Source organism: Ixodes scapularis, unplaced genomic scaffold (genome assembly GCF_016920785.2).
Source record: "Ixodes scapularis isolate PalLabHiFi unplaced genomic scaffold, ASM1692078v2 PGA_scaffold20__3_contigs__length_1032517, whole genome shotgun sequence".
NCBI lineage: Eukaryota > Metazoa > Arthropoda > Arachnida > Ixodida > Ixodidae > Ixodes > Ixodes scapularis.
Window position 1 is genome coordinate 305,128 of NW_024609847.1, and position 71,730 is coordinate 376,857.

At 45.1% G+C, this 71,730-nt stretch overlaps 3 protein-coding genes and 1 pseudogene across 3 annotated transcripts; 2 read left to right on the forward strand and 2 right to left on the reverse strand.

Moving 5' to 3' along the window:
- Positions 1 to 29,081: 29,081 nt before the first annotated feature.
- On the reverse strand, positions 29,082 to 30,567 carry LOC8043512. The gene has a single exon (XM_040223337.2). The coding sequence runs from the start codon at positions 30,565 to 30,567 to the stop codon at positions 29,251 to 29,253; it is 1,317 nt and encodes a 438-aa protein (XP_040079271.1). The 3' UTR covers positions 29,082 to 29,250.
- Positions 30,568 to 32,174: 1,607 nt separating this feature from the next.
- LOC115318691 lies at positions 32,175 to 33,570 on the reverse strand. Its single transcript, XM_042291078.1, has 3 exons — positions 33,504 to 33,570; positions 32,416 to 33,398; positions 32,175 to 32,315 (listed from the first exon to the last, which is right to left on the reverse strand). Exons 1-3 carry the CDS (start codon positions 33,568 to 33,570, stop codon positions 32,175 to 32,177), a joined length of 1,191 nt encoding a protein of 396 aa, XP_042147012.1.
- Positions 33,571 to 35,476: 1,906 nt separating this feature from the next.
- Positions 35,477 to 40,114, forward strand: LOC115317022 (annotated as a pseudogene).
- A 3,568-nt stretch (positions 40,115 to 43,682) lies between these two features.
- On the forward strand, positions 43,683 to 56,183 carry LOC115317023. The gene is made up of 5 exons (XM_029976570.3): positions 43,683 to 43,736; positions 46,342 to 46,416; positions 46,471 to 46,578; positions 52,547 to 52,743; positions 55,880 to 56,183. Exons 1-5 carry the CDS (start codon positions 43,709 to 43,711, stop codon positions 56,135 to 56,137), a joined length of 666 nt encoding a protein of 221 aa, XP_029832430.3. The 5' UTR covers positions 43,683 to 43,708; the 3' UTR covers positions 56,138 to 56,183.
- Positions 56,184 to 71,730: the final 15,547 nt, after the last annotated feature.

Genomic DNA, 71,730 nt, shown 5'->3' on the forward strand with positions numbered 1-71,730 from the left:
ATCTAGCGAGGAATGAAAGTAACAAATTGTATTTCAAGTGGATGGTTCAAGTATGTACTTGTACACCGAAAATTCGCCCGCCAACGTAAAAACAAAAGACACATGGACTATGAAACAGAGCGTTTACACATATGCGATTTTATTGACGGACTGGTGATAAACGATGGGTACAGGCCCGGTGTGAAGATCAACAGAGGCGAGGGCACGCAGGGGTGAAAAGAAAAACAAGAAATTTAATTAGGCGATAAAAAGCCCCGAACGGCGACAACAGGACAAAACCATCAGAGCGAAATGCGAACACGCGTTACTCCAACAACACACTCATGAACCTTCGGGCAGCGGGGCCGCGAAAAAAACAACACAACGCTAAGCAACTCGCCGCTCGCGACACAAACTGCAGCCGGGAAACAAGTTCGTCGGTGCAAAGAAGACGAAAGTTCCGAAAAAGTAGTCCCCACTGCGGGACCCAAAGACCAGGCAAAAGTTCAAACGAGGTCCGAAGACTCACCGACGTCTTGAATCCGACGAACGACGAAAGCTTCACGTGCCCGGCGTGGTGGACTGGTTGCTCGGCGGCCGACGCAACGCAGCACCGCACACAGAGACTTCCCGAAAAGGGAAAACCGACGCCCGCCGTCACTGCTGGAATCGTAGCCAGAGCAGAGGGCCTTAGGGAAACAGGACAGCAGCGCCGACATCACGTTCTCTCGAGCTGCGGGCCGCCATGTTTCGCGAGACGAGGAAGGAAGACTGACGACGAGGCGAGAGAGAGAGATAGAGAGAGGAGGTGCCGAAGGAAGCGGAGAGCGTTAACTCAAGGTCGCAGTCCGAGGACCTGCATGGTCTCCTTCCGACGGTGCAGCTGGTGCAGCAACGCACCGGTGCCGCGCGCCGCATGAAGTCCCAGGCGAACGTAGTGCAGCCGCACCGACACGACCAGCGAACGTGACGCGTCCGTCGGTGCAGCGCGGCGCGGTGCGGTGCGTCCCCGACGAATGTGACATTAGTGTTGCCTTGAGCGCCCCCGAGTGGAGATCGACGACGACAGAGGAGTCAAGGTCGGCATATGTACCAGGGCAGTAATGTCCAAGGTCAGCATATATCCAAAGTCAGCTGATGTACCAGGGCAGTAATGCGGACGCATTAAAGGGAAGCTGAAGGGTTCTAAAATAACGACTTTGAGGTGAATTTCGCAGTATTTTACCCCGTGAATTTGAATAGTTCGTTTTTCCTAAAGATGTTACTAAACGCGAGAAAACACAAAAACCTCCGACTGGCCGTTACGTCATAGACGCACCTATCGGCCGCCAAGCCCGTATCGCTCGTGTAGGTAGCGCGTGCAAAACGTCACGACTGACACCAGTCGTGTCGTTTTTTTTTGACGTTTTTGAAAATAGCAAGATTGCGCGTGCATAGCCTTGATAGGCGCCGAAGATAGCGAGAGTGGATACTCCGAAAACTCCATATATGACGTAACGCTCCGGGGAGGGGCTTCAGCGGTACTTTGAATATGATTTTGTGCACACTCCGTGCATCAAATAAAAAAAAAAAGAGAAAAAAAGTTGGGGCTCCAATTCACGCTGTGAAGGTTGTTGGTCAGCGAAGCTATGGTAACACCTGCAACAATTGCCTACTGCACTATACGAAATGCCGCCGCCGGTCGCAGCACGCCGCCGCTGGTCGTATTGCCGTTTCTTTTCCCTTTACCGCTCCTAGTATTCACGCTGCTCCTCGGGAGTCCTAACTGTGCGTGGCCTATTCATCGCGGTGCTGCAGCAACAATGAAATCGGTAGCTACACTCCGTTTCGTCTTACGTTTAAGTGCAGCAGATGTTACGAGCCATCGGAGCCAATCAGAGGGCATGTGAGTGTCACGTGACCTTAGAGACGGGGCACAGTGACGAGCGGAAAGCGTATCACGGGCCACGTCCACAGAACGGGATTGGTGTAAGATAGCCCGTAGCATTCGCTGCATCCGGACGTAAGGTAAAACGGGGAATAGGCGGGTTCTTCTTTTACATATGAAAAGCTACTGACGTCTCTCCCCACGTTGCAAGCGGCCGTCGCATGGTTGGGATGCTTGGTCCATAGTAATCTTCACAGGGAACGTATGCGGTGGGCGCTACGTGCTTCGCATTGTTTTCAGGAGCTCCTTATCATTCATTATAGGGTCAGGATGCTTGTTTTGTGCTTATTCTTCATTCAAACGAATGTTGTGCTGTATGTTGTATGCGTGGTGTTCGTACTTTTCGCTTCAATGTTCTGAAGTCTTTTTTTTTTGGTCGTCAGAACGCCGACGCGAAAACACACGCGGGGAGAAAGAACGTGCTTTTCGCAGCGCCGTTATCATCCATTATGCGGTTTGCACTTCACACGAGGGCTTCGAATAACGGCAACCCCTTTCGAAGCTGTTCCAAACGTGATCTTTACCGGAACGCGTGGGAGGGTGTTCCTATACGCCTCGCAAGTGGGCTCATTGTCGTCTTCTGCGCATGAGAAAGAGGTAGCGGTGACGTCAGAACGCCGAGCCCTGATTGGCTGATCGCGACCCCTATCTGAGCGTCGTCTGCTCCTTTGCAACGTCGTGTGCGTCTGTCTTACCTTTGCTGCGACTTTCGGAAGTCGAGCGAGCTCGACTTCGCCTTTCAGAGAGGGCAGACGAAATAACTCGAGCGGTACGTTGTTTTTGTCTAACTAGCAGACGCGCATCAAGGAGGGAAGTCAAAGGACTTACTGGCGAGGTGTGGCGCCGATGTTTGTTTGCTAAGAACCGAGAGTGACGTAGTTAGTGTCCGCAAGTTCCCTCCCAAATACTTTTTTCCTCCTTTCATGTGCGGCGAGACTCCTCACTCTTGAACGGCGTCGGCAGGTTGGCACAGTTAACGACGTCTGCTAGTCAAAGCGATGGCTGCTTTACCTTTGCTGCGTCTGTCGGAGATTCACCGCTTTTTTTACCGGGGAGAGTCACCGTTGCCTCGGAAAACAAGGAGATGACAAGAGGAAGAGATTGACCTCATAATCTAAAATTGAGGTCAGCGATCAAAGTATAAGACGGGAAGGGTTCACGAGGGTCGCGCGGGCATATTCCATTCAGCACGCCAGCCGGTCGTTGGCAGACGGTCGCCGAGTCGGAGTGCCTGCTAGGCCTCTCTGCCGTGCTCGCTTGGTCGTTGTCGGTGGAATCGTGGTCGTTGGAGATTTTCCCGGGTGTTTGTGGACCCAGCGTTCTTTTTCGTCGTGGTCTGTTTCAAGTACTTTTTACTTTTTTCTTGCTGCTTAAAGTCGGGACGCGTGAGAAGCGCACGTAGAAAAATAAACGTCCGTTGGTCGTCGCGATCGCGACGCTGTCGGCCATGCTGATTTGTTCGTAAGAAGTGCGTAAGACAGCTTCGGAGCTCTCGTAGGATTTCGTCGTAACCTGCGCAAAACTTACGAAAATTTCGTTTCGTGAATACGAATTTGTTCTCAAGTTTTGTCTTACGCATATTTTTGGCGTAAGATCGTTTTGTGAACCTGGCCTCTGCACTTCCGAAAGTCGCAGGAAAGGTAAGACAGACGCAGACGAGACGTTGCGAGCAGGCGACGTTGCAAAGGAGCAGACGACGCTCAGATAGGGGGTCGCGATCAGCCAATCAAGGCTCGGCGTTCTGACGTCACCGCTACCCCCTGCGCAAGAAGCAGACGAACTTGCCCTCCGCATTGCTCACACGCGCCTTATCATTCATCATGTGGTTGTGATGCTTCTTTTGCGGTTTTCTTTATCGAAACCGGATACTGAGCTGTATGCCGTAAGCCTGATTTCAAAGCAGATATGCAGTTTTGCCTTCAATTGTTTGCCGGGAAATTTTCGCTTACAACGTCAACGACACGGAAATTTCCTCGTCTGGTAGAGGTATGCAGCTTCGCTGTAAAAATGTAGTCAATATTCCTGTATCTGACAGCTAAGTGAAGATGGTTTTACTCAAAAAATAAAGCGATTTGGTTTTTTTCTGTTTTTGCTTTAAACCCCAATTTAAGGGTGCAGGCAGATTACTGAACGTGAAGCAGCGGGACTTATTTCCCTTTGGGGAATCTCCGTGTGCCCGCAACCTGTTCTCTTTGAGCAGCTCCCTCTATTCGCAGGACGTCGTGCTCCTGTGTCGTGGACGCCTAGAAAATCTGACGGGCTTCTCGTAATTTGAATACGCCTTCGGACTGGGCTTAACCATGATTAATCCAGTCGTTATTTGGGAGCTTCGCTCTGACGGAGAAAATAGCGCATGCGTTTTAAAGAAAAAGGCACTGAAAAAAAAGGAATAGTAAATTTTCATTTTGTCCAGATTTACTTTCAAACTTTCATTGTACCCACCCCACACTTTCACAAAGATATTGAGCAGGTGGTGAAAAACCAAAAGAAAAAGTCGAAAACTGTCGAGGAGAAAATGCGAGGTGATTTTCTCCTTTTATGTTATGGGAGGTTTGGCGAAAAGGAAAGTGAGGGTCATGTTCCTTTTGTCTGCTTGAGGGCAGGCCTTTAAATTCACATTGTAAAATTTTTAAAGTTGTACATAGCTTTAGTTTAATTTTTATTTAACACATTACATGTCAATGCATTGCAGCGTTTTACTGCTTGGTATCCTGGCTCGTGCAAGCTGGGATGCGATAATGGTAGCAAGATGGTGCCTTTGCCAAGGACAGTTTGCCCCAACGGTAGCTTGGTAAGTCACGAGAAAATGTTCTCGCTTCCTTCGCGCTCTTTTTTTTAGGGTATCGGGTATATGACAGCTGCTGTGTTTTATATATTTTTGAGAAATTATTTATTGTTCACTTTTGCTTCACTAAGGACACGCCACAATTCTGTATAAAAAGTTTACCATTCGTCTTTTTGTAAACAAAACCCTAGTGGTACTAATTATCTCTCTTTTTATTCTATGGAGAGTGAGTACACGAACCATTTTTTACATTTGCAAGACCATGCGTAATTTCCTGGGCAAGAAGTCATCTTTGTTACGTATACACTCCGTGCGGGAACTATAGGGGGCGCTTTGAAAAACGCGCGCAGCGCCGCTAGCGGAGGAGCTGGCGTTCGAGAGTGAGGCGCGTTCAGCAGCCTGCGGCGCCTTTTCGCATGCCAAGCTGTGGTGGCGGAAGCGCGCACGGACGAAACTTCTGCTTTTTGAGTCGGTACGCTGAGGGTGACGTTGCATGAGTACTGGGGCAAAAGGGCATTTAGCTGTTCTCCACTTCTTATATATTGAGTTTGAGTCGTTATTGGGGGTAATTTCTCTAATTGCGGCCGAAAAAGGAGTTAAAGCAATTCTCCGAAAAGCAAGACGACCGCCACCATAATTGCTCTGAGTGGGAAATTTATTTCGCTCGTCGCTGTAAACGTAGGACTGCTGGAACGGTGATATTGGTGGCGAGTGAGATGTTCACTAAGTTTGTGAACGAAGTGTGCCAAGTTTCATTAAATCAAGCTTTCGTGAGAGGTGTACAAATGTTCGTGCTCGGGAAGTGCGCACATTCGTCTATCTCCCTTCCCACGCATAGACATTCCGTTTCGTTCAACGTTGTGGTTTCTATGGTCTTTAAGACAGCAGGTGTGAAAGTTATGTTTCTAACAAATAAAGAAATAAAGCTGCCCAGGATATCCAATATTGGACCCAAAATGTCGTGTTATAGCGGGCTGTGCAAATTGCAGATTTGGGAACACAGGTGCTTGGACTTGACAGTAACATGACACAGCACTTATTATACAAAAAATGGTGGCATAGAAAAACCAGGTGGAAATTTGGTTTCGGCGGCGTAACTGAATGGGAAACGGTTTTGACCGTGAAAGGGCTGTCAAGAGAATACCACTCGTCGTGGGAGATGGAGACTTTACAGTTAGGGACTAGTGCACTGTACTTCCAATTGAAACAACCTTACGAAAGCTGGTTCCAAAGCCGAGAAAACAAAGTTGCCAGCCAACACACGGTTTGGCCGCCAAGGGCTTTTGCGGTCAGCTGTTGTGTAATAACCTGTTGTGCGAGGCGCTAATTTTCGGCGCACAGGTACTTTGACATAACCGTAACTTGGCACAACACTTATCATAACAAAAATAGTTGGCGTAGCGAAACCAGGTAGATGTTTCGTTTGGGCGGCGTAACTAGATGGGAAATGGCTTTGACCGTCAAAGGCTGTTAGATGATACCACTCATCGTGGGAGGTGCACACTTTAGAGGTAGGAAGGGACCAGTGGACGGTGCTTCCAGTTCGAACCACTTTGCGATAGGTGGCTCTAAAGCCGAGAAGAAAAAAATTGTTGTCTACAGAACTTGGGGTGTCAGCGTTTCCACATCCAAAAGGAGGCTGATCAAGAAAGTAAGCACACCACATAAACTTCCATAATCAAACGTCGATTCTCCAGTGATTCCGAGTTTCATTGTTGTTTTCTTTAGATTTATATTTGTCACTTTTTTTACCGTTTAAATCTTTCTTCATGAAGTACATATTGCGTGGCACTTGTCCGGAAATATCATCGACACGTACGATGGGGACGAAACTTCTTTTAAGGGCATTCCTCTAACGAAATTGGCACTGTATACCCGGGAGTGTGGGGATGGCATTTCAGTTCGTCCCATCGGCGCTGACACATGTATGCGTTACTGGTACGAAAACAAACGCAGAGCGCAAAGCGGGAGTTTAGAATATGTCCGCCGTGCCGACACAGTGGCAGACATGATCGGGAGACCAAATTTCTCGCGTCGTACGGCACGGGTTCATCGTTGTCGCTGTACACACAACATCGGCGAGGTGAAAAACTGTGAAACTTTGTCTCCACGAGATACGACGCATAACTATTGAAGCACTTAATGACGCAGCACAGGCAGCACTTCATGCTGTGAACCCAGCGCAACAGCACCACTCCGACTTCAACGCGTACCAACGTACGCGGCGTGGTTTCGGTTTCGTTTTCTCTGGGGTTCTCACTGCCTACTTTCGGTGCCGGCCGCGCGGCGGCGCGCCAGTCGCGTCGCACGGAGTGTATATGGAGATGTTCAGATATTTTCCTATATCCAGTGTACTGACGCTACATAGAAGAATATAATTTTAACGTGCAACAACTGCAAACATTGTTGACATTTGTTTCATGAAAACGAAAACGCCTCTATATTATACCCAACTCCACATGATCACTTCGACTATTAAAATGCTGAAAGGTAGAGAAAACTGACGATCCAGCCATAATTCCTAAAGTTGCGTTTAGGCAAACAACCATCTTGACGATGACTGGTGGACACAGATGGGGAGGCAATGGCCACGTGCAATACCGTCCGTCTTTCAGCCTGGTGAGGAGGCGAAATTCCGCTTAATATTTAAGACCGGTCATCCCAGCTGCTTTGTTGAAATAATTATTAGGATATGAAAATATATTTATCGAAAGCATTAGCTGCCTCATGGAACGAAGCCGGCGTTATCTCATATCTGTAGCAGGGAAAAACGACATCTAAATGTCCATCGGGTGAGCGAAACGGCACCTAAATTTCCATTTTGGCTGAGCGAAACGGCATATAAAGTCCCATTGGCTGCAAAGCGGACGCGCCTCAGAAAAAAGTGAAATACAAAGAAAAGTTCAGCAAGGCAGATGCGTCGTCACGGAAGCCGTGGAGCCGGCGGGGGTGCCGCGCCTGCGCAATGGGGGAGCCTGATGTCACTGCTGTCGCGCCGTGTAAAAAAGGAGGAGGTGGCGCGCTAATTGCATAAAATGCGCATTTTTACACGTCAGCAGCTTTACGTGTCTTCGTTTAATTTTATTGCATATTAATATAAGTTATAAAGGTGTCTGCATATTTATAAAAAAATATAAGCGCGAATAAAAACAAGAGTATTAGCAGTGGTAGCAACATTAGCGAGAGTATAGCAAGCACGTAGTAACATTATTATTTAAAATACCTTGGAACGATAGTGAAAAAACTATATAGGGACAGAATACATAAAGTATATTTTTATGAACGTGCTGTTCGTGTTCTGTTTGGGTTTTCATTATTTCTCAAGTCTTTAGACTAAACCAACACGCTCACCTCTAAAGGAACGAGATACGCTTGGGACGTTTCTCTTTTTAAACAGATATATACTGGTACTTGTGCTCTCCTAATGTACTTGCACGCAACGCCACTGACCAAGAAGCGTCATTGACGCTGTGTCATTTCGACGATACGTGTGGATCTTTTCTTCTAACTTCCCTCTCGCCAAAAATAATGACGTAGTAACGGGTATCCTATTGTTGTCGTAGTCGCGGGATTATCTTTAATAACTATATTCAAATGCAGCTCCTAGATTGCACACGGGTACTGCGGGGAGCACACGGCTTGGTCTCATAACAGTCAATGCTTCGACAAGTACTCGGCTGGGGACAAGAGTCAAATCGCTGCAGCGACAGGAGCAGCCGACCCGTAACACCGTCTGCAGCTTAGCACGTGCGATGTGGCTGCCAACCACAGTGCACGGCTGGGAAAAACATTGAGCGGCATACAATCGTCACGAGATCATGTGGCCGCTCATTCTGTCTGTAGCTTTAGGAAGTGAAGCCATTTGTTTATCTAAGTTTGTAGTGACTGCCATTACGAGATATAATCTAGCCCCTGTTTCGAAGGTTGTGAACGTCAATGATTAATGCTGCTCCTTATTTAGTGAAAGCCCTGAAATAGTGGCACGGCACCATTATTAAAATAGTCAAGAGGATAAAAGTATCTCTTTTGGTGCAATAACTAAAACAAAGTCTCTTCCCAAACACCCATCTTGATTTAAAAAAAAGAAAGAAAGGACGTTTACAAATATGGATAATGCGAAACTAAAGCGCAGCTCTTGAGGAGGAGGAGGGAAGGGTACGCCCTCCTCTTCCTCTGTACCTTCCGCTCCTCCTCCTCTTCCTTCCTCCGCCTCTCCTCCTCCTCTTGCTTTGCTCCTCCTCTCCACCTTCCGCTGAATTCGTTCATGGGTGACGTGACTGGAAGTCGTAACGTCATTTCCCCCGCTAAATTTAGCGGGGAAATTGAATTGGTGTTGAGGTCACGTGACGTAAAGTTCCGCGCTAAATTTAGCGGAAAATATTTACCAGGCAATTAAAGCGGGAAAATTCTCCCGCTACATTTAGCATAAAATTTCCCTGCTAACTTTAGCGGGGAAACGTTCCATAATGCAATGCGCGCGGTTACGCCGACGCCGACGGCAACACCGACGCCGCTCAACCTGGAAATGGGCTCCTAAGAGCGGAGCCTTTAATGTACATACTAGTGCGTCTTTTTGGGTGGATCTTTTATCACACATTTCGTTACACAAAAATTGCCGTGGAATTAAAAAAAGTCACTAGCAGCAAAACGAAGTTGTTCGAACGCTGATGTTTGTGTTTTCATTGTTCTGAAACCCGGATTGCATTTTCTCTCTCAGTATCCCTGCACTGAAACAGTGAAAGAAACCCTCCGAAATTGGGGTGAGAAAATGAAGAAGAAGAAAAATAGCCTTGTGCAAAAGTGGTGCAATAAGGCCTAACATGGGAAGCAACTTCTGTTTTGGCGACTGCGAGAAATAAAGCAGTGTCAGGAGCCCTTTATTCGTATCTATCATTTATTAAAATGTATATCTCCTCTTTAGTTTTTCATGTTGTGATGTTCAGTTACTACAAGCTGGGCTGTATTGCGGTACACGTCTTTCCTGCTGTATCCTCGATATATTTGTTTTTCAGGGCATCTACTCCAATATGCAGCAAGACAACATTTGCAAACGGTATTTGTAACTCAGTAGTGAAATGTATTTAAAATTATCAATTCGATTTCAAGATCTTCCTCGTGGTACGCTTTGCGCTAAATATGGTTTCAAAAATTGGCGTTCGTAAGTCAACGAAAACAATAAACGTGTCGCAGTGTCTACGTAAGAAATCTAGCACATGGCCTCTGCAAACCACAAACAAGAAAAATAATTCAAATAGAGAACACAAAAAAAGTGGCTCGAAGAATGGCTGCTTGGGAACTCGGGTGGCTAATTTATTTATGTTTTACCACACAACGGTGTCTGGAATAAGTTGATACGGAATCCGCTCTGTATTGCATTTCTGGCATGTCTGGAGGGGAAGGGCGTTCGAACTTCCCGGAAACGATTGTTTTCTGAAGAGTTTAATCTCTACAACTTCGCTTTTATTAATTGGACTGTGGCTACGTTTACATGAATGCGACCTCAGCGAATAGGATAGATCGGAGACAAATCACGCGAGGCCTGCCTTCCCACTTCTTTCTCTTTTACCCGTCTGCTATCCATCAAAATAGTCAAATTTCGATTTGACGCGCTAAGTAAATGTAAATGGAGCCCATGTAAATGGAGCTCATGTAAATGGAGCCCATGTTGTTAAATCGCGAACGAGAGAGCCGAGACCAGGTCGTTCCAGATGAAAGGCTCCATTTTTGATAATCAATCCGAGCCGATCGCGAGCACTGCGCGAGCTCTGGCAGCGTGGTACGCGCCGAGCTCGCGCCATCGCTGCCTACTGGCATACCGTCTTTGCCAGTATACAACATTCTTCCCCCCTCAGGAGAAGTTGTCCGAAGTAAACCGGGCAGGGGGCCTCCGGACTCGAGAACCTCGTCGCAGCGGAATTTCTGGGTACCCTTGAAGTGGCGATGCTTCCGATGACGAAGCTGAGGGTGTTGAAGCAGGGTCGACTTTGAACTTTGACTTTGAAGCCGGGGTATCGACCATTTAACTAGCCTGGCTTGTCGTGGGATTGTCAGGCATTTCTTGAGATGCCGTTCCTTCTTGAGATGCCGGCGAATCGCCGAATGGTCAGTCTCTTTGTGCTTCGCACGACGAGGTGCTGGGTGGCTCCCGAGGTGTCTGCCGACGTCTCATGTGGTCTGCATGCACGAAGCGTACCTTTCCTTGCACCTGTACAAGATAGGTCACAGGGCTGACGGCCTTCACCACCATTCCTTCCTCCCAGGAACACTGGCCTTGTACCGTCTTGACAAACACGTTGTCGCCCTTTGTAAATGATCGCATTGGAGCACGATCCAAGTCGATTGTTTGTTTTTGTCGCGACTGTTTGTCGCGCATGTCATCAGTAAAGTTGGGCCTCAACAACGAGAGTTGAATCCGTGGTTGCCTCTTTAGAAAGAGTTTTGATGGAGATAGTTTTGTCACCGTTGACGGCGTGTTTCTGTAAGCCATCAGGAAGTCGGAGAGCTTCTCTTGTAAGCTTCGCATGGACTTGGTGAACTGATCATGAAGAACTTGCTTCAGCAACGCTTTTTTAGTGGTTTGGACTACCCTTTCGGCTGCTCCGTTTGAAGCGGGATGGTAAGGAGGCGTTTTTATGTGTTTAATTAGATTTCGTTTCATGAATTCCGCAAATTCGTGAGATGAAAATTGTGGCCCGTTGTCACTTACAATTTCCTCCGGCAGTCCGAAGTTTGCAAAGACAATGTGAAGTTTTTCCAGTGTCTTGGTGGTGGTCGTGGAACGCATAGGAAAGACTTCCAGCCACTTAGAATAAGCATCCACGATAATCAAGAAGTTGACGTCATTCTTGGTTGCGAAGTCAATGTGGATGCGTTGCCAGATTTGTTGTGGATACGTCCATGGATGTAGAGGTACGACCGGAGCGGCTGCCTGAACAACTTGGCAAACCTTGCAGCCTCGAACACACTCTTCGATGTCTTTGTCGAGATTCGGCCACCAGACGAATCCTCGTGCTAGCATCTTCATGCGGCACATGCCGGGGTGTTCTTCGTGTAGCAAGGAGAGGACTGTACTTTGAAGTTTTGTCGGTATTATGACACGCAGCCCCCATGTCAGGCAACCTTCCTCTACTGAGAGTTCACTTCTACGAATATAAAATGGCTGCAGCTCTGTCGCGTGTTCAGACGTTGGCCACCCTCGCAGCGTGAAGTGCAGAACTCGGCTAAGCAAGTTATCCACCGAGGTTGCTTTGCTTACTTCCACGGCAGTTATGGGTGTGGCATCGAAGAGCGCCAAACATTCCTTCTCTGCTTCTTCCGACAACCTAGGCAAAGGAAGACGTGAGAGCGCGTCTGCTGCTTCGTTGTCCTTGCCACGTCGATAACAGAGTCGGTAGTTGTAGCCTGACAGAAGCAACGCCCATCGTTGAATTCGAGCAGCGGCCAAGGTTGCAGTGGCCTTATCGTGAGACAGAATTCCCAAGAGAGGCTGGTGGTCTGTGTATATTGTAAAGAATCTTCCATAGAGATAACGGTGAAATCGTTTCAGGCAAAATATGATAGCCAGGGCCTCTCTTTCTCCTTGAGCGTAGTTTTTTTCCGCGGGTGTTAATGTTCTCGACGCAAAGGCAATAGGCACTTCCGTACCTTCTGACGTCTTGTGGAACAGAACAGCTCCAAGGCCGTAGGCTGATGCATCGCAAACCACCCCGATCGGTTTGTCTACGTCATAATATGCCAAAGCTGAGCTGTTGACTAGCAGATCTTTTATTGCTTGGAAGGCTTTCTTGCAGCTGCTGTCCCATTTCCAGTGATGTCCTTTCTTCAGGAGCTCGTACAATGGCGACGCCGTGTCAGCTAGATTGCGCAGAAACTTTCCGTAGAAGGTCAGCATTCCGAGATAAGCCTTAAGTTCCGTCACATTGGTAGGTTCTGGCGCTTCTGTGATTGCCTTGACCTTGCTTTGTGTGGGCTGGATGCCTTTTGCGGAAATTTGGTGTCCCAAATACACAACTGAGCCCGCAAAAAACTTGCACTTCTCCTCTCTGAGGGTCAAGTTAGACTCGGACAATCTTTGTAAAACAGAGTCCAGGATTTTGCTGCACTCTGCCTTATCTCTGCCAGCGATGATGATGTCATCGATGTAACAACACGTCTGTGCAATTCCTTGCAGGACACGGTCCATCAACGATTGAAAAATGGCAGGTGCGCTTGCTACTCCAAAAGGAAGTCGCTGGTACTCAAACAGTCCCAGGTGTGTATTGATGGTCAGCAGGTGTTTCGACGTGTCGCTGAGCTTGATTTGCTGGTACGCTGACGACAGGTCGAGAACGCAGAACACTCTCCCCCCGACCAACGTGCTGAAGATTTCCTCTGGATGTGGCAACGGCTAGTGATCCATCTTGAGAACCGGGTTGATGGTCACCTTATAGTCACCGCACAACCGAAGGCTTTCTCCTCCGTTTTTTGGTACCACAACTAAAGGAGTGGCCCAGTCGCTTTGAGAAACGTGACGCAATATGCCATCTTTTTCAAGCTTTCGCAGTTGTGCTGTCACCGCTTCCTTGAGGGGCAGAGGAACAGCACGTGCCTTGCAAAAGACTGGAGTGCTGTTTTCCTTGATGACAACCTGTGCCTGATAATCGCGTACCATGCCAGGGGAACTGTCGAAGACGTTCGGATACTTCTTTCGAAGCTGTTCCACTTGGTCTTGAACAGTGATGCTGCAGATAGCCGTCCAGTCCAGCTTCAGCTTCCGGAGCCAGTCGCGACCTAGGAGCACTGGTGGACTTCGACCTTCGCTAGCTACTACAAACAAGTCGAGTGTTTCCTCTTGCCCGTTATATTGGACTTTGACTGAGATATTCCCTTTTACTGACAGCCGCTCACCCGAGTAAGTGCGAAGAGCTACTTTGGTTTCCAGGAGCTCTTTCTGGGGAAAGTATTTAATAAAAACTTCTTCTGGTATGATAGAGACCGCCGCTCCCGTGTCGATCAGCATGAGTAGAGGAACTCTGTCCACCTCTACGAAAACTTGAAATCCCGGTGAAGATTTCATACACGTGTACACGGTCAGTAGGTCTTCATCCTCATCATCAGACTCCTCAAGGATTTGAACGTTGCGCTCTGGAGTCTTTCCAGGCGTGTTGCGACACATCTTCCGGAGATGTACAGTCTTGTAGCAGATCTTGCAGCGATACGTTTTAAAACGACAATCGCGGGGTTCATGCTCATTTCCGCAACGATAGCAACTTGTTAGCGAAGTACTGGACCCATGATCATGAGACGTGCTTATCCCATGACCTCTGTTCTCAGGAGGTAACACCTTTTTATGAATAGCGTTCACTGCTTTGGCTTCTTTGTGCATGTCCGCCGTTTGTTTTGCTGCTGCTTCTTTTTCCCGCGCTATCTTGCAAGCGACTGCGAAAGTTAGCTTTTCTTCAGCAAACGCAAACAGTTCCTTCTGAGTTTCTTCGTCCCTCAGGCCAGCTACCAGCCTGTCCCTGAGAGCACTTTGCAAAATTGTTCCAAAATTGCAAAATTGAGACAAACTCTTCAGGGCCAAAATGAAATCCTTCACGGATTCATGTTCTAGCCGACTCCGTTGGTTGAACCTACGGCGTTCGGCTATTACGGACCGTTGCGGGCCGTAGTGCTCCTCTAATAGAGTCTTTATCTCGCTGTACGTCTTAGAGCCTGGCAAGTCTGGGGCTGCTAGCTTTTTGAGGACTTCGTATGTTCGATCGCCGATGACTGTTAGGAATGTTACTGCCTTTTTCTCTTCTTTGATGCTGTTCGCAGCGACGAAAAGCTCAAAACGCTCAACGTAGGTCTCGAAACTCTGAGAGGCCTCGTCGAATTCTAGCACCTTTCCGAGGTGTGGCATTTTCGTACACTGCGACGTTCACTACGTTGAGAAGTAGAGAGAACTGCTGCACATACTATTTCCTTGAAGTCCTTTCAGCAGTGGCTCTTCCCGCTGCTCACTGCGGGTTCTTGGCTTAGCACCGTGCAAGCCGTGATCCAGGTGCCCGTTCCTTCGTGAGATGCCGATGACCTCCGACGACAGGTAACCAGTATCCTCGTTGCCAATGTTAAATCGCGAACGAGAGAGCCGAGACCAGGTCGTTCCAGATGAAAGGCTCCATTTTTGATAATCAATCCGAGCTTATCGCGAGCACTGCGCGAGCTCTGGCAGCGTGGTACGCGCCGAGCTCGCGCCATCGCCGCCTACTGGCATACCGTCTTTGCCAGTACACAACACATGTAAACGCAGCCTGTGATGTGGGCGGCATTATGCGGCTTGGAAGATGCACGTGCCGTGCACTTGCCACGCACGTTCCATCGTGCGCGGGGGTGTGCGAGGTCGACGAGAAGCGCGTTCGAGTTCTTCTGAACTTCGGGCCATGCCGGAGGCAGCAAAGAGATGAACCCTAGCTCTCCTAACTTCTCCTTGGCTTTGCCTTCGGCCCTACTCAGTCCCAGACCTGTGCTAAAGACTTGAGTGCGTGTTCCTGGGCCACCAATAAAGACACGGCAGTGCCTTCTCCCCGAAAGCCGATGTCTCCACACTTCGAGCCGCCACCGGCACATCCTCGCCCCGCTGCGCGTCAGCACTCCCTCCGCTCAAGTAGGGTGCTACATTTTTAGAGAGTTTTAGTAGATCGTTCCCATGACTCCGATAACGATATCCCGATACTTCGCCACCGCCTCCCTTGCGCATGCATAGTATCGTTATCGGGGCTATCGGAGGTATCGGAACGATCTACTAAACCTCTCTTTTGTCTCGCTCAGGGTAAAGGCATCCATTGTTACCCTGAATGGGCCAGCGCGTGACACCCTCGCGCACTCGGTGCGTGACTTGGGCGGTAAAATGGGGTCTATGCATTAGCCAAAGCTACGCGCTGGAGCTGAGTGACACCGGATTTCGGGCACTTTAAAATGCATGGAAAAATAATTGGAGGGAAAAATGGCTGAGATGTCACCACTCAAGGAAAAGCGCGCGTGTGTATGACGGAACTCTACGCTCAAGCACCCTGTCATAAAACAGTGGGCATGGGACTGAGCATAGCGACGGAGGACCCATCTCAGCCGGAGATTTGTCCTCAGCGTTTTTCGTAGGTTCGCTCTGAGCTACGCTCCCTTCCCACTCTGAAGCCACCTCCTGGGCTTTCAAAAGCGCGATCCTACTTTTAAACGACAAATCTTTCTGAGTTTTCTATACCACTTGAGGGGTGTCCTTTCCATTGCCGAGCACTTGCATCGCAATTCGCAGTCTTCCCGCTCCCATTCTTTCCATACTGAAAAAAAAAATTCAAACGGGTGGCAAACTCGTCGACCCGTTTGAACCAGACGGATGGCATACTTGTCGATCCGTACAGATCAAACATGATTATGGGATATTGGTACTTCTTTGAAACGGTACCCTTTTGAAAAGATACCCGTATGAAACGGTGTCTCTTTGAAGCTGCACCCGTTTGGTGCGTACACGCTTGATACCGGTGCCCGTTCGACCTGGCACGTGACCACACATTTGAACACGCTATTCGCATAGTCAGCCAAATTATTCGCTAGCCTTTAATGGGTATCGTCTGGAGGGTTGGTTAGCTTAAACTTATTTAAGACGTCTCAAAATCGATAAACCTACAAATAGCATTGAGGGAACCCGTAGAAAAATGTGTTCGCACAGGAGCTTGCAAATAGGCGCGAAAACAGAGAGATTGTTCTTAATTATCTTAGAAGTTTAGTACATACAACTTATTCCGTTGACAAGTACACACGTGCAAGCGATCTTTGACATGTGAAGAAGCGCTATTAAGTTTTTATTCAACTGAGAAGATTGCAAGCAAACAAAAACCGAGGTAATTCTAGGCTACATATTTTTCTCTCGTAAGCTGGAAAAATCATTTCTCCGAAATTCTACCGGCGGGCGCCTCTCATTGGCGGTGCCAATCGGTTCATCGAAGGACGTTACATCGATAGATCGCTCCATTGACACGCTGTTCCATCGACAAATTATTTTATTGACAGCTATGGTTAGCTTTTTTTGTAATAATTCACCCCAGACTGTCGACGCAAATGTCGTGTGCAGGTGGGCCAGGTAGGATAACATTTTTGTAAGGAGCCGTCCCAGACTGTCGCCGCGAAACTGCGTGAACATGTCCACCGGTCAGTTATACAAAACGCGACAAAATGTCCCTGCAGCCTGCAATGTCCGAAACGAGTGTCAATGGTATGCTAGTGTAGACGAAACGTCGAATGAAACGTATCCACGAAAAGTTGTCTATGAAACGTGTTTCCACGAAATACCGGGAGAACAAGAAAGTCAGTATTCTAACGGCAGTTGTCACAAGATATCTAAAGGTAGCTGACGTCCGGCATAATTTTGTGGAAATTATTCTCCCGGCTTCCGAGAGAATTTACGATGCCTAATTCTATAGATAATCTGGAAGAGTGCGCGTAAAAGAATGGTCACTCGTTGCTAACACGTAGGTTGCACTGCACTTACCATAATATTACCAAGTTTGAAATATGTAATCCGAGATATATGTCGATACGGTCACTGCAGGACAACCACACAAACAAAAAACGAGAGGAAACTGCGCCGTGAAATAAGCGTAGTACTTTTCGATCACTGATAGCTTTGGTACACATCAAATACGTTGTCGAGAGACGTTCTGACGGTCACAGCCCAACTGAAAACAATTTTCTGAATCTTTATAAAAACTCATAAGAAATATCTAAAAACTGATATGCGACACATAAAGCTGATATGAATTATTCAACAACCGATATGATACATATGAAACAGATATAAAATACTTTGAAACTGACATGCGACATATGAGAACTGATATGCAACATATGCCAACTGATATGTCGCATAGAAGTACATATAATTCAAATGACAACTTATGTGACTTTCATATCAGAATTCGCAATGTGTTCAATGAGCATATCAGAAATATATTCATATTCTTTTTTTCAGCATATGACATCCCGAGTGGGTAAGCAAACACATGACTTGGAACCGCAGTGAGGCGGCTTGATTTATTGGCTTTCAAATAATTACGGCATGACCGTTTATTTTTTACTAAGAGATTGATCGCCTGAGCCGTTCAAAATACACTCAGGCGTATGATATTACTGAAAATAAGTCAACATGTTGGGAATATTATATATTGCTTAGGTGGTCACCGAGAAAATCCGTACCTTCGAAACGACCAGTATAAAAATCAGAAACGCAGACTTTTGAAGTAGTTAAGGGGTGTCCAAACAGGACACTACAAAACGCACGACTCCAACAAATCGCGAGAATCGAAGCGGACGCTTTTATTTTTACGATTTGTCGGAGTCGTAAAAATTTTTGCAGGAGTCGTGAAAATTTTCCTGATCACGACTGCTTTCCTCGCCTCCTCCACTCTTCTCTGACGTCACACGCCACCTGTATCTGGCTCACCTCGCCAACGACCTCGCGTACCGTTGTCGCCTCGGCGCGAAGGCCAAGGGGGTCCGGCTTCGGGTGGATTTGGGACATTCCTGCGTCGAAGGGTGCGTTTCGCCCGCCTTGGATCTGCTTTCTTTGTCGAGATTTACTTTCGTCGTGATGGCGTCCGACGCGGTTCCGTATTGTGAGCGGAGGCCTTGAGCGATTGACCGACAGCCAACAGAGCGTGTGAGGGGCTCTCCGGACCCACGTGATGAGCAGAGCAAGGCCGCCGTGGAGGAAGCGAGGGGGAGATTTGACGGAGGGAAGTTTCCCCCCGGGAAGAATTGACGGAGGGAAATTTCCCTCCGACGGCCGGAAGCGGATCGCGGCAGAGCGCGGCACGATTTGCGGAGTCGTGAGTCTTGTAGTATCTTGTTTGGACAGGCCTTTATCGGGTGTGGTGTTGTATTCATGTTTGTTGTGCCGTGTGTATTTATCGCTCAATGTATATGTTCAGCTGACGGCATTAGTACACTCTAAAAAAAAGGCGTCATCTGAACACTTTTTGGAGTGTAAATGGTTTGTCGCAGAATCCACCCTTCTTTGAGAGTTAGGGTTACTCTTCGAAAGTAGGTGTTGACTTTACTCTTTTAAGAGTAACAAGGAGTTACTCTTGACAAGAGTTACAATTACTCTTCAAAACGAGGTGTTGACTTTACACTTTTGAGAGTAACCAGGAGTTACTCCTGACGAGAGTTAGTGTTACTCTTTTCTAGGGTAAGGGTTACTCCTTGAAATGAGGTGTAAAATTAACACTTTTGAAGAGTAGCATAGACTCCTACAGGTGGTGTTGTACGTAAACTGGAAGCGAATGTTGTGGCTACTCTCTGAGGTGCAAATAGAACAACTCTAATGAATGGTCAAGGCTACACTCTCATGCCAAGAGTTATTTTAACTCCCTCGTAAAGGGTAACTTCAGCTCCATAAGATGTGTTAATTAAGCTCTACGTCAGAGCTAAAAGTACACACTGTTAGGTGTTATCTTTTCCTTTTCATGTAGTGTGCCTGAACTCTATAGAAGGGCAAACAAAGAGCTTCCAAGACATTGAATCCCTTAAGCAAGGTGTTTATTTCTCTCGAATATGGGCATTTCTTTTTCACAGCTACAACACTCCGCAATGCACGGATGCGAATGTCCGAAGAGAATTCTGCATGTGCTCACAGGACGAAAGGTGTTGCTTGAGCCTTTTCAGAGGGTGCCCATACAGGCCCTCATATAAGGTCGAGTGAAAACAGTAATACGGTGATCGTTAAAAAAAAAACAGATTTTAATGTACATGTAAAAAAATACACTCATTTAAGATCTCAATCTTCCAGTTTTTAAATTAAATCTAGTACCAAGAATGACTTGGTCTTGTGGGTCAAGCCAATGAAGTTGCCAATCACAGCAAGTGACCAGGATGCTTTTGGACAGCAGGAAATGTCATGGACCCAGTATAGCGCAAAATGAGCGCAATACCGGCCACAATGTCCGTTACCTCGAAGGAGCAGTCCTCCAGCACCACTGTGAGTGGTGAACTTGAGGCCCCTCCCCTGACTTGCATCACAGGGAAGGCTGGCTGGACATGATCCTCCTCCTGTGAAGAAGAAACATGGGCAATTTGTAGTATTTGAAAGGAAGATAATTACCAAAGAAAGTCTACTCAGTCTCCTCGGGATAATAACAGAAATTTCAGGGTGTCTAGCGAATTATTATTTTGAAATTCCCCAACTTTTCCAGATTTTCCCTGACTATTTCAGGTGAAATTCCCTGACCTCTGTAGAGGCGGTTCAATATATGAGACCATTACAACACAAGGCATTGAGCATTGAGCACTGTGAGCAAATTTCTAGAACCACGGGTTTTTCGAGTAATTAAGCAACTGCAGTGGTCCCCGGATTCAAACCCAGGACCTCTGCATGACACCCAGGAGTGGTGCCCACTCGGCCACCACGTCATGCGCAGCAATATATTTGGCCCCCTCGTGGGCCCAGAAAAATACAACACAATGCAAATAGCACATCAAGTAGCACACCATTAAAGGGACACTTCAGTAAAGTGACAATTTGTAGATGAAAATATTTGTTCATGTTACACCAGCACACAATAAGAGCAACAACACCATATCCTGCCTTTTGCTATAATTTTGACCTTTCAACTAGCTCAAAGATTGAAGCCTAAACTTTCTTTCCCCACTTCACACCACATTGTCTTTATAAATTGCCAGAATTACCAAATAGGCACGACAGGCTTATTTGCATTTTATTGTATGTATCTCGGTATGCTCGGAGTGTGCTGAGGTAATACATGACTATATAAAACACTGTTGCTTGTTGCTTTATTAAAGCATCTTTTATAGAGGCTGAAGGCATAAGACCAATACTGCCTGTCAGCCCAGCAACAGGTGCAGAGCAAGTGTTTGAACATCTCCTTCACCATATTTAGTCACATTATAATATTTCTTAAATTTTTTTGGCAAACCAAGTTTTTAAACAACTTCATCTTTTTAAAGCTACTCTTCTGATTTCTTTAAAAGCTTTTTGTGTGTTCTTCGAGTTGGTGATAATGAATCTCTGTTAAAATGCAGGTTTCTTTTTTTCTACGAGATGCGAGAGAGGCTGCTGTTAGAACAGCCTCCCTGGCTGCTTTTGCTTCACAGGTACCTGCGAGCAGGGTTCTGAGTTACCATGCATACTGAAATTGATATGTGAGCCAGTTTTCACTTCGTTTAAGAGGTTAGAAATTATATCAGAATGGTATACCATACCTTCTCAATGAGAGAAGCTGGTGAATCCTTCAGCAGGGCTGCCAGGCTCTTTACCATTTCCACGGCAGGAGCTGCGAAGAATGAAGTTGCTTAGTTTTCTTATGGTAAGTGTATTCTTATATGGCAATAATTCCTAAAATTCTAAAATCTAGGCAATGACCACCACCCCCCGACTGCATAAAAATAAATACCAAGGCTGAGATAAGAAACCCATATGTTTCATTCAACACAGCTGAATGATCACAATAATGCAGAACCCAATCAAGAAAGATATACCCAACTTTTTTGGACCTAATAAAAAAAACTGTGCGTTGTTGAATGCTGAAAGTTCACCAGCTTTAATGTAAAGTCAGCAATATTAAAAATGAGTAAACAGCTTGCTAAGTGTCCTTAGTTAATACCAGAAAACTCATTTGCAAGACAATAGACCATTTTCGAAAATCCCAGGAGCCATTCATAGGATATACTTGAATAGTTGACTGGGACTTGCTTTTTTGTCGATTGAACAAGAGTCCGAACCAAACACTTAGGCAGCACTCATGGCTATCTCGCTCAGCCACAACCATCCAAAACCATTAGTACCCCTTCTGACCTGAATACCTAAAAGAAAGATAATCCACATCGCTCTCCCTCTCTCTCTATTTTCTCCTTTGTATGCAATGGCAGCCGTAGGTGGTTGCATTTATTTATGGCATCCCCAAGTTATTACCCCCCCACAGTGGCATCGGCACAAGGGTGCAAGGGAAGGGGGCAGTTGCCCCCCCCCTTTTTTTTGATATTTGAAACAATTATAGCAGACAATATGGGAGAGAGGGATAGGGCTTAGCTTCCCTGCACATCACCCCTCCACCTTCCAAACGGTAGCAATTTAGCTGGCCTCTGCCCACAGTGGCGAAAGACATAGCTCTATATTTATACAGACTTTCCCGAAGGGTAGGATGAATGCAATTTCTTAACAACTGGATTTGTCCAAGCGGAATCGTCCAAGTTTTTATAGATTAATTAGTGTGAACAATCTATTGTGTTTCAGAGCTGGCTGCCGTATACTATAGTTTATTTTACACCTTTACAAAAAAAAAGCTAGCAAATGCATATAACATCTCAGTTTGGGGAGACCATTGACTAAATGTAATTTCAGCTCTACAAGGAGCTAATTTGCTATAAAGTACCATTTAACCTTAATAAAAAAAATAAAAAAATTATACATACTAAAATGCACAAATTCTATAAAAAAAAAAAAATATATATATATATATAAAAGTAGCCCAACCCAAGAACACACAGGTTGTGATTCGCAAGAGTTAAAATAATTGATAAATGTGCCACATGTCAAAACAAAGAATGCATTATGGCCTGCTTAAGCTCCGCCACAACCCACACTACTAGATAGTCAGCAAGCTGTTCATGTGTGCCACTTCATCATGCAGCTAGCTGCACAATAGATGTGCGCTCTTAATTTCTTGGTTCATGTGAATGAACTGGTTGCGCCACTCTGAATGCAGGTGCAGGCACATGCATTGCAAGGTCGAATTTAGAGCTCTTTTTTTCTTTTTTTCAAATAGTAGGAAGGTGAATTTATAAATTGCTTAGGCCTACTCTTGCAACATCATAGTGACCCTCAACCCATCATCTAGCTTTAAAGGGCCTCTAAAAAAAATTATTTTAAGCAGTTTGGTTGGGACGCGCGTGTCAAAAGAATTTTATGCGAAAAAAAAATGTTCAGTGCAATATTGACGGCAAAAAATTGATTTCAAATTATGCGGGCAAAGTCCATGACATGACAGAATGGTCATTTGCTCTTTCCACCTCAACGAGATGGTCATTCGTTCTTTTCACCTCAACGTGAAGGTGAAGCCGATCCACCTTTCCTCCACACGCCCGAATGCCGAGAAAAGCAGTTGAAAGGTGGTGACTACCCAGGCAGCATAAAATTTCGACCAGTCATTGGCCAATGGCTGATTTTTGCTCGGCACCTGCCTGGCCAGCCCGGCCACTGGCAAGCAGCTGGCCAAAGGTCAGCAAAATATCACTGTTAAGTCCCCGGCCATGGAGTTTTAGGTTTTCCATTGGCAACCAATGACCAAATTATGTTTGGCAGGGGCTTCGCCACCAACTCTTCGTTTTCTCCCTGGCCACTCACCCCAAAAAGATGGTCAGCACTCATCCGGCCAATGTTGACCGGCATGAACGTGGTCAACGAAGGCGAAAAAGTGCCCGGTAGAAGGCTGAATACTGATTACTGTTTTTATCCCCGGTCACTGGTCTCAAATACATCATCAGCACCTGTCCGGCCAATGTTGACCGGCATGAACTTGGTCAACTAAGACGAAAAAGTGCCCGGTACAAGGCTGAATACTGATTACACTTTTGATCCCCGGTCACTGGTCTCAAATACATCATCAGCACCTCTCCGGCCAATGTTGACCGGCATGAACTTGGTCAACTAAGACGTAAAAGTGCCCGGTACAAGGCTGAATACTGATTACTCTTTTGATCCCCGGTCATTGGTCTGACATACATCATCAGCACCTGTCCGGCCAATGTTGACCGGCATGAACTTGGTCAACTAAGACAAAAAAGTGCCCGGTAAGAGGCTGAACACTGATTACTCTTTTTATCCCCGGCCACTAGTCCAAAAAACAACATCAGTACCTGTCCGGCCAAAGTTGACCGGCATGAACTTGGTCAATTAAGACAAAAAAGTGCTTGGTAGAAGGCTGAACACCGATTACTCTTTTTATCCCCTGCCACTGGTCCAAAAAACATCATCAGCACCTGTCCGGCCAAAGTTGACCGGCATGAACTTGGTCAACTAAGACAAAAAAGTGCTCGGTAGAAGGCTGAACACCGATTACTCTTTTTATCCCCGGCGACTGGTCCAAAAAACATCATCAGCACCTGCCTGGCCAATGTTGACCGGCATGAACTTGGTCAACTAAGCCAAAAAAGAGCCCGGTAGAAGGCTGAATACTAATTACTTATTTTATCCCCGGCCACTGGTCTGAAATACATCCTCAGCACTTGTACGGAAAATGTTGACCGGCATGAACTTGGTCAACGAAGACAAAAAAGTGCCTGGTAGAAGGCTAAATACTGATTACTCTTTTTGTCCCCTGGCCACTGGTCCGAAATACATCATCAGTACCTGTCCGGCCAATGTTGACCGGCATGAACTTGGTTAACGAAGACAAAAAAGTGCCTGGTAGAAGGCTGAATATTGATTACTCTTTTTATCCCCGGCCACTGGTCCGAAAAACATAATCAGCACCTGTCTGGCCAATGTTGACCAGCAGCAACAAGCATGTTCAACAAAGACAAAAAACAGTCTGATAGAAGGCTGGGTACTGAGCACTCCTTTTATTCCAGGCCACCAGTAGCAAAACATCATAAGCACCTATCTGGGAATATTGATTAACATCAATTTGGTCAACCAAGCTTAAAAAAAAAAAAAGAAACTGTCTTGGCGGGAGAAAAAAAGTGTGTCAGAACATATGGGTATGCCGAATGCTGCTTTTATACAGGACTACCAATCCTCTCTGAAATTACATTGCCCAGCAGAAACAAAAATATAAGACTGGGAAATGGGACTCACTTTAGAAATCCAGGTCATGGTGAATTCAATACTATACGATCGGCCCAAAAAGGCATTATTTGGACAAAAATTATATTTTATTATTTGAACACAAATTAAATGTACTAGAGAAAAAGAAAATTACTGTGCCTTTAGCAAAGCAGTGTACTATTCACCAGTTATACACAACCAAAATGCACCAGTGCATTAAAAAGCTTCCTCCATTATTCTTTTACCAAATATGAAATTCTTCATAACAACAGCTTCCCTTTAGTCACAGATTGCTGAACGAGATGCAACCAGGGAACCTGAAAACAAACAAGCACAATACACAATAAGCACATGTATTTCATAACCAAAACCTGGCTGGCAAACTTGCCATATCATATTTATTAGAAAAAATTCATCACTTAAAAACCAAATCAAACAAGCTAAAAGCAAAACAATACATGGTTGTCATATAGGCCTTTGAGACGCCTGTCTGAAGAAAAAGAACTCGTAGCTGTGCAGGGCAAAGGAACCCACGGCTACATGCCATGCAAAGAAAAAGGTCCAGTGGAGTTGCAGAGACTGCAACAGTGCATGCCAGATGTCAAGGATCTCTCTGCACTTGTGGGAAACCTCGAAGTGACTGCAAGCAGCCAAGGCGTCATCAAATGCCTGCGAAGCAAGCAGGCTGTGTTAATGTCAAGATGTGCAGATCGAATCACTCGCCGAGCTAGGCCACGGCTACAAAATATGTAGGGAAATCACGCCACCGTACCTTTTCAGGGGTGTTGCAGTCAGATGTCGAGGGTTTCTCTGCACTTGTGGGAAACCTCAAAGTGACTGCAAGCAGCCAAGGCGTCGTCCAATGCCTGCGAAGCAAGCACGATGTGTTAATGTCAAGATGTGCAGAGCGAATCACTCGCCGATCTAGGCCACGGCTACAAAAATGTAGGGAAATCACGCCACCGTACCTTTTCAGGGGTGTTGCAGTCAGATGTCGAGGGTTTCTCTGCACTTGTGGGAAACCTCAAAGTGACTGCAAGCATCCAAGGCGTCGTCAAATGCCTGCGAAGCAAGCACGCTGTGTTAATGTCAAGATGTGCAGAGCGAATCACTCGCCGAGCTAGGCCACGGCTACAAAATATGTAGGGAAATCACGCCACCGCACCTTTTCAGGGGTGTTGCAGTCAGATGTCGAGGGTTTCTCTGCACTTGCGGGAAACCTCAAAATGATTGCAAGCAGCCAAGGCGTCGTCAAATGCCTGCGAAGCAAGCACGCTGTGTTAATGTCAAGATGTGCAGAGCGAATCACTCACCGAGCTAGGCCACGGCTGCAAAATATGTAGGGAAATCACGCCATTGTACCTTTTCAGGGGTGTTGCAGTCAGATGTCGAGGGTTTCTCTGCACTTGTGGGAAACCTCAAAGTGACTGCAAGCAGCCAAGGCGTCGTCAAATGCCTGCGAAGCAAGCACGATGTGTTAATGTCAAGATGTGCAGAGCGAATCACTCGCCGAGCTAGGCTACGGCTACAAAAAATGTAGGGAAATCACGCCACCGTACCTTTTCAGGGGTGTTGCAGTCAGATGTCGAGGGTTTTTCTGCACTTGTGGGAAACCTCAAAGTGACTGCAAGCAGCCAAGGCGTCGTCAAATGCCTGCGAAGCAAGCACGCTGTGTTAATGTCAAGATGTGCAGAGCGAATCACTCGCCGAGCTAGGCCACGGCTACAAAATATGTTGGGAAATCAGGCCACCGTACCTTTTCAGGGGTGTTGCAGTCAGATGTCGAGGGTTTCTCTGCACTTGTGGGAAACCTCAAAGTGACTGCAAGCAGCCAAGGCGTCGTCAAATGCCTGTGAAGCAAGCACGCTGTGTTAATGTCAAGATGTGCAGAGCGAATCACTCACCGAGCTAGGCCACGGCTACAAAATATGTAGGGAAATCACGCCACCGTACCTTTTCAGGGGTGTTGCAGTCAGATGTCGAGGGTTTCTCTGCACTTGTGGGAAACCTCACAGTGACTGCAAGCAGCCAAGGCGTCGTCAAATACCTGCGAAGCAAGCACGCTGTGTTAATGTCAAGATGTGCAGAGCGAATCACTCACCGAGCTAGGCCACGGCTACAAAATATGTAGGGAAATCACGCCACCGTACCTTTTCAGGGGTGTTGCAGTCAGATGTCGAGGGTTTCTCTGCACTTGTGGGAAACCTCAAAGTGACTGCAAGCAGCCAAGGCGTCGTCAAATGCCTGCGAAGCAAGCACGCTGTGTTAATGTCAAGATGTGCAGAGCGAATCACTCGCCGAGCTAGGCCACGGCTACAAAATATGTAAGGAAATCACGCCACCGTACCTTTTCAGGGGTGTTGCAGTCAGATGTCGAGGGTTTCTCTGCACTTGTTGGAAACCTCAAAGTGACTGCAAGCAGCCAAGGCGTCGTCAAATGCCTGCGAAGCAAGCACGCTGTGTTAATGCCAAGATGTGCAGAGCGAATCACTCACCGAGCTAGGCCACGGCTACAAAATATGTAGGAAATCACGCCACCGTACCTTTTCAGGGGTGTTGCAGTCAGATGTCGAGGGTTTCTCTGCACTTGTGGGAAACCTCAAAGTGACTGCAAGCAGCCAAGGCGTCGTCAAATGCCTGCGAAGCAAGCACGCTGTGTTAATGTCAAGATGTGCAGAGCGAATCACTCGCCGAGCTAGGCCACGGCTACAAAATATGTAGAGAACTCACGCCACCGTACCTTTTCAGGGGTGTTGCAGTCAGATGTCGAGGGTTTCTCTGCACTTGCGGGAAACCTCAAAGTGACTGCAAGCAGCCAAGGCGTCGTCAAATGCCTGCGAAGCAAGCACGCTGTGTTAATGTCAAGATGTGCAGAGCGAATCACTCACCGAGCTAGGCCACGGCTACAAAATATGTAGGGAAATCACGCCACCGTACCTTTTCAGGGGTGTTGCAGTCAGATGTCGAGGGTTTCTCTGCACTTGTGGGAAACCTCAAAGTGACTGCAAGCAGCCAAGGCGTCGTCAGATGCCTGCGAAGCAAGCACGCTGTGTTAATGTCAAGATGTGCAGAGCGAATCACTCCCCGAGCTAGGCCACGGCTACAAAATATGTAGGGAAATCACGCCACCGTACCTTTTCAGGGGTGTTGCAGTCAGATGTCGAGGGTTTCTCTCCACTTGTGGGAAACCTCAAAGTGACTGCAAGCAGCCAAGGCGTCTTCAAATGCCTGCGAAGCAAGCACGCTGTGTTAATGTCAAGATGTGCAGAGCGATTCACTCGCCGAGCTAGGCCACGGCTACAAAATATGTAAGGAAATCACGCCACCGTACCTTTTCAGGGGCGTTACCCAGGTGAAAATTTGGAACTGATTCCAGCTGCAAATGAAACTGGAACCAGTTGAACCCAGCTGGAAATTAATAGTTCCAGCTGGAATGATACTGGATCCATCTAGACCATGACCAGTTCCAGCTGGAGTGGCACTGGATCCATCTAGACTGGGACCACTTCCAGCTGGAATGGCACTGGATCCATCTGGACTGGGACCAGCTCCAGCTGGAACAGCACTGAATCCATCTGGACTGGGACCAGTTCCAGCTGGAATAGCACTGGGTCCAGCTGGGCTGCATTAATCCCAGCTGGACGGGGTGCAGTCCATCTCTGGATCCAGTTGGATCTCCAATTGGGGGTGGCAAGTCCAGCTGGACTAGGTGTTTCATGTCCACTGGATAGAAATATTATCTCACATTTGCATTGGGGACTAAAGTCAGGCACTGTATACTCGTTTTCACCTCAAGAACCGTAATAAAAAAAGGCTGACTTCTCGCAGATAATTACTATTTTCCCCTTTATATAAAGAATTAAGATATGTGTAAGTGCATTTCAGATCAAATATATGTTATTTTATCAAGACGTACACGTTTCAAACACCAAAAGTATGGCTTCTTCCTCTGACAAGCAAATATTGTAAGAACTACTTCGCGCAGCGTATGAACAATGCGCAAAACTTCCCTTTTTCTTGAGGTGAAAACGAGTATAGTCCTCTCAATCAAAGGTACAAGCTTTTGATATACTGAAAACTAATACTCAGTGCAGTAGTGGTCTCAATGTTTAAACAGGTATTGCCAGAGGCATCATTCTGCTGGGCAAATGCAACCAGTATGCGCTTTCAGACATAAAACAAATGCATGTAGGAAGCAGGTGATAATATGGAAAAGAATAATGCAGAAGGAAAACCTAAGCAACTTGTGAGAGGGAAGCAGGGAGGAGGGGGTACAAAGAAAATTAGTACCAGAAATGTGTGCTCTCCTCCATTTAATTTTATTTGGAATGTACTATCTCGCGGCAAGTGGCCATGAACCGGAAAAATGCTTGCAGATCACTGTCTTGTGCAAGTAGCTTTCATGTGTCATGAGGGTTACTAACAAATGAATGACCCATGAAGTCATCCTCTGCAAATCAAAACAATTCAAGCAGAAAACAGACACATGAGATAAACATATATGCAGGTAAAATTATTTATTGAATTCAGAGAAATAGCAGAAATGTAAACCGAAGCAGCCGAAATAAGTCTCCCTTAAAAAAACTTTCAGGTTTACTTTCATACATTGCAATGAGTTGACAAAAGGTAGCATGGGTTTGTGCAACAGGTGGTTGCACAACCACTTGTTGCACAAAGCACTGACAGACAGCACATACTGCTTGAGACAATCCACATCCATGCTACCGCAAGCAAAACAATTGTTATGACGGCCTCACGTAAGGTTTAAGACCACTCATACCTGTTAACGAGATCGCAGAAAAACGCTCTTTGTTCAAGCTGCATGAATATGCATGGCATCATAGTCATGTCAACTTTGTACAGTTTATACTGGGGTCGCTTGGTTGCAGCCTTGATGTGCAGGGTACCTTGGAGGCTGCTCACATAATAGACATGCGAAGAAATAAACAGCTCAGATGTCAGTTCTCCACCAGCAACCTCAATGATGTGGTCTATCTTAGCGTATGTGCCATCTGCTAGTCTGATACCCCTGCAGTCTGTTTTTGTCTGCCTCTCATAGCTGCTACTGTGGAAGGAAACATTATGAATTGACATTCTGTCATACTCTGCAACTGTGGCAGGTCCAGTGTGTGCAACAGAATCAAGAACAAACTTCTTCAGAGATTCACCCACAGATTTTGGCTTTCCCAATGGCAGTGGCAAATTCCTCAGTGATGGCGTGCTGTTTTTTCTAGAAATACAGCCGAGAGTGACGTCAGCTGCCAGAGTCTTGTATGCAGTAATGCTATCCTTCAGCATCAACCGTGACATGATTTGAATGGGGACACCGTTTGCAGAAGTTGCTAGCTTGAGAAGCCTACCCATGTTGGTCTCGAAAGAGAAACAGGAATGAGCCCAGAGCGGGTCAAACATTACAACACACTTCGGCAAGTGAAGGAGCTGATGTATGTTGTAAGTCATCTGCTGTTGTGTGTAAAGAAACTGCATCTTAGCAACAAATTCTACTAAGCACCCAGTGCTCCTATCCACGTCTTCCTGTGTCACTTTGTCTTTTAGCAAGCTGAAGATGCCTGTCACAAGTAGGCACAAGTGCTCCAAGAAACACTCAGGCAGGATTCCTTGTAAGCAAGGCACACTGAAATACAACAGCCAGTGTTGCCACTCTGCAGCTTTCCAATATTTTCTAAGTGTTAATGACCTTGGAAGTCTGGTGAAGATTTGTGGCGGTCTAATGCTGCAGAGTCGGCCGTCAACTAGAGCTACGGTTCCTGGTTCGCCAATGTAGTATGACTCTCCAGGAGTTGCGAGCCATAGCTCGGTCAGCTGCTTTGCAACCCCAAGCAGTACACAATGCATAAAGTCGGGACTAAACGACCACACAATGTCAAATCCTTTGACGTTGACTAAGGGAGACAACCCCCTTGCTCCCTGTATGCGAGTTCCTTGCTCAGAGGCAGCCGCCATGTCCTTGATCATGCCCTCGTGTGTTCTTTCCTGTGATGGCCCGCCATCCACCGGGTACTTTACAGTCCCTATAACAAACAAGAAATTTTTATAAATTGTGATGTCACTTATTGTCATATTAAAAGAAAACTAAAACACTTCTTGAAAAAAAGAGTGAGAAGTGAATTATGGCGTATTTTTATCCAGTGAATCTGAATGTTCCGTTCGGTTTCCTGGAAGACGTAACTAAACATGAGAAAACACGAAAAACCTCCGACCAGTCGTGACGTCATGCTAAGATATGTCGCTCGTGTGGGCAGGGCATGCAACTGCAAGCTTGCAAGGTATATTCCCCCACACTGATACCAGTCGTGATGTCTCTGACCTTGTTGTGTGGATATTTAGACAGCGTGTAGTTGGTTAGCCATTTCAAAGTTGTGACAAGTCACTCGAAGTAGATGAGAAATTTAGCCAGTGCGGTACAACCGCTAGCCTGGGATCTTTAACATGCACCACGCAGTAGTGGTACACAACCGCACGCCGGTATGATGCTCATCCAGATCGAAACGGGCAGGGGTGGGGATTGAACCCAGGATCCCGGGGTACTGCAGTGCGAGCTTTCGCTCCACGTTTTCCTAGCTGGTGTGCGCTAGCCCAATTGGGCACTGATCTCCCGTCTCTGACCTTTCTGAAAGAAAAAAAAAACAAGAGTATGCGTGCCTAGCTTCGATAGGCTCGGAAAATGCGCGAGAACCTATTCCGAAAACTCCTAGTATGACGTCACGCACCTAAGAGGAGGGGCTTCAGTGGTGTTATGAAAATTAATTTCTGCAGCCTCCATGCACCAAAAAGAAAAATAATTTCGATATTTGTGATCCTGGAGGCTCAATCAACACAATTTAAGCGTTTTTTCCCTCAAATACAGAACCGCTTCAGTTTTCCTTCAAGCATGAGATGCTATTAGGTACAAAACTGTGCGTCTGTATGGAAAATGTTTTTAACTTTTTGGTTCCACTCATCCTGCCTTTCTCTACATAGTACTTCTGTGCACCCGAAGGGCATTTCTTAGTCATCTACATTTCACACAGGCATCTCTCAAAAGTGTTTACCTTCAAGATAGCGTAGAGTGCAGGTTTGTAATACTTTATTAGGGAAGTTCATAACCAAGTGAAAGGTTGTATTAAACTCCAATTAATCATGCTAAGTTGGCTGTGTAATAATAAATGTCAACAATTACACTGCAAAGGCCTCTAGACACTGAAGTAAGACAGCGTTTCCTATTCTCAATATTAAGGTGGCGATGCAGGCGAGTCGTTCATGACTTAAGAAATTAGGAACGGTGCGGAAAAAGAAGAGGACAGTGAGAGTAGAGCACAGGATGAGCGCTGAAAAACGGCTCAAACAAGAAAAACACCACAAAGCGAACCAACGCCTTAACGTAACGCCGTAATAGTTACAACGCGTGTTGGCTTTGGGGTGTTTTTCTTGTTTGAGCCGTTTTTAATAAAACTTCACGTGGTAGTCGGCGCTCGTCCTTTGCTCTACTCTCGTTGTCCTCGCCTCTTTGCGCACTGTACTTAATTTCTTATCTCAATAAGTGGTCTTAGCAATGGCGTCACGAGGGTCAGCGGCACCCGGGGCAGTAGCTTGCCGCGACCTCCCCCCCCCCCCCCCCCCTTTGTGACGCGACTGGGTCTTAGTACATGTGAACAGCACCCGCTAAGTACTAGGAGTGTTCACTCCGATCAAAAATGATCCAGACACTTGCCTCCAACGCAGACTCCAGGGTGGTAACACCAGTTGCATCCAAAGTATACGTTGTACTGGGTCGACTCCTGCATAGCAGCCCTCGCAGGAGCGTCAGCACAACAGCAAATGCAGAACACCTGTATGTGTTGATAAGAATGTTACCATTATAACACTGTGAAAGTCATTGTTTCAGTAAGATTTGAATGCAATTGGCAGGGCAGTAATATAGCTCCTTACCTTTGAATTAACTACTTCATCCTCAGTCTTCCAGTTAATTCCGCCATTGTTCAGAGTTTGCAGTCCATCGGCAAAAGCTTGGAGCAGCATGGTCATGTTGGGTTTGGTTGCCCCATACCAAAGTACTGGCATCAGCACATTGTTAAAACGGAGCAGTGGTGGCAGCTCGTTGATACTAAGTTGAACGGGCCAAATGGAATATTTGGAGGATTTAAACATGGGGCTGCCATCCGAGTTGACCGTCACTGTGAAGTCCATGTCTGCCATACCCAAATCTTGTCTTTTCTTGCGATACAGTGCACCATCAGTTATGTCATTCATGGACACGTTCGAAGGTTCTGATGCGATTTTGTTCAGGTTTGTATGTAAAGCTGAACCGACTTTCTTGCTGGCAAGAAGTGATGCTAGCTGCTTCTCTACTGGCATGCTTACGAAAAAACGGCCATCTCTGACGAGTTGTGGTCCTCTGTAATGCTGCTCGCAGATGGAGCACTTGACGTTTACATTCTTCCTTTTGGAAAGTTCTCCAGAACATTTCGCAACGATCGTCATGCAGTGAGGGCAGTAGAAGTGAAATGTAATTTCTGACATACTTATTCCACAAAACTTCTGAAACAAATACTTGCTTTCGGGAAAAGCCTTAGCTTGCACAAGTTTGTTGACTAGCTTAAGCAACTGCTCTGTATCCGAGTATGACAGGCCTATTGTCAACGCATAGTCCATGACCATCATGAAGGCATCCCCCAGGGTTAAGGGGCCAGATGGAATGAAGGGAACACTGAACTGTTCTTGGTTTTTTCGAAACCATTCTCCTAGATCCTCAAAAACATGGTCTTCATTTGGATCATCTTGTGCGTCCACAGGATGATTCGCAGAGGCTTCGTCCAGAGTAGCCGAATCGTCTAAGTTCTCCTGCGGCTCAGGAGTCAAAGGTGCCGTCGATGGTATGTCACGCGCTGGAGGAACACATTCATCCAGTGATGCTCAATTTTCCGTGGAAACTTCAGTCGTGCTGTGAGAATCTCGTAGCAAACGAGACAGGGTGGATCTTGGAATTTTGCCGCCTTTAGGCTCCAAATAAATCTTGCGTTTCACTGCCTGTTTAGGAGCATTCGTTTCGGAAAACTGCCCTGCATCAGCGGCGTTGGCAAACATCATTTCATAAAACTGCCCCGTATTAGCGGAGTTGACAAACGCAAACGTTTTTGTACAACACTCCCACCGCCATCACTGTTCCGTCTTGCGCGTCTTGTCATGCGGCCATTTTGTTTACAATGTTGTAAGGCCACTTGTCTCAATCGACTTAACACACTTTGCTTTCAAAAAAATGATAAAAATATATTAACAGAAGCCTAGAAAAACAAAAACAATATAATCCGCCGATTTTTAAAATTGTTTTAGAGCATAGCGTTCGGAATCGCCAAATATTGTGGCACCGAAATACATTATCAAATCGTGCTTTTGTTTTTACAAACGCAAAGCCGAAGCCCGAGAGAACATTAATTGCAATCCAAATCCAATCCGCACAGCTCGTTCCATTGTTGATTCGCACGTGAGCAAGCGCCGCAAGTTGATTTCTACAGTAGTTTTTAATCTTTTGAGAGCAGTTCCAAGACCAGAATGTACGCACTAGCCCGGTTCGTGGATGACAACGATAACCGCTTTCACACTGTCCCCTGTTCTGACATTCAGAATTTTAAGCCTAAGAACGAAAGAGACTTTAACAGCAAAAAAATTTACACATGTTCCTGGCTGGACGAGGCAGAACCAAACAACACAGGAAACTATCCTATCCAAATTCTCCTGCTGGCACGTATGTATATTTTTATTCATGTATAGCATGTATGTGTATAGAGCGTGTCATCTTTCAGAGCCCGACGCCGATGGCATCGCGGTCTTGGCATCTGTTGTATGACGTACATGTGCTACATTCTAAAGTTAGTTTACACCATCTCTGCGCGCATACGTTAATATGCCTAAACGTGCGTGAGCGAACCACGTGCGTGAATGGGCCAGAATGTGCGTGCACGAACGTGCATGTGCTAACGGCGTTCGAAGCGAGCTCCTGCGTGGCCGAGTGGCTAGCGTGCTTCGCTTTCGTGCGGAGGCCCCGGTCTCAATTCCTGGAAACGGCGCGTCTTTTATTTATTAATTTTTTTGTTTGTCGAAAGTGCAGTTGCACGCGCGTCGCCGAGCGAGCGAGCGCGTGCATGGCCGAGCGACTACCGTGCTTGGCTTTCGTGCTCCGCGCAAAAAGCCGCACGGTTCAGTTCCCAAGAGCAGCGCGTCTTTTTGTTTTTTTTTGTTTCCAATTTAGCATTTTTGCAATTTCGAGAAGATCGAAGTACGAATGTTTTACGTGCCGAACGATCTACGCCGAATGTTCCTGAAACTCACACGGGTACCGTGTAAGTTTCTTAGAACTTACCAACTTAGAAGTTGGTATAAGTGAGGGAAAATTCTCTTACAATGACGAAGCCTTTGTAAACACGACCTGTAATTGCCAGCTTTAAAAAAATATCAAATTTACAAAGGGTTGCTGGACACAGTGGTTTATAAGCTTTTTCTTTATTTTTTTTAACACACAATTGTGGTTTGTGGCACAATTATCACCTGGAGAATGTCAGAAAATCATCTTTGGGCATGTCACACAGCTGATGAAACATTTCTTATATTCTACATACTCTGAGCTCTTTTGGCTGACTTAAAACCGTTCATTACTAGTAAGAGTCATATATTAATGTTTCTTTCGTATACTTGCCCTTGTCGCAGAGACTGAAGCCGAGCTCAATCGACAAAGAGAGATTACAAGAGTCAAGATTCCTCGCCTGAATGACTCTGACAAAAGTGAGGAGGAAGACGATTTGGGGGTACTGAGGACGAAGGACAAACATGTGAGCCTTCCACATTTGAAGCAATGTAGAAAACTGCATTTTAGCCTGAAGCTATATGTAAAGTAACTTTTTGTTCAACAAGAAGTGCACAATTTGTTTTTGTTTGCACCGCCAAAACCAGCACGCTCCCAGCAGGACCATGATAGTTTTGGCTGTTCCTTATTAGCATGGAAACACAGGCTATGAATGTGCTTTTGATGCACTGCCGAACTTTGTGTGGAGGACAGGACGTACGGTGACAAACAAGAGACAAGCCCCGCACTCCTGATTTTATGAGCGGCATGTTGCCAAATAAAAATTTATTCTTAAAAATGGTGAACTCGCATTCTTTTTTATGGTCTATTAACATTCTACCTACTTTTTATGTCAAGGAATTGAAGAAAAAGTAGTCACACCAGGCACTGGCAAAAAAACAACAGTTTGACAACATCCTCATACAACATCTTAAGCACTCCAGGAAGGAGAACACGGCGGCAGGAGCTTCCAACGTGTCTGGCAAGCATGGAGTAAGTATATTAGTTGTTTTTTTTGTGGCAAAAGTATTACACTAATCTGAGTGAAAGCTAAGCAATGAATGCTGGTAATGCATTAAATTGAACAGGAAGAGTGCTTATTTATCCACCTTTCCATCAAAATCCTTGCCAACAACTGGTGCTAACATATGCAATTTTTTTAAAATGGCAGGCCAAGAAGATTTCCATCGAGACGTCAGACTCTGACGAGGAAGTCATCCCTGCAAGCCAGGCCAAAATGCAGGTGAAAATGGCAAGCAGGGATGCCAAACACTGGCAAAAAAAATATGAACTCTCTCAACAAGAAGTGGGTCTACTCCGCGGGTAGATTGCCTACCTTGAGGCAACTGTCGACTCAAGATTATTTTCTCGTAAGTACCTGTCCTGCACGAGTATACATACACCTCTTCATTGTGACATATGTGCACGGCCCATATGTGTGAAATATATGGAATCAATGTTCAGCATTTTAGCCATTGGATAATCAGCCATACACATAAGCATATCTGAACATCAACATGACGAGTTAGTTTTCTAGTTGCTTTGGCATCCAAGACAGGAATGTATAAATTTGTGCTTTAAGCAAAAAAAAAGACAATTTGTTAAAGTCATCGCAATAGATTCACAGTATATTTCTTTCTATAAAAGCGTCTAAGGGCGCATTAATTGCTGTGTTGGTGAGTCTGGTAAGCGCATTTTCTGGCTCGCTACAGTTGCAAGTATGTGCTTGCCGGACTGATTACCGTAAATAGTGGAGTTGTCTACAGTGCTACTGGCATTCTGCTTTGTTTGGTTTGGTAGCTGATAAATAAAAAAGTTATATTCTTAAGCAGTGTTCGAATTATAAATATGCATTTATAAGGTAGAAATGTAATTATGCAACTTTTTTCCTTCCAGTTCAACCTGTGCTGGAGCAAATAGTTCGTCAACATCAAGGTATTGTATAAGAAATGTTTTTCGTGGTGCAATGGCTGATGTTGAGCAGTATGTTAAACTAACTACTTATGAGCTTAAGAAAGTACTGATACTTCTCTCTTTGCTACTTCACCCTGAGCTAGAGAAATTCAAGTTGTATAAGAAGTGTGACATCTGCACTAATTGCGCCGTTTTGATACAAACCCAATTTTCTGCGCCTATTTGCTCCAAAAACGCAAAATCGGTCGAAATTGTGCCACACTGCACCAAAGTAACCAAAAAAAAAGTTTGCGGCGACGCTAGATTTAGCGAAAACCAGAGCTTGGTTGGCAACATACAACCGTCGTAGTAAAGTACACGGCACGGGTTCAGGGTGGTGCAAGAAACCACCGTATTTAAAGATTTAAGCTGTAGTACCCTTCTATACCTATGATACGTAATCTTTTCCCGATTTTCCTACTGCTTTCCGGTGTCATTTGTGACTGCATGCTAACGGTGCGCTGTCACGCGATCTCGCTGTCTGGCCGTGGGAGGTATGATGCACAGGCTATCAAGATGAGCAAACATAAGTATTCTTTTCGTTTTGAAAGTAAACCTTTTCTAAAAAGTGCTATTGAGCGCCTCCATTGTGTAATTGTTTATTCGTGTCCGTAATCTCGTCCAAATGGACTTCGCCGTGAGTATCACACACGTGCTTCCAGTGCGTGAGCAATCGAATAAATAGGTCAGATATTTAGCGTGCATGTGGTGCTCATAGATTTTCTACCAATTCACTATTTACCTTGTGACTCACTTTTGTGGGGAGTCTTTTTTTCCATCTGCACATGCTTTCTACGAGCGTCCAATTGACGTCTGGTTGTTGTAAACCATACTTCTCTGTTCATGCTCTTGAATCACCGCTTTAAAAAGTTTTGCACTACAATTGCGCTTTGCCACCAGTTCGTATAAGCTTGAGGTATCTGATGCCCACCTAAATTTGCTGCAAGCCTGTGTTCCCTGTCCTCATCTATGTGCATAAAACTCTCGTTTGCCTTTTGCGTTTTTATTTTATTTTTTATCGGTGCATATTGGCGCTGATGACTTATTGAAACCACGGTGGACAAAAATAATGATTAAAAAAAGAAAAATTTGATTTATGTGATTTATATCAGATCTTTTATGATTTTAATTTCTGATAAGCTGCTCTAACATTTTCTGCTCCTAATCTGCTCCAAACTACAGACTTTTCTGCTCTGAAGTTGCTCCGAAATGCATAAACTGGTGCTCCAAAAGAAAAATTTTGTGCTCCTAAGCTGCTCCAAAATCCAGATTTTTCTGCTCGAAAAATTGCTCCAAAACCTGTTTCACCTGTCTCACCCCTGCATAGTGCAATGGTTTACATCACTATTTGTGAATACTAGGTGGCAGCGACATCCAGGTTGCCAGCTTAAGTAAAGTTGATGCGGCAGGGCAAGCCAGGCAGCTGCCCGGGATGTCGCAAGCACAGACGAGCTCCAGCAAGGCAGATGCAGCAGGGCAAGCCAGGCAACACCCAAGGCAGTTGCTTGAGGTGCCACAAGAGCGTGCGAGTGCCGGTTAGCTAATCATTTATCTTGCTCGACAAAAAGATTGTTGAATTCATTTGCTCTTGACTTGTTCTCCAGTGCAGCAAATCAAGCATTTTTGTATTAATCTTTTTCTCTATGTATCCAAGCCAAACAAGTGCCAGCTGTAGCAGCCATGGACAATGGAGGTAACTAATCAAATCTTTTGACGACCACAAAACTGTTCAGATACTTAATTGATAAAGCCTTCCTTAAGATAATTCAATAATTTTCGAATCGACAGACGAACTGCAACATGCTGAACAAGCTGACTCGCCAGTGCCGGATGATCAACCAGCACAGCCAGGAGACTTTGCAGCCTGCATGGATGGACCTGTAAGTCTCTTCATTGTCCAACTTCAGCATTCGTATTAATGCGAAAGCATTAACTGTCCCATGGAGGAAGCCGAAATTATCAGCTTTGAAGCCGTAAATTCCCCTCTCCCAAGTGAAGCCACAATCTGAAGTCCTCTAGCTTTGAAGCCGCGCAAAAAGCTACACAAAACGGCAGCGAAATGAAGCCAAAATCTCAGAGATGGGGCCGTTGCGCATCAATTTCAACAAGCGCCACCCCACAGCGCTGCGCTGCCAGCATGCCTGTAAGCGAACAGATTCCTTTTACAGGCATGCTGGCAGCGCAGCCGATGTCAGCACGACGCAGCCACTTCACGAGGGCGCGCGCAAGAACGACATTCATGCTTGCACATTCGCAACTCATAAGTGCTTAGGTGTACCTCGAGACTTTTTGTTTGCAAGGATGTGGAGAGGAGAGCCATTCACATTTCATAGAGAAATTTTCTCAAGAACACCTTTTATAGCAATTTTTGTAATTGTATGCTGCTCCTTTGTGGATACCCGTATTGAAACCTTTGTATAGGTTGTTTTCATAAACTTCCTAAACAAGAATATGATGAAAAATTAGCGCACAAAAAGACAAGGACAGGAACGGAACACATGAGACAAACAAGCAGTGTTCCGTTCCTTTCCTTGTCGTAGTCTTTTTGTGCGCTATTTTTTTCATCATGTTCAACCAGTGCCAACTTGCCCAGCTTTACCACCTTCCTAAAAAAAATAATAGGTTCTCAATATTTTATGTAAACTTAGTGTGCTTCAAACCTCGTGTAATGTATGTTTCCTGAAGCCTCAGTTACGTACGGCCCTGGCTAAATTGGTCACCTACTGTGTGAACCAGTATCTCCAAACCTCGCAGTGTACAAACACTTGAAGGCTACTTTTTTGTCTGACATTGAGGTTATTCCCTTTTTGCAGTTCCACCTGACAAGGGGGCATTATATTTCGATGGAGAGCGCTAAAAAAATTGACAAAAATAAGAAGCCCACCATTGTCATAAAGGATGCCGCACAAGGTATTTGGGGCAAGAAGGTGCTTCAGCAAAGGACACTCAGCGGGGCCGTGGGCCCCACTAAGCGGCACCTGGGGGACCTGGCTCGAAAGCAGCTGACCCCGGAGAAAATCTCGGTAGTGGCAGGTAATTAAGCTTCATCTGTTTTCTATGAATCAGTCGTAACTAGTGAAGTTTGTTTCAACTTAATATTGCAGACACCTTGAGGTACTGGGGTGAAAAGAAGAAGATTGACGTCACGGAGGCCCTAAAGAACATGAACGCGATCCTGAGCGAAAAAATTCAAGATGCGCGAAGGAAAGACTGCCCCTAGGACCAGGAGGTGGCTCAGCATAGTTGTCATGAGAGCTGATGGTTGCAATAAATATGAAAAGTAACAATGGCTTTGATTGACTCTATCTACATGCACAAAGTATTGATCTGGGAACTCTAAAGGTCCAAACTATGTGCATACAACTTGGCCAAGCTGGCAGGGCGCATATTGTTAGAGCGTATGAATGTGTAGGCATTGCAGTTTGAAATTGGGGGGGGGGGGGGGAGGGGGGGGGACAATTGTGTACGCGCAGGCAAAGCAGCCCTCGCAACGGCGCTCACGCCGGTTTGGCTGGCTCGTGAGGTAGACGCTGCCGCCATACACATAAGCAGCGGTTACAACAATATTCTGAGGCATCAGTGGCAGTGCCAATCGAGCAAGCAGTCTAAAAAATAGAGTATGTCAATCATTTGTTCCTTGCTGGAGCAAGCTTCCAAAGCCTTCATTTGGCACCGCGAAACTGCTTGGAGTTAGTTGGGAACAAATTCTACAGTGCAAAGAGAACCCGCGCCTTCCTCTGACGTCACTTTTTCTTTTTTGCTAGTAGAGACTTTTAGTTAGAAAAACATGGTGAGGACCAAAATTAGAAATTCAATAAATTTTCAAGAAAAAGATATTTTGACGTAATTTCGGGTACTATTATAGTGATGTTTGTTGGTGAGTGCAGCAAAATTTCAAGAAAATCGGGGACCATGAAGAAATCGCCGGAGTGCTCCCGGGTGATTCACGTGCTGTCCGAACCCGAAATTTAAGTTCCCGCTCATTGCCGAGCAGCCTATACGGCGTCAGCATCTTGCTAGGGATTTATCGCCTGCGCCATAAAAAATATGCCGGCGGGGCAACCTACGCCCTAAACGAGACGCATCGCTTTGCTTCACGGTCCGTGTGGAAAATCTAACCAGCAGAGTTCTTATTTCTTGTAGTTTGATAGTAGTAGTCTTAGACATATAGCTTAAGCCTCTAAACATGTAAAATGCCCTAATTTTCCTCAATTCAGTACAACAAAATTGATTAAATGGCATCAAGCGATTCAATGAAACGGGCATTGAATGAAGTGTCCAGTTCCTACAAGTTGCACGTGCCCGCTTGTATTGCCTGCCCCGGGTGCCAGCCGCAGCGTTTGCGGGTCCTAGCATGTTCACTATTCAGTCTCTGGCTGCGTCTCGTGAGTGACAACGAGCTCTTTTTTCAAAACGTGATGCAAACAAATTTTATGCATTTCGGGTCAAGTACAGACTTGTTGCATCTTGCTGAAAGTTGAGGGCGACTGTTCCGCGAGATGTGAGCATATTTTTTAAAAATTTGTTTAACAAATTTCTTCACCTGGAAATTAAAAACATCTGGCAGTACTTGCAGTGGTCACTGCCGGGCTCTCCAATTTGCAGAAACTGACTGAAGTAGGTTCTACTCTTCCCTTAGAATGCATATTGATTCCACACTTATTTTTTATAGCTACCACGTCGTGCACTTAGATGAAGCAAGCACATACGTTGTCGCTGACTGGTGGCTGGTGAAGGACAAGAAGGGAAAAGTGATCTCCTCCTACTCCCCACCTTCCAAGAACAAGCAGCAGGTCCGGAATGCAATTTTAGATAAAAAAAAAATACAAAGGCTTGGTCAAATCACCCTGTGAGGATTCTTCAGTCCTACAGTAAGTTGGCAATTTTTTTTTCGGTGTATACTTGAGATTATTTTTTCTCTTGCAGCCAATCTGCAGCACGCCTTTGACAATGTGGATCCAGCTGCCTATACATCCCATTTGGACTCGGATGAACCGGTTCCGGTAACCCCAAGACGGGAAAGGGCAAGGGTGCCTGCTAGCCCTGTAAACAGTGACTCGGATGATGCATCGAGAGGAGGGGCTTGTCGCGGTATAAGACTCTGCATTATAAATTTGTATTCAATGTGAATAAGAACTTGCATGAATAACTTCAGCTTTTTAAGCAATTGTAAAATTGCTAATAGTTATAGTCGGTGACAGATCAGAAACAAAAAGCAAGGAGAACGAAGGCTGGAAAGTAGTAAGCAGACTGCCCCTTCATTTTTCTAGCTCTGATCTTGATTTATCACTGAGTATAGGCTAGTCTGGTTAGTGCAAGCTGAGTGTAAAATTAAATACTTAAGACTGAAAGAATAAAAGCATGAAAGATGTATACAGACAGCCAAGAGCTTTCAGTTAGCAACAACATTTAATTCTGAGTGGAAACATTTGTGCAGTACCCGAAGTAACCAACAGCGGTTGAGCCTTGAGCGAGATTCCCCCCGGAGCAACATGGAACTGTCCAAATCGTGCGTGGTGCCCCTCTCAGCCACTGCATCGGCTGTACGCTCTGATTGGGTCTTTCATATTGCTAGAGATTGTACCACATCAGTTAGGATTGCTTGTCCCTTAAACCTTGCAAGCCAGTCTAAGTACACTAGCTCGCCAACCAAGCTTCCAGACATGAATGTCCCCAGCACAGGCTAGCATGCACTCAGGGAAGCTCTCTCAGCCAAAAGCGGAACAGGTGTTGACCTCGGGGTCCTTTAAAGATGCCAGTAGTCTACAATGCCATTTGATGGTCTTTGATTTCTGACTTTGTTGGACTCATCTTTCATACTTTTAAATATTATATGCATAATATATTTTCACTTACATGGTGCAATTGATTAAAAAACAAATTTAAAAAACTTTTTCAGACAAACAATCCATCTGACTTGCACGGTAGTTTTGTTTTATAGTGCTTCCTTCCACACAACTTTATGGCCCAACTGAAAAACACCACTTCCGCTACTTGCAACGAGTCTGCAGTGTCACACGGCTGCATGCTCTGGCCCAAAGAGTGCTGCGGGTATACACTTCAGCTTTTTGTTCACCATTCTAAATAGCCCGGGAAATGGCACTCTGAAGCAAGAAATAAAAAAATGCCTCAGTTGTTGACCATATTGCTGATGCAAGAAAATTTGGGAACATGGTACTTAGATATGCTCTAGCTTTTGGTTAAAGGCCAACCAACAAGCAGAAAAGAAGGAAACTCTTCCTCAATTCCTCCGTTCCATTTGAGAAAGAGGGAGACTCTCCTCCTCTACCGGGAGTAGTTCAGACATCCGCACCTGTGTGGAGAGGAGGGGAAAAGTGGGCGAGTGGGAATGGAGAGAAGGAAACTGGGAACCGGTTTTTTCCCTGGTAGAAGACTATTTTGTAGGTCGGACTTTATGCATGGTGGCATATTTTTGTCATCAAAATTTTGCGTTCTTGGGTGTGATATTACAAAAGCAGTCTTCTTGAATTGAGTGTCAGCCCTCTATTCCTTTTAATAGATTGCCAGACAACTGTCAAAAATGGGGGTATAAGTTCAGGAGTCTTGGTTGCAGGGAGCCAGGGAGCCATTGCAAAGGCACGCATAGAAAGCCCTACTTAAATACGTCTAGATTTTTTAGCATTGTTTTGTGTATCTGCAAAACAGTTTCACTGTTCATGATTCAGTCTAAGCATCTCACTAATTTTTTTGTTTCAATGTCTTTTACTTCAGGTCCAGTCCTGCCAGTTTATCCTGTATCAGGTTAGTTCGGGCTCATTATGAAATATCTCAAACTAATGTAGCTGGTCATACTTTCAGAACACATTCACTTTTGTTCTTGGTTTTATCTCCTGTGCACTCCTGCTTACTTGAGGCACTCTTTTTTTTTTTCCAGCTCCTTTTAGGGCTGAAGAGAGCCATATTTACCACAACATGGATGCTGGGAACTTCTCCGAGAGGAGTGAGTACATTTACAATGTCTTGGTTTGTTAAACAGCACAAAAACAGAGGACGGGGATTGGCTGAAGTGTGATGTCGTCGCTTACTTTCAATAATTTCTCCAACTGTATGCACCACCAAAATAATTGTGTAATTTCACGGCGTCCACACATGGCAGTTGCTGCGGAATGTCGCCCATGGTATTCAGCAGAGACTCGGCAGCAATTTCAGCAGGGTCACAGAGTCATATCTTTTAATTTATGCATATTTGATCAACTTTTTATCAGTCTATACTTTGTCAACATTCATTACACAACCTTCACTGTTGCAACGCTTCATTGACACCGTGACAGCAAGCTATGATTCCAAGCAGGCCGCACTTTGCAGTCGCCCCCCTCGCTTTGCAAGGGGAAAAGTAATCTTTTTTGGGCTCGATCTTGGAGCGAGCCTCTTTAGAAAGTTATGCCATCAATCAAGAAGGCAGAAATGGGGCACTGGTGGCCGACCATCTGCAACTCCACTGGATGAGTCTAGCGACATTCATGTTGCCAAAAATGTTCAACGTTGTCATGGGTAGGAAGGTTTCTATGAAATGTAAGATGTTTCTGTAAGAAACACGCCTTCGTCGACGAAGCATTTTGTTGGTAAAACAGTTTTCGATGAACTGATTGCTACCAGGGGGGTCTAGACAACACCTTGTAAAATATCGAGGCCTGCATGCTTCAATTTTGTTGTTGCATAGGTAGGCCAGTTGAGTGCACAAATTGAACATGAGTACTGCATCTGCGTTCGACAGGGTTCGTGGTAGAGATGTCACTAACCTCTTAATGTTTGAGTTCAAAAGGGTTGTGAAGTGTGCAACTTTCAAACTTTGCCAATGTTCGAATTTACTAAGTTTGAAGCTTTCGAGGTTTATAAAAGTTATCTCAACAGTTTCTTATTTTTTTTCGCAGTTTGTTTTAAAAACATTCGAGAATTTGAAATTGTTTTGGTTTGAATCAGTCAAAGATATAGAATTTTGTTCGAAGTATAAGTTTGTGAAGTTAGAAGTCTTCAAATCGCACAAGGGTCGTAGTTTCGTAGTTTCAAGTAATTTTTGTTAATTTTCTGATGTGTGAGCTCTGTTTAGCAGAGTTCAAACAAAGCTAACAAAGAACAAAGAGATGTCGGGCTCAGCCGTTGTCACCACCAGATAGCTCGCTGCGCTTGCTGGGCAGGTCGGCGATCGGCCACATAGCTTGCCTCTTGGAGCTTCGAAACAGTCTTCTGCAACAGCGATTGTTATCTGCACAGTTTGAGTGTGGTCGCGTGTTATTTGCAGCAGTTGCTATGTGTTCCAAACAGTTAGATACTGATTGAATCCTGTTTTGTATCTTAGTTTGACGAATCCGTGGAAAAACTACTAAAGTTGTCGAATTTTTCAATATGACGGGTTGGGAAATTGTTATATGTTTCAGTGTCATAAGTTGGAAAGGTTGAATATATTTTAATTCTTGAAGCTTTAGATTCAGAAAATGTTTGCTTCATCTCTAGTTGTTGGTGTGATCAGTGAGAACATAAGCCCCAGCCCAGTGCTGATGCAGCACTCGTGGTCTATGTGCTTTGTGCTGGTCTATTTGTCGACAAATTTGAAGCAGGTCAAAATGTCAAACGCTTTAGGTGGGGGAAATGAGAGTGGAGGTGCCTGCAAAACTAGATTTTCTGAGGGGCTTTAGACCTGGCAACGGCTTAATAACCAGTTTTCTGCATCTAATACACGTGCCACACGGGCAACTCAAATGCTATTTACAACGAATGACATTTGAGCGGACGGCCAATCAGCGCACGACAGTCCGGGCGTGGCGCATTCCACGCAAGACAGATTCCGAGCTAATTCGCCGATCACACAAAGGTCATTCGTTGTAAATTGCATTCGAGTTGCCCGTGTGGCACGGGTATTATTCCCACAAGTGAGGAGCTAAGCCTAATTGGTGTGTGGTAGAGTAGGACCAGATTGATACATTCCCGGGTATGTTTTCCCCTATCATACATTTCTTTTACCGCAGTCCCATGAAAAATATATTACCGGTGTTCTGCTGTACTCTGACCTATAGACAGTCGCAAGCAGGGCAACTGGCCACCACCATTTTTTTGCTTGTGCCAGCAAGCACATGCAATTGCAAACCTGCCAAAGCCACTTTCATGTGCATGCTGCTCATGCTGGTGCCATCTGCACGTCCATGGGGCACCGGTGTGTGATGCCATGCCATCATGTTCTTGTGTACATGCTTTTTGGTAGAGGGAAATGACATTATTTTCAAATGCTTTCTAGCACACCATGATTCCGGGATATTTTGCACTTGTCCTTGGCTTATAATGGAGAGCTACCAAATTTTACCCACATGATGAGAGAACTTTTTTAATCGTTTTAAAGCTACCAAAGGCATGTGAACAACATCCCTCCCTTCTGCCAAATAAGTTTGCATGTGTAAAAATGGTGGCAAGTCTGTGGGCCCCACTTTAGAAATGCAATTGCTTGATAACTAGTTTTTTTACATCTTGGCAACTAAGTTGAGAAATCAAAATAGCATTTCTTTGTGTTCTGGAATGTGCTACACTGACGCGCAACTCCTGGTAATCACTTGCAGCAGCTTGGAACAACCCAGAACAACTAGGAACAGAGTTTTCATTTCAGAATGGCCTCATGCCTCCCCAAGGATTGGGTAAGTGATAAAATTAGATTAAAATGGTCTTGTCTAATTTTAGTTTATTTCTAGCCCGCCCACTTCATGATCCGGCCCAACTCATAGACATGATGAGGGTGCAGCAGGAGATGTTGAGGTCTGTACAGGAGATGTTGACATCCCAGGAAAAGAGCCATGTTGGTGAGAAATTATTTAGATCATCTTCAACCTCGTTGTGACCAAATGCAACCATTATCTTGCACCCTTTGATATGTAGTTGTCTAGCTTATTGAAAGACATTGCTTTATGCTCCTGAACAATTTCTAGAGCCCAGTCACCAACTGTGCTTCAGGCTGCAACACATAAATGTAAAACATGAACTAGAGATGTTGCATAACTCACTAGTATCAAATCGAAAGGTATAGAAATTTCCCAACTGTCCCAAGGTTCGCTTTACAAAGTTTTCAAATTTAACTCTTCCAAGATTAGAATTTGATATTAATGCTTTCGGCTTTTGAGTTCGACGGTTTGAGACTTTCTCGAGGTTGATGCTCGAAAAAGTAAAGAAATTCAAATTCCTTTGTTTGTGAAGTATGAAGTCTTTGAGCTTGACGAAGGACCAGGTAGCCCAGTTTGTTATAAGTTTTCATGAATTCGTCTTATCGTATACAATAGTAGTTTCGCTCATTTTGAAGCTGAGACATGACCTATGTTAGCAGAGTTCAAACATAGGGTGTAGTATACACTAGCTGGGGGTCAAGGCAAAGCTGGCAGAGCCATTGCTGCCTTCAACTTGATAGCTAGATGTGGCAAATTGTTTCAGCAATATTGCTTTCAATATAGCAGATACCGGAACAGGAACTATGGCTGCGAAAGGCAGCATACCTTCGTGATATCGGAGACATGGCAAACCATGACTTATGATTGGTCGTCTGATCCTCAGGAGGATCACGTGAAGTTGCACATTTTTAGTGCCGATCGAAGCTGTGCTTGTGTACTCTTCTATTGCATGTGGACACTGTTGAGCGAAGTTCACGACATCATTTGTAGACCTCTCTCCAAGAAGTAAAATACCCAAAACGCGGCAATGCTTGTGAGGTCGTGGCTCAATGGAGGCTGCTCAAACACCTTAGTATTTGCTGCGGTATTGATTGCACCTCATGTCGCCCGCTAGAGGTGGCGGATGTTAGCAATTTTGCTCCTTTCAAAGTTTGCTGGTCCTTTTAAATACATATATAGATGTAATTAAATCATAATATTTGGTGTCTGGTCTTCCTAGATGATACTGAACGCAAAACAAATTTTGCGTTTGGTGTGTAACCGAAATTTGCATATATTTGGCTAGAGTGAAAAAGGTGGGACAGCACAGCATAGTTTCTCTTTGCCAAGAAGTGGCACAATGGGGGGATTGGCCACCATACAGTTTCTTAAGTCAATTTATAAAAATAACGATGATTGTGACCGTTTGTGGTGATTGCCAAAGATCATCGTCTTCTTTGTCAGCAGAGCACGAGCTCGGACACGGGAGCTCGTGCATTCCGTTCTTCGGCGAGTTGGAATCTTGGCAGCTAGTCATGTCCCTCTGACCTGCTGTATTGGAATAAACCCTCAGTACACCCCTTGACTCGGGTCTACTACACTGGCGACGAGGTGAAGACCACACCGGACTTAACGGGAGCACGGCAGAGCAGCAGCGAGCATGGTGGAGAACCAGACCCACCGCTTCCACGGTCCCGGGACATTCGACGCCGAAAAGGAGAACTGGAAGCTTTATCAGATAAGGTTTCAAGCTTGTCTCGACGTCGCTAAGATCACTGCCGAGGCGGACAAGAGAAACTTATTGATCGCTTCAATTGGTCCCGAGACATTCAAGCTGCTCTACTCCCTAATTCAGCCACAGAGCTTTCTGGAGACACCCTATCAAGAGTTGCTCAAAAAGCTCGAAGAACATTTCGCACCTAAGAAATTCAAGGAATTCGAACGGGCGAAGTTGTTTTCGGCTCGCCAGGAAGAAAATGAGACAATCAAAGACTTCATAACGCGGCTTAGATCAATCCTCATTAACTGCGACTATGAATCTGAAGCCGACGCCAGAAGTTCGTCCCTTTTGACGACATTCATCGTGGGTCTCCGGGACACGCGCGTCCGGGCACGTCTGGTGCTCGAGAAGGACCTCACTCTGGACGTCGCACTTCGCTTGGCCGAGTCAACCCTCACCGCCGAAGCAGAGTCCCGGCGCCTAGACCGGGGAGACCACGCTGCGCTGTTCGTTGAAAAAGTGAAGCCGTCCACTTCTGCGCCAGTCAAGTGTTTTCGATGCGGCAACACCAACCATTCGGAGAGTTCCTGCCGCTTCCGAACTGAGTCGTGCAATGCATGCGGCAAACGAGGCCACATTGCAAAAGTATGTCGATCAGCGGAGCGTCACAAGACAGCTGGCAAGAAAAAGGAAAAGGTGAAAACAATCACCAACGTATTCGTCACTCCAGGATCAGATGGCGAATTTGTCTCTTGCATTATTCAAGGAACACCCGTAAGGTTGCAGGTCGACACAGGATCTAAGCTGACACTCCTAGACACTGACACGTGGCGGAAGATAGGGAAGCCCACCTTGCAAAAATGCGACTACAACCTCTTCTGCTTCAACCAGAAGAAAATCACGGTCCAGGGACGGTGCTTGCTTCAGATCACGCTTGGAAAACGCTCCGAAGAGCTAGAAGCATTGGTGACTGACAAACGACACACCAACCTGCTTGGAAGAACGTGGATACACAGGCTGCAGATTGACCTCAACAAATTGTTTATTCGATCTGTGGAACTGGAAGTAGAAGCCTCACTTCAGACAATGTTGGCAACATTTCCGACCTTGTTCTCCGGCGACTTGGGCTGTTGCACTAAACTCAAGGTCCAACTTCAGTTCAAGCCTGACGCGAAACCAAAGTTCTTCTAGCCCCGCCCAATACCGTTTGCTACGCGAGAAGCAGTAGAGAAAGACTTGGCCAAGCAAGTCAAGAACAACGTTCTCACACCCGTGGACTTCTCGCAGTGGGCCACTCCAATTGTGGTCGTCCCAAAGTCGGATGGATCGGTTCGAGTCTGTGGTGACTTCAGTGTCACGGTAAATCCTCAGCTCGACATAACCCAGTACCCACTGCCACGTCCAGAAGAACTTTTCGCTAAACTAAATGGAGGCAACAAATTCACGAAGCTGGACTTGTCAGAAGCGTATCTCCAGCTGGAACTCGATGAAGAGGCAAGAACGGCTCTCGTGATCAACACGCACAAAGGTCTGTTCCGATTCAACCGGATGCCTTTTGGAGTCGCCTCCGCCCCAGCAGTGTTCCAGCGCAAGATGAACCAGGTAACTGCAGGGCTCGAAGGCGTTGCCTGTTACCTCGATGATATCATTGTCACTGGAAGAGATACTCCTGAACACCTTAAAAATCTTCAACAAGTGCTCCAGCGGCTAGAGGAATACGGCTTCACGCTCAAGAGGGAAAAATGCGCCTTTCTTCAAGAAAAGGTCGAGTACCTCGGGCAAGTCGTTTCCGCCGATGGCTTCACGCCTTCCATGAAAAAGGTCTCGGCTATCCTGAATATGCCAGAGCCCAAGAACATCAGCCAGCTAAGATCTCTCCTCGGCATGGTGCAGCATTACGGCAAGTTCCTTCCGAACCTTGCTGACAAATGTGCGCCACTTAACAAGCTACTGAGAAAAGACACCGCCTGGCAATGGAGCTCCGAATGCGTAGATGCGTTTGAAAACATCAAACGACAGCTGACGGCTACGGCGGCCCTAGTCCACTTCAACCCTGATCTGCCAATTTACCTCGCGGCGGATGCATCGTCAGAAGGCGTGGGTGCGGTGATATATCACAAGATCAATGGCAAGGAACGCCCCATAGCACATGCTTCTAAGACACTGAATTCGTCAGAGTGTGCTTATGCACAAATAGAAAAGGAAGCACTTGCCATCATCTTTGGAGTCCGCAAATTTCACCAGTACCTTTGGGGACACAAGTTTGTGCTCTATAATGACCACAAACCTCTGACAACCATATTTGGCCCCATGAAGGGAATCCCCGTGACATCGGCAAACAGACTCCAGCGTTGGGCCCTTATACTAATGAACTACAGCTACACAATTGAGTACGTGCCAACAGCAAACTTCGGAAACGCTGACGGACTTTCGCGTTTCGCACAAGGTCCCGACGAGGACTTCGACAAGGAAATGGCAAGCGGAGTTTTCACCATCTCCTGTGATACAGAACATGTCTTTGCGCTTCACACCCAGAGTTTGTCTAAGTTACCAGTGAAGGCAAAGGACATTGCCACGGAAACTGCGTCAGATTCTGTCCTCTCCCAAGTACAACGGTACATCAGTCAGGACTGGCCAGAAAAGGTGACGGACTCCGACCTCACGCCATTCCATAGACAGAGATCGGAATTAGCCATCCTCAACGGTTGCATCCTATGGAATTCGCGAACCGTAGTTCCAAGCAAATTCCAGCACCAAGTAATGGAACTTCTTCATGAAGGACACGTGGGTCAAACAAAAATGAAGATGTTGGCACGGTCGTACGTGTGGTGGCCACACATCGACAGAGACCTTGAGCGCACGACGCAGCAATGTGAGGTCTGCAGCACTGTTTGCGACAACAAACCACAGGTTCCTCTTCACCGCTGGGAAGCTCCGGAACTGCCGTGGCAGAGACTTCATGCTGACTTTGCACAGCTAGATCAGCAAAGCTATCTCATCGTCATAGATGCGTTCAGCAAATGGCCTGAGGTTATGCCGATGAAATCCATAACAGCGGCAGATACCATCGACGCTTTGCAGGAGATTTTCTCTCGTCAAGGCCTGCCACAACAACTTGTCACCGATAATGGGCGACAGTTCATCAGCTCGGAATTTAAAGAATTCATGGACAGCGGCGGAATTACTCATCTCTTTACCCCACCGTATCACCCCAAGTCCAACGGACAAGCAGAGAGTTTTGTAAAGACATTGAAGACTGCTCTTCGACGTTCCTCTGGAAAAGAGAGGAAGGCAGCCATCCGAGACTTTTTGCTCAAGTACCGAATCACCCCCCACACCTCAACGGGAGAACCCCCGTGTCAACTGCTCACGAGCAGGCCCTACCGGACGGTTCTCGACTTACTGAAGCCTTCCAAGGTACGGACCCATGCCAAAACGGCAAAGAAAGACAAGGGAACCGCTACCTTCACAATCAAGCAGAAAGTGTGGGTAAAACATCCTCTCCACAAACAACACTGGATAAAGGGCGTTGTCACAAAAATAATTGGCAACGTCATCTACGAAGTTTCAGATGAAGATCACAAAACCCGTCGGGTCCATGCAGATCACCTGAAACCAAGGTTGACATATGACGATCCCGACACTTCAATATTCCCAATGGATGTAGCCAGGGCCTTCTCAGGTTTACACCCAGCAGGAGGCCACCGACACACAAGTTACTTCGGGGTCTCCATTGCAGCCAGACTCCAGTAGGAGATACCCGACACGCAGCCGCCTCAAGACGGACCGTTACAAGCCTTCTTAAGAGGGAAGGAAATGTGGTGATTGCAAAAGATCATCGTCTTCTTTGTCAGCAGAGCACGAGCTCGGACACGGGAGCTCGTGCATTCCGTTCTTCGGCGAGTTGGAATCTTGGCAGCTAGCCATGTCCCTCTGACCTGCTGTATTGGAATAAACCCTCAGTACACCCCTTGACTCGGGTCTACTACACCGTTTAACTAAGGCCTTCTGTTGGATAAAGAGAAAAACGGTGTTCAGTGAGATGGCCTAGTCATAAAGAATGCCAACGGCACCGAAAACTGCATGATTAGGTACACTCGTCTTAAACCAGAAAATGGCAGATAACTTGTGACTTACAGGACATTACAATTTTTTTGTAATGTCCTGACATGCCATTTCAACGCCCAGCATAAAAAAAAACTATTTTTTTTGGCGTGTCAGAGGTCTTTTAAGGAAAGTCTGCTTTGATATACTTTTAGTGTCTTGTAAGGGACAGTTTTGTTGAGGACATCATACGGTCTTTTGGCAGATTCTACATTACTGTGTTCTTGGTAGAAAATTTACTCATATTCCCTTGGATGCCTACTGAACCAAAGTATTAATAGACTTGCCAAACTGCGTTTTCTGCAGCTTTCCGGGATTGCGTCTTGCACAATCAAGCGGACCTGCTGGCGCAGGTGAACAGTTTAAGGCAACAGCTGGGCAACAAGAGCCTCGGGAAAGTGGTTTATTTGCCCGAAGACTGCCCTTCCCTGCCCGTCAACAGCCTGGATGACCTGAGGGCCTTGAACGTGTACCTTGAAGCAAGAGACAAGCTTCAGCACATGGTATTGTTGTTCAATAATTTTTACACATCCGGGATTTTCTGTGCGTGTTTTCAAGAGAGAACGATGCACTGGTTAGTCATAAAGCAGGGCTTTGAGTAAACTTTTGGCCCAGTTTATTATGTTTATAAATTTAAAGGTATTGAGCACAGTAGGCACTCCAGCAATTCTACATTTCTGCATGAAATGATTGTGATGTTTCTTGCTTTTTTAACATGTTTTTTAAGTTAACTTCACAAGCTCCATCACTCAAACTTGTTTGATTTCTTACATTTCAACGGTCACCGGCAATCAAACTTTATCTCCCATGAACTTTATTTTGTAAGGTTCAGAGCAGTTCACTCTGCGTTTACTCCTGCCATTATTTTTGAAGCGTATCATGGGACAGTGCATCACGGCTCACTTTTACCATCGTGGTTTCACTGTTGGTCACATGTTATGAGGCGCTGCTGTTTACCTAAATTGATCACACTTTACTGCGATGGTGGTGTTGAACTCCTGTCTACGGGGTGGTGTCTGACTTGTCTACGGAGCGTTAAAAGTGAGGTACTTTCTGCATGAGAACACTGGGGAAGGGGTTCTGAAAAATGGGAGCAGCGAATACCACGGAACGGGATATGTGTAGTCTTCAGAATGCTCAACACAATTATCTCTGAATGTGTCGATGACAATGCGGCTGTCACCATCTTTTTCGTATCTCTCTTGCTTGCATTTATTTCAAGCAATGTTGGTTTTGTTTTCATAGTTCATTTTAAACGGGGAGAAAAGCGGTCATGCATTACAATCTCAGCTCCCTGTCAAGGTATGAAATGTGCGCCAGGTTAAAGAAATGTTTATTGTAGTTCATGTCTCTTTTTGTGTTTGCCATCTCAAGCTATCCTTTTTTTTTATGCTTCACCCTGGAAAAAAACTTGTTTATTAGAATTAGAGGTCATGATTCTTTCACTTAGTAAATACAAAAATATTATGGAGATTTTTTATTCAAAAATCAGTCATATTAGCCACTGTTATAGATAGGGTTCTGTGTTTTCTGTGTTTTTTTTCCTCGAAATTGGGGGTATATTTTTGCTGCGTTTAATTCTTAGCTACAGTTTCAGTGTTTTTTGTGGAAATTGTGTAACCAATTTACACAAAAAACACTGAACCTGTAGGAAAAAATATTAACTTGTAAAAAAAATACACCCAAATTAAAAAAAAAAATCATCGAAAACGCTGAACCCTAGTTGTAGAAGGGGATGTCGTGAACTTGCCCAAGTTCAAGTTCGACCAAGTACGAATTTTTCAAACTTTCCACTTAATGTCCGACAAAAGTTTGAAGTTCAACTTTTGTGCGCATGCGCAGAAATTTAAAAAAAAAACACAGTGGACTCCACCTGGTGGAGGCTAAGTGCAGTATTTGTTGCGTGTATTGGCATCACTGGTTCACATAACTAACGAAAGCATTAAAAGCACATATTTTCGCTTTTATATGGTGTAAACATTGCTAACCATTTTATAAAATATTAAACAAGCTACTTTCTAAATTATTTGTTTCCCAAAATTCGAAATATTTGTGTAGAAGTGGGGCAACACTTTCCACAAGTCAAACTTCTTCGAACTCTAGTGAAAGTTTGCAGGTCCGTTAAAAGGTTGCGGCACCCCTAGTTATAGATAGGGTTCCGTGTTTTCGGAGTTTATTTTTTACTTGAATTTAGGGGCATCTTTTTTTCGGGGTTTAATTTTTCTCTCAGATTCAATGTTTCTGTGTAAATTTATATAAGTCAAAACCAATGTACACAAAAAGCACCGAATCTGTAGGAAAAAAAGTAACTCATAAAAAGAATACCCCCAAATTTAAAAAAAAAGGAATTCCAAGAACACGGAACTTTAGTTATAGATTGCCATAATTGAAGTATACTGACTGGCGACATGTCTAGGCTTGGCAGTGCTTGCATGTTGTGGTTAATGTTTTTATAAACTGATTTCACGCTTGTATGTAGGTTGATAAAAAGAGTATAGATCATGAGGAACACTGTATTTAAACATTGGTCTTCTCGAGGATGTTAGTATATTGAGTGCAAGCACAGATCCAGTTACAGGGCGCAAACCAATATCCCGCTTCACTGAGACAAGAAAAGTGCCGTTGGCATTCCCCCAGCTCTAAAAAAGCCAGAGTCAAGTTCATCTGCCAAGTGTGCAATGTCCCACACTGCATTGCATGTTTCAATCTGTTTTGCAAGAGTCCACGAGAAATTCCTTTACAAAACAGTTCAACTGTGCAGTGGGGCAAGTGCTGTCCCACGTTTAGAAAAGCTTCCAAGTGGTTTGTGCGACACAAACTGTCTCACTTGTTTTGATCTAAGTATTCCATGCATTGTGCCAATGTTGTTGTGTTCATGCGTCCACTATGGGGATATTTACTTAACGCCATATTCATGCACTCTTGCCAGTGCATGCTCAGAATGAGTCCACATCTATGGGGTGCGAAGACAAGCAATCTTGATAGTGTCGAATGCATGTCGCAAAAGGGCTGTGGAAGCTTACCTTTTAACAACTGAGCACTCTGCTATGGCCGGCAGTGAATACCCCCTATTGTGTGCACAGGCCACTGGCGACTTTATATGGTCACCAATTTTTACAGCGGAGCTGTTATAGGCTCTAGGGTCTGGGAAAAAATGTGTCCTCACATGTCGACAGATAACTCCCCATTGGTCGTGGCAAGTGTGAATAAATAAAAACGAAGAGGGGTCAAGTATGAATGAATAAAAAATAAAAAGAGGGGGCAACCAGCATGAGTCGGGCTTCCTTGCCATTTTTCGATACTGAGGTCCTGATCCCTTGTTATCATCTCTAGGCATCGTCCTTGAGGTCACCCTAGAAGTCGTCCTTGAGGTCGTCTTAAGCATCATTTTCGAGCTTCTAGAAGTCGTCCGAGACCTTGTTCTCTAGACGTTGTCCCCTAGGCATTGTCCTTGTGTAAAGACCACAGCTTGGCTTGTCCTCCATCTTCACGTGAAGTGGAAGGGCTCTAGAATTTTTTCTATTGCTCACATAAGGTTAAATATATGGTGCCATAACATATCCACAATTTTCTACCTAGTATATGTGGGGGGGAGAGCCTACTGTTAATGCTTCACTTGTCTTTTTTGGACATTCCCAGGTGGATTACTACAGCCAGAAGGGAGGCACCGACAAAAATGCCGACACGCGGGCCTTGCTGACCTGCCTGGTCCACAACGATGTGGATGGACGTTGCAGTTGGAAAGGGTCAAAAGGGCGCAAGGAGCCCTTTGATGAACTGAAAAATATAATGACCCTGTTGCTCGGTAGGTTCCACTATTGGTTATTTCTTATCCAAATGACAGGTTCAGAAAACATCTACAGTCGAATCTCGTTAATTCAACCTCTCTTAATTTAAACTTGTGAATAATTCAAACTAACATGCAGGTCCCATCCTGTGCATCTCTATGGGTGGAAGCTCCTGGTAGTTCAGTGAATAGATGCAATATCTCCAATCTTCTTGAAAATGGTCAAATAGAGTGATGATGTTCAGTTAATTTCATAAATATTCCATGACTCTTAGCTTGGGGGGTGGGATTATTTATGCCCATATATCTTAAAGGGACAACGATTTTAAACTTTTCTAGATAGTGTGTTTCGGATGCCTTGACATCATGGCATGCTGTTAAGTTTGGTATAAAATTTTGTAACTGATCTTCGTGCCTGCGAATAAATTGACTATACCGAAACTAACCGTCCGAGTGATGTCATGTGGGAGTAGTCCTGCTCACATGTCACATTCCTACATCAAACAAAGCAAGGAGCTCGCACAAAACTTGTTAGTTCCGCACACCTGGGCCAGTGCTGGCTTCGCTCCAGGTATGATTTTTCTCAAAACTCAATGCATCGTTGCCACAATGCATTAAGGGAACTTTAGTCTTTCTGCTTGTGCGACAACGTTGCTAGAGCTCTGCACATGTAGAGCACCAGACAGCACGATCCCTCTCGTGCACTACAGTCTACCTCCTGTGAACTAAACTTGTGGCTGTGTCACAGGAGTTTATTAGGATTGGTCTATTCATTTGTGCGACATGCAGGTTTCGGTTCAGGATAAAACTTTGTCAACATTGCATGGGTCATGCTTGAGGCTTGTTTCAATCGTCAAATGGAGTTTCCAAATCGTCTTCATTGTCCAGTCTTGTTAGCGTTTCTTCAATGTTTGTACATTTTTAAAATTATCTACTAGTTTGTTCTTTACTTTTGTTGCAGAGCTAGTGTTCTTGCACGTCTGCAACTGGAATTAATTGAATATCTTGTTCTGTGATTTCATTATAATAAGTTTTGCAGATAAATTTATTTTACCAAAAAAGAAAAAAATTCTGTCTTAAGAGTTTTTGATGAAAGCTTTCAATTCTAGTTCCGGAGACGTACGAGCACTATATATCTCTCTGCCTACAAAAGTTAACAGCTCTGCAACCAGTAAATGTTTTTAAAAGGGTACGAATGAGAAGTTAACAAAAAGAAATATCAATGCACAACGGAAAAAAGTTTTAGTTAATTAACTTTTCTTGTGAAACCAAGATATATCCTAATAATGTTTAAACACTCGGCTAGTTGGTAGGTGCTATATATAACTAAATAAAACCGCAGAAGAAGATATAAAAGACACACAGGATAGAACATGTCCATCTGGTGCTTCTCTTTTTATACCTTTTACGCTGTTTTATTTCATTATGTACAGTCGAACCCGATCATGTCGAACTTGCATAAATCCGTCTACGAGTTTGATATAGCGGGTAATTGTATATAAAAGTTTTAATATACCTGACAAGGAACAAGCACGCCCCATTTAGAAAAGTAGGTTACTCTCGAAGAAGCATCTGTACGTTATGAGGGGTTGAGTGTACATAATGACACGCACCCTCCGCAAAAGAGATTTTTTTCCTTCCAAGGGGTCGACGCAGCCGCCCAAAAGAAAAAAAAAAGCCAGCTTTCTCTGCAAGCTGGCTTTCCCCCAACAAGATCACCCATATTGGGGGGAAGCCAGCTTGCAGAGCTAAACGGTGCTCTTGGCAGTTCAGTCTATCGGGAGACTGCAATTTTCATTCGATATAACTGCATTTTTCAATATGCATTTTTATTGCAGCTACTAGTCTGTTCACAAATTGTTCGATACAAGGGATAGTTTGAATTAACCAGGTTGGATATAATCGTGTTTGACTGTATGACCAAAATATATCCACTTCAGTCAAATGCTAGATCTTCTGTATGGAAAAGCTAATTTTAGAAGAGATCTTGATCCCTTGCAGTCTTCACTGATATAGGTTATGAATGAAACCTCCAAATTGGCAATTAATGATCCATCAACAGTTTTTTGAAGATGATAGAAATGTCTCTGCACGTCTAATCACTGCATTTTTATGTTGTTTTCTGGAAAAAAAAATTGGGGTTGCTGACCCCATTTTGAGCAAATGTTTAGATTTCTAGTGTACCACTAGGAACGGTCACATGAATATTACACATATTGTCGCCTTTTGACCTTTTTACTTGCAAAGTACATCCAACAAAGTGAAGCAACTTAGCCTGTTTTGGTATAACATGATTATGCATGGTATTGTCTGTCACTAAATGTATGTATAAATGGAGTGCTTTTTTTTCCCTTTTTTTTCTCAGCTGCTGGCAAGGCAAAGCATGCAGACTTAACCGAGGCGACAATTCAAGACGTGACGAAGAGGTGGCTCTGGTCGTTTGTCGTCCGGGATGGTGGGCGGAGCAAGAGGCGCCATGTGGAAAGTGAAAATGTTCAATAAACATCGTACCAGAAAATTCTCAGCTTTTTTGTGTTAACAAGAAAAACCAACTGCCAATTAGTGCATCTTTACATCTGGTTTCAAGTGGTTGACCAGAACTGATATATTTCCAGCTTCCGAAAAATCTGCAGGCAAAATGTCGGGCACAGGCTCATGTCCTGCAGTGCGTCCACAAGTTCATTGCAAGATTAATACCTAACTGCAAGTTGCTTGCCAATGTGTGGCCTCGGCTGTAGGGCGGGCACCCAATCGCAAAGGTACGGCCTATGCCTAGTAACAATGGATCGGCCTGTGTCTAGCTGCATGTCATCAGCCAGTGCCCGGTCAAACGTCTTCGGCTAGCACCTGACATCTAATGTACGGCTAATGCCCAGTTGCTTAACTCCGGCCTGCCTCTGATCACAGGACACCGGCCGATGCCCTGTTGCTAAACTTCGGCTTGCTTTTGGCCACACGGCATTGGCCAGTGCCCAGATGCTAACCTTCAGCCTGTGTCCTGACACAAGTCTTCGGCCGGCCTCCATTTGCTAAACTCCGGCCAGGTTTCAATCGCAGGTGATTGGCCAATGTCCTGCTGCACAACTTCGGCTTGCTTTCGGCTACATGGCATTGGCCAGTGCACGGATGCTAACCTTTGGCCTCTGTCCATACCAAAGTCTTTGGCCGGTCTTTATTTGCTAGCCTTCGGCTTGTGTCCTGCTACAGGTCATTGGCCAGCCTCCAACAGCCAGTCCCCTCAAGTCTTTGGCCAAGGCCCACAGCCATGTTCGGGCATAGTAGTTTGACCGGCCTTAGGCCGGATGAAATGTGCCTGGCCAAAATGCTTCAGCCATTGCCCGGCCGTTCACTTTGTGCTGCCTGGGTACTGACTTAATTGCAAGGCACCTCGCGCCATCAATATTTCTGTAAAATAAAATGTTTTTTTTTGCTTCAATGTTCTTTGACACGCGTGCCCCAACCAGACTTTAAAAATTTTTTTTCTCAGGTGTTTTTAAGAACTGATAATTACAAACTTGCCATTTAAGTTCACACCTATATTTCTACGTTGATTTGAAAACAAAAAAAGAATGTTTTAAGACTTACGGTATTTGCGGCACAGAAATATGTAGTCATAAATGTAGCCATATTACTTCCATATTATTTACAAGTTAAAAATCAAACCGCTAGCCTCACTCTTCAGCTAACCAGCGTCAAATGTACTACTAAATTAACAGTCCAATAAATACCCTGTTATACGAAAGAACATGACAGTTGAACAGAACATGACATTTGAATGAATCATGAATTTAAAATAAATCAGTCACATAACAAAAAAACTCGTTGAGTAAAGATAATTCCTGGCAAATACATTCACATATCACAGTGACGTAACTGACACTCCACTCGCACCCAACAAGCCGAGTCTTGGCAAATAAGGACTAACTCAACACTCTGTGGCATTCGGCTTTGGACCTACTGGGAGGACTTTACTACAGCACACATCTACCGCCAAGAAGACAGCCATATTTTAACAGCGAAAATGAAATAAACGTGACTTCGAACACAAAAATAAGCAATCATAGCGTCTCTCACGGACTATTAGAATAAAAAGCACTTACAAATAGCGCTGTACAGGGCCTTTCGCCGTGGATTACACGCTGGACTCGTCGGAGATTCCCTGTCAAGAGTTCGACACAATCCAAGCTCATCAGATCCTGACAAAAAGTACATTCACTGTAAAAACAAATTCCGTCAAATTAATAAAAATTGCCAGCTAATTTTTGATGCCGATACAATTAGTGTTGTCTTCCATCACGGTCACAGCATTAACTATCTATTACGTGCATGACAGTAATGAGGCCCCACGGTTTTCCCCGTAACTTGACCTGGGTAGAAGCATGGCAGAAAACTGTAACTCTCAGTCACTGTACTGCACGTGATGCACGGATACGGGTATTGTTCCGGAATCAAAAATTAGCTGCCATGTTGTCTGTAACTTGCGACGGCAAAAAACCGCAACTCTCAATCACAGAGTTGCACGTGACGCACGACGACGGGAATCGTTTAAATTAGCTGGCGTGTTGTTCGCACCTTGAAGCAACGGCCAGAGCTTGTTAAACTGCTAGCTGCAGTGACTTAACAAAATGGACGTCTCAGTGAACAATAAATATAGCATTTTACTAATATAATTATTGTTCTCTGAGACGTCCGTTTTATTAGATCATTGCAGCTAGCAGTTCAACAGGCTCTAGCCGTTACTGCAAGGTATGGACAACACGGCAGCTAATTTTTAATGTCTGAATGATTCCCGTTGTCACGCATGACGTGCAGCTCAGTGATTGAGAGTTGCAGCTTTTTGCCGCCGCAAGTTACGGACAACACACCAACTAATTTTTGATTCGGGAACAATTCAAAGTAAATATCTAGCGACTATAAAATCTGATTAGGTTGTGGGCCCAAGTTACTTTCAGGAGTTAACGCCAGCTGCGCATCCCAGCGGTTAGCAGGTGCTTAAACACTGTTAGAAATTTGAAGCAAGTGCACACAAGATAAAGTATTAGGTAAAACATGTTCATACCTTTTTTCTCAAGAAATAATTAGTGGGCCATTTCCATCTTTCATGTACAAAGCAATCTCTGATTTTCAGAGCAGTAAAGTCCACATGAAGAACTACAGATCCTGGAAAAGCAAAACAGAAAATATGGAATGTGATTAGATTATTAACAGAGTGCGATGACAGAATAAATTTCCCAATTTCTGCAAACTATGAGTTAGACGTGAGCGCATTGCAAGAGACTCAGGTTAACTCTCGCGGGAACTAGACAGCAAAACCAACTTGAGACCTATGCTACGAATTAACAAAGGAAGTCCGAAAATGCCTTCGAAGACAAAATTGCTGCAATCAATGAGTTTCTGCAAGCATGCTGTCACGAGTTACTTTCAGAAGTTACTACCAACTGTGTCTCTCAAGAGATAATTACACACTGTGGTAGCAAGAAATTTCAAGCAAGCGCACATAAGATGCAGTACGGAGTACAACCTGTTCATACCTTTATTCTTGAGAAATAATTAGTGGGCCATGTCCAGCTTTCATGTGCAAGGCAATCTCGGATTTTCAGAGCAATCAAGTCCATACAGAAAACTACAGAACCTGGAAAAAAAATAGGTGGAATGTGATTAGGTTCTGAACAGAATGCAATGACAAACTAAACCTTCCAATTTCTGCAAACTATGAGTTATACATAAGCGCAGTGCAGGTAACTCAGATTCATTCTGGCAGGCACTAATCAGTGAAACCAACGTGTGACTTATGGTATGAAACCATTTTAACAAGGCAAGTTCGAAAAATACCTTTCAAAATGAAATTTCCACATTCAATGAGTTTCTTCAAGCCTGCTGTCACAAGTTAATTTCAGAGGTTACTGCCAAGTGCACCTCCCAGAGATAGGGGTTCGAACACTGTGTTAGTAAGAAATTGCAAGCAAGTGCACACAAGATGCAGCACTGAGTAAAACATGTTCGTATCTATTCTTGAAAAATAATTACTGGGTTACGTCCAGCTTTCAAGTGGAAGGCAATGTTCGTAACCTGCACAGCAATCAAGTCTATATGAACAACTATACAACCTCGAAACAAAGAAAAACAAAAAAAATGTGGAATGTGGTTAGGTTCTGAACAGAATGCAATGACAAACTAAACCACCCGATACCTGCAAAGTATGAGTTGCACGTAAGTGCACTGCAGGTGCCAGTGTGATTTAAGAAAGCTGTAAACCCAAATGAAATCACTTTAAAGGGGCCAGGACACAGAAATTAGGCAAGTTGGAGTATTTATTACATGATAGCCCCATAGGTTACTGGGCATACAGAAAACACTTAAGAATATTTAAAGTTCCAATAATTACAAAAATATATCTTTTAATGTTTCTGATTTTTATCTGCTGACCAGGATACCTGGGTGACCAGGCGATGCCTGAACATCGGACTCTGAGAACACCAAAGCTCATTGCAAGGGACCGCATACTAGCATTTAGCGGTACACTGTCGAGATCGCGGTGCAAACTGCAGGAAACCTATTACATAATGAAGGAAACCTAATACAAAATAAAAAAAAAACAGACCATCTTTAGTAAGCCAACCTTCACTGACTCCAACGAACAGTGAGATTCATTTTCTGAATCTTGGTTAGCATGTGGAGTGTGCAATGAAGAAGAAGGAAGTGCAAAATCCACGGTGCGCCTTATACCCGAGCGAACGTAGTGCCATCTACACACTCCAATGAAAAATCAGTTGTTAGTAAGCACTTATCCTATGTAGTCCTTCCTTTTTGTCCTTTTCCCTTTCGTGCTGTTTTTCACGAAGAAAATTTCGAATCCATGATAAAGTGAGAGAATCAAGATTGAGTGAGGAAAGTTTTGATATTAAATGACAGTGAGATACATGATCGAAAGCCTTAGAGTATTAAAAAAATATGGCATCATACTTGGGAGTTAGTGTTCATTTAACATGAATATCACGGGTGAACTCCAGCAACTGCCTCTAGCATGAATATCTTTTACGAAACCTGTACTGATTTTGGTAGAAAAAGTTGTTAGTAGATTCCAGATGCGATACTACATGAGAAAATATGTTGAGTTCTAACAACTTGCATACAACGGTGGTTAATGATACGAGACGGTAGCTTCCCGCAGAGTGACGATCGCCACTTTTGTAGATTGGAACGACCTTCCCAACCTTCCACTTGGGTGGGATGCAACCAGTGGATGAATGCTGGAAAAGTCGACTGCATATTACTGCGTGCTTAGGGGTAGCCCAGGGGGCACCGCGCCCGACTGTCATGCAGAGGTCCCGGGTTTGAATCCTGGGACCGGCAGATGTCTTTATTTATTCCTAAGACGATCCTTCTAGAAAATTTGAGAAGGCCGTGGTTAATTCTAGAACAGAATGTTCGAGTACAGAATGTTCGAGTGCAGAATGTTCTAGAAAGGAGAGTGCTATAAAAGAAGCCCCGCGTGGCCTTATGCGATCAGTTATCGCTTGTGCTCGACCCTGTTGTATTGAAGACACTCGACGCCCCCGACGTGCTGTTATTTCCCTTTAATTTGGGCAAAGTTCGCCCCATTAAACATTCATTTTGTTCAGTTTTACTTCGCCTCGTCACCTATTTTTTGTGACAACCCTTGGTATTTTTTAGAATTTTCGTATTAATTGAGTCGACACGAGCCAAGCTGAAAATTTTGAGGTTATCATTGATATCGCAATTTCAGACGGTTTTATAGAAATAGGGTCCATATACCTAAAATCTACATCTGGTACAAAAGGTAAAAAGGAACTATCTCCATCAGTAAAAGTAGACTAAAAGCAATTGTTCAAAACCGTAGGACATTCATTGTCCGAAATAACAGTGCCATCATTGTTCATCAAGAGTATTGAACGGGATGACTGATATGAGGAAATAAGTTTCCAAAACGTTTTTTGGTTATTCTATAATATTGAAGGCAGTTTACAGTTATAAAATTTCTCTTCGAAGAAATGCATACGTTCGTAAAAGAGTTTGGCCCAAGAGTTATATTTGGTCCAGGCTGCCTCGAAATTCGAGTTTTTGGCTATCTTAAATAGTCTTTTCTTTCTTTTGCCCTAGTTTTTAAAATATTCCATGTACCAGGGTTTAGTGCTGTCTAACCAAATACGAACGCATAGAACAAAGGCAAGAATTCTAGCAACTTTTGTTTGGAAAGTAACTAGTTGTCATTAACTATAGAATAAAAAAAATTTACACGAAAATTATCAGAAAATTTCGAGAGAGCTGTGTTAAATTTGGCCATCACTGGGCCACAATACCACTAGCAGACATTAGTTGCTAGAATGACAGCAAGCTGAAGTTTTCAAATAACCAACCTGCAGAAAAAGATGTTTGAGTGCTCCATCACGGCTGTGCAAGCGTGCCCCGAATGACCGGCATGGGATAGCGGCTTTTGTAGAGGCATCGCAGCTGACGACCAATGTTGGCAGGCTCCTAATGCTCCTAACTTGAAATACACCAGGACGGGTTTTGGGAGCCGCTGTTTTCCCGTGGTTGGCTCGAGAATGATCGGTTCAGTGGCGTCCCATGATCCGTCCAGCACATGGGCCCGTCATTGCTGGCGATGCTCAGAAGTTTAGACTGCAACAAAAATATGTGTAAGTGCTCCATCATGGCTGTGGTAGCATGTCCCCCCCTCCGATTTCAGCTTTTGGAGCAGGTAATTTTCGTTCATCACCTTGTAAAAAGCGATGCAAGTACTATAGAAAACCCCGCAGTTCCTCAAAGTGCCATAAAAACTATTTTAACTGTGATTATAACACAGACAAATATTTACAGCAAAAATATTGTTGTAGGAAGTGTTGTAATAGAAGGGGATAGAAAGTAAAAACGCAAAATGCCTTTAAATCTCGATCCATTTACTAAATCAGTTCAGTCTTCGACAACTGCAGGGCAATAAAACTATTTTAACAGAGCGAATAAACTACACGTCGTAACATGCACTTTTCCTTAAAGGGGTGGTGAACCGAAATTTGGATTTCAGAAAACAATGCAGGAGCTGTAGATGGGACGCTACAATCCTTACACCACTACTCGTAAGGCGATAATTCGAATGGACGGCCGTATATTTGGAAAAAGAGATCGAGATTGAACGAGGCCAACGAGGGACCTGGAGTCAACGTATCTGGTTCTCTCCTCTCTTCGCTTTGCCCCATCAAGGCGACGAGGCGAGGAAGACGCAAGAAGATTCCCTCTCCTTCTCGACTCTTCTAAAAAAAACAAGACGTCAACATATCCGTCACATGCGCCTCCTTTTTTTAAAAAATATGCTTGAGATATCGCTGTATGGGTGATCTTTTGGTGTTTGTAGCATCCCGTTGCACGCTTTTGCTGCCGTGTTTTGTGGAATCCAGATTTCGGTTCAGCATCCCTTTAAAATGCAAATATAGCGAGGAAGAGTCATACGAGTGTTCCTCAAGTAATCGAGGCCACTGAAACAATCATTGACACCTCACTTCCTCCCATGCAAAGCATCAATAACCATTCCAGCCAAGGGGAAGCAACTATAAAGGGAAAGTAAAAGTTGAACACTTATCTCGGAAAGTGGCTACTTTTCGCTCGAGCACATAATTTAATAGTTGCTTTACGTAGGGAAATATAAGCGAGTAACTTGGTGTTCCTTAATTTCATAAAAGGACAAAATTGTTTCCGTCTATGGCAGTGCTCTCTCAGGTCACCGTGGGACAGAGGTGGTTTGTGTACCTCAGTCCTATTTATTATCGAGCGGTAACACATCATATCCGCTGAAAGTATTTAATAAATCATAGCGGCCAAAGCAGGTGGCACGTCATCGTCTGCTTCCAGCCAGCATCTAATGATGTTGTTGGCGCCATCCTGCGGTATGTTATGCAAGCACGGTCGTCGTTCGCCCGCTAGGCCTACCGCGAAACAAACGAACCACCGGTCTCTATGACAATTGCCGGATCACGCATCCCCACTTGCTCGCTGCAGCGTGAGTGCGGCCACCGAACAACCATCTTGCACATTGAAAAATTGTTTTTGGAACGTGGTGGAGGATGGCGGCAGCTAGCTGAAGACATGTTTTCTACTTGTTTGTCGTCATTTGCCAAACAAGTTTTTTAAAACCCTGTGTAAGCCGTGAAACTTGCCGTTGAGAAAACGTGGAAATTTTTACGGCAGCAGAGTGCCACAGGAAAAAGGCACAACTTGTCGAAAGCACGTTTCACCGGTCTAGCAGCGTGATCAAAGCTTCCCTGGCCCACAAAAGCACTGCGTCTCTGCGCCTTCGCATGCTCGGATGACAATAAAGAATCGACGTGTAAATGTGTTTTACGAGTGCAGTGTGTGTAAAGCCATATGTGCTTCTGGAGCAGCATTTGACTTTACCCTGACGACTGTACAGGGTGTCACAAAAGAAAATTTACACGGTCTTTTTTACTGCAAAGATCAACTAGGCATCATCGAACGCTCATTCTCTGCCGAAAGATAGAGCTAGAGGTCACAACCGGATGGCAAAGTTTCAGCCCAATCCGATAACTTAATCTAATCAAAAGTTATAAGCGATTTTTTGAAAATTTCAATGGGAAAATGGCCGCCGACAGAGTTTTCAAACACATGGGACTCTATGGCACCAGAAACCGAAAACGGGTAAAAATGGGCTCCATTTTCCCATTCAAATTTTCAGAAAATCACTTATAACTTTTGATTAAGTTATCGGATCAGGCTGAAACTTTGGCATCTGGCTGTGACCTCTAGCTCTACCTTTGGGCGGAGAATGAGCGTTCGGCGATGCCTAGTTTATTTTTGCAGTAAAAAAGACCGTGTAAATTTTCTTTTGTGACACCCTGTATTTGTAACTTCCGGCACTTGCGGTCCAGAAAGAGCTTGATCCAGTGGCCAGTGGCAACGAACGAGGAGGGGAAGGTACACATCATTATACTGTTAGCGCGAACACGACATCGGCACATTTTACTTCCAATTAGTATTAGCGAGCACGAAATGTTTTTGCTTACATTATATGAGCTCTTTCCGTAGCAATAATAACTTGGATGACATCCCTTGGTTTCAAAGAGAAAAACTGGAAAAACCAGCGATTACTTGTTCGCACAAACTGTGTCGCACTCAGTACGTCTTTTTTCGTTGTTAGACTATTTACAGAATATTGTGCACGATAGCTCCTCATCACTGATTAGTGCTGAACCATTATAAACCTACTTCATTGCACTTGACGTTTGAGCGCGACTCGCCTAATTGTGATTGGCCAAGGGACTGCACACGACCGTATGGGTCGCGCTTCAAAAATTTTAATTCTCGCTGTCTTGTAGTTTTGCCTTCGAAAACCAAACTTGATCCACAGCGTTGCTCTATTTGTGCTGCCACGTGATCCATTAGAGCAGATATGGAACATGGTTAATAGTGCATAAGAGCAACCGTCCATATTGTTTTCCCCCTTTATTCAAAGCAACTTGCCGGAACAGCTGGACGACCCAGAACTCCGCGCCCGATATATGATGCCCAAAAACATCTACGCGCGACACACCTTCAAAACTTTGCCGCGGCGCCGATTCTTGATCGGTATCCAAGCGCGCGAAGGCAGAGAGACGCAGCGCTTCGGCGTGCCAAGGAAGCTTTGATCACGCCGCGGTAAACTTGATTTCGACGAATTGCGCCTTTTTCCTACGGCACTGCGCTTCCGTAAAACTTTGGACGTGTTCTCAACGGCAAGCCTCACGGCTTACACAGGGGTTTAAATAACTTTTTCAGCGAATACCGACGAACGAGTAAAACACGTAACTTCAGCACGCTGCCGCCAGCCTCCGCAACGCTCCAAAAAGGCAATTTTTCGACATGTAACATGTTTGTCTGGTGGACGCATTCGCGGAGCGGGGATGCACGATGTGAAACGAACACACTACTGCCTAAGACAAGAACTTTTTTTTTTTTTTTAACATAGATAAGTAGACTAAAGAAAAGATGACATGCTCTTTTAAATTTCAGCACGCGAGAGCGCCCATTATAATTATTCAACGAGCGCGGTTCAGTGTTTTTGATTTCTTCTGTTCTTCTTACGGAGCCGGAAAGCGAAAAGGTACGAACAGGAAGTGTTCGGAAGAAACCAGAACAAACCAAGCTCCCATGGCAATGAGCCCTTGTCCTGCACACGTCAATCGAGTCGAGTCTGATGCGAGGAAGCGTTGACCTCGTGCGACTGAGTGGGGAAAGCGGAAGCAACAAGGTTGAGCGCGTTTCCTGACACAACACGCGCTATCGCGTTAAGTTACGCGTCTTTCATTCCTTCTGCACTTCGATTACCTCTAAAAGGCGCATGCGAAAATGATCTACTTACCTTTTAAGTGCGGTTGAATGGTGACAGGTGATAGCGGCAACAGCGAAGTAATGGAAGAGCTGTCATCCGGACCGCCTGTGGTGGTTCCCGCGCGAGCGAGCGCACGCAGCCGACGCAGGGGTGTCGATGGTGCGGCAGTAAACATCACGTGACGGACGTGTTCGTCCGCGAGCTGAGTGCACCGGCATTCGTCTCCCTCCGCCGCTCCGATGGCGAAATGCCGCCAGAGCAAAGAGATCTCGCATCGACGGCGTTTTGCTGCGCGCCGCTGCAACGCCTTCTTCTCTTCTTTTTTTTTTTTTTTCAAGCGTGTGTGTCTTGCGGGTTGGGCTCCGTCACTCCTAAGCTGAAAGTGTAGAGGAAGCTAAGGCGTGCCCGGTGAACTAATCGCACGTCTGTCCATAATCACGTGATCACGCTCCCTCCTGCAACCACGCGCAGAGAGCGGGGCAGGTGGTAACTGGTCCGGTGGGCGCTTAGCTCGCCCTGTACTATCAGCTTAGGGATGAAGGGTGTTCCGCCTCAAGGACGCCGAGTCCGCTTACAAAGAGATTTGGAGATATTGGTGATGGTGTAGGGCAGTGTGGGGAAAACGGGTGGGGGAACTGTCCTCTCATCACCCTCTCTCGCCCTTTCCCAGGGAAAGATAGAGGTCTTGCACCAGGCCGAGCGACCTTGTAAGCATTCCGGTTTCGAGGCCGTCGGTGCGTGCGCCTTCCTTCACCCCCCCCCTCCCCCCCCCCCCCCTCCCGCCCCGCCGTGCGGGGGAAGGGCGCTCGAATTCTTTCGTTTGTCTCTGCTGGTATCTGCTTGCCGGATATCCAAAAAACCAATGTGGTAGAGATTGCTTAGACATGACAGCTCTAGAAGACAAAAGGAGTCTGGCAGACACGACGCTCCGAACTCAGCCTGAAGCCTAATGTCAACATTAAAAAGAGAATGATAAATCAAATGTCTCCCAACGAATAAAAAAGAGGCAATATGATTTTCAAGAAAATCGTCAGCCCCTTTCGCGTTGCCTTGGAGCACCAGCGAAGCTCAAAAATAAACAAAACAGCAAAACATGCGCACACAAAAAAAAAAACGAAAAAAAAAACATGCACGCAAACATGTGGATTGCGCCAGATCGGTAGTCTAAAATGCCAACCACATGTGGGCGATCGTACGGGTGTAGCATTATAGCCTCACGTGCAGAATCCCTGTGCGAGCTTCAACCAGCATTGTTCCATGTCTTAAGCTAATACGTTGAGGCTCTACAAATGACGGCATGATTACGTTACACACGCTCGCATGCACACTTGCTGTCTCTTAATTAAAAGCAGAATGCTCCGCCGTCACGGTGAGGACCCGGCCATGTGATCTCGGGATTCGCGTCATGGGCTTCTGATCAAGCTAGCCTTTTAAGGGCGGGGCTAAAGGGTGAGGTGTCAGTCGTGGGGCAGTTGGCACGGGCTTTTGACATTGGGTGCTTTCGTGCACCACCAGATCGTACACAGGGCATGAACTTTCTGTAAAGCGGTCTCCCTTGTGGAACTTGGCAGTCCACTGTGATAAGCGTTCGTATGATTTTTTGCTAGATAAAATACCTATTCCGGGCAAGTAGGTACCGAAAACAGAGGGTAAAATTTTCGAGGCATTCAAAATCAGTGTAAAGAAGGATGACGGTTGCATCAGTGCGTCGTCACTGGTTTCATCAAACAAGAAAATCAGATTCATTTGGGGTGAGGTATAATAATGTGTGTATATATGTTCGTGTTTTCCAAATAAAATTCAGTAGCCAGTAGCGCTCCGAATGTGCACTCATACTTCTTTGTGCTCGTTTTTTTTTTTTTTTTTTGCGTTTTGCAGTTGACGTTATTTCCGGCTAAACTCTGATCAAAAACAACGTTATCGTCTGCTATCAGTGCCTTGGTGCCATGTTGGAGGCATTCGGCATGTTATTGTGGCAGCAGTAGTGCCGTAAAGTCATAGAGCCGTTCTTGTACAACCACGTTTCAGAATATGTTATTGTCCTGTCAATCGCACCGGGGTTCTTCACTGGACACGAAATGGAGTCCATAAACCCGTAGTTAGAGTACGAAGGTTTTCTCTCGAGGTCACAGAATCAACATAATAATCTGGAGCGAAAGGTCCCATGCATTCGGCCGCGACAGAACTGCGAGGCATTGACGCGGACATCGGCAGCCCCATTTGGCGGCCCCGATGGGCCCATATCGAGACATTTCTGATCGCAGTTTTCAGCCCCCAGAAACAAACATACGGTCCTCATATCAAGATCGGCAATGAAATAAAAAAAAATTCTTTATGCACCCTTTGCTCATGTGTAGTCGTAAAATGATGTATTTTTATCCGGGTCTCTGGAAAAAATGTGCTGAGGTTTAGCACGGGTCATAAAAGCTTTTGTCCGGCAGAGCTCTTGTTCGGGATTCATGGATTCATCAGTGAAGATGTTTACATCGCCCGCATGGATTAAGCGCCGTTCACACTCTTGCGACCGAGTATGACCGAGAAAGACCAGACCGGTGTTTAAGCCTTTTGCGACTTCTTAAGACCGGATGCGATGCAGCGGAGCTGGTCCTAAGCGATCGCAAGAGGCTTAAAAACCGGTCTGGTCTCTCTCGGTCGTACTCGGTTGCAAGAGTGTGAACGGGCCTTTATAGTCACGTGACCTTGTGACTATTATATGGAGCGCTATTTCCACTCTGGTTACGTGGTGGCTCCAATATGTTGTATGGTTACAAACGACCGACCGGCGGACCGTTACGGACGCGTAAAGTGCGCAGGGCTCGCCCATAAATGCTACCACAAAGCAAGCTATGTTATGAAACGATACAACGCTCGTTTTGATGAAACCGTCGATGGGACAGCACAGGGTGCCGACGAGACGATTTTGTCGATGAAGCATCCTTCAACAAACTGATTGCCATAGCGGATAAAACACGTCGATAAAACCCATTTTCCGGATTGCTAGTTGGAGGGGTTATTAATCATATGATTTGCGTAATACCGAGGCAAGAGAGAGCGGGTGCACTACTGAAGGAATGCCCCCACTAAACAAGAGCTCACGCGTTGAAAGCATCCGCCACAGTAAATATATTCAAACCAACATGTCCGAAAAAAAAAAAAGTAGTACATTGGATAGTGTTTAGCGTTTTACAGCGATAGCTCTTCGAATCTCTAAAACTCGCGAACGGTTTCCACGTTGCCTTCACTACAAAAACAGATCTCAGCTTAATATTTGAATGATTAACTGTCGTAAAGTGCCAACCTATGAAAGACTAATCGAAAATTATTCAATCAGTTATTAGCGCACCCTTCCCGTGGATATTTATT

Coding starts and splice junctions, on each gene's coding strand:
- LOC8043512 (XM_040223337.2), bottom strand. CDS start 30,567: ATGACAATAAGTGACATCACAATTTATAAAAATTTCTTGTTTGTTATA.
- LOC115318691 (XM_042291078.1), bottom strand. CDS start 33,570: ATGTTTGCCAACGCCGCTGATGCAGGGCAGTTTTCCGAAACGAATGCT. Junction 33,399..33,503: donor TCCTAAACAGGCAGTGAAAC/GCAAGATTTATT, acceptor CGGAAAATTGAG/CATCACTGGATGAATGTGTT. Junction 32,316..32,415: donor ATGAAGTAGTTAATTCAAAG/GTAAGGAGCTAT, acceptor CAACACATACAG/GTGTTCTGCATTTGCTGTTG.
- LOC115317023 (XM_029976570.3), top strand. CDS start 43,709: ATGGATGCTGGGAACTTCTCCGAGAGGA. Junction 46,417..46,470: donor CATGCCTCCCCAAGGATTGG/GTAAGTGATAAA, acceptor GTTTATTTCTAG/CCCGCCCACTTCATGATCCG. Junction 46,579..52,546: donor CCAGGAAAAGAGCCATGTTG/GTGAGAAATTAT, acceptor CGTTTTCTGCAG/CTTTCCGGGATTGCGTCTTG.